The sequence below is a fragment of the Aquarana catesbeiana genome, linkage group LG12 (assembly GCF_042186555.1).
Source record: "Aquarana catesbeiana isolate 2022-GZ linkage group LG12, ASM4218655v1, whole genome shotgun sequence".
NCBI classification, from domain to species: domain Eukaryota; kingdom Metazoa; phylum Chordata; class Amphibia; order Anura; family Ranidae; genus Aquarana; species Aquarana catesbeiana.
This window is the reverse complement of record NC_133335.1, coordinates 188,885,245-188,957,333: the sequence shown is the minus strand read 5'-3', so window position 1 is coordinate 188,957,333 and position 72,089 is coordinate 188,885,245.

The following is a 72,089-nucleotide window of genomic DNA, read 5'->3' as shown; positions in this document are numbered from 1 at the left end:
ATGACCCTGGGTTCAGTCTGGTCTGACAAAATATGCAGCCTCTTGTATGACCACAGCCTGGGAACATACATGTCATCTGCTGCTTTCATGATCTCTGGGACTTCTGGACCAGACTGCACTCCCTTAGATATGGACTCCTCAGGCCACCAATTTTGCTCTTAAATAGTTGATGTATGCCCTGGGGGCCAAAGGCTTCGCCAATTTCTGCTGTTTCGCCAGTGTTGCCTCCCTCTTTGTTTGGTTGTGAGCCCTTAATAAAGGATTTTTTGTTTCAATTATACTCGCCTATGTGTGTTTTCCTTCATAAAGGACAGTTTGTTTGTGAGTAGGCAGGTACATTTCCAAAATACAATGTGAAATTAACAAGGGACACCAACACCAAGCAACCTCCTTGAGAATAAATAATACAAGATAATAATGGTGTTGTGGTAACTTGACACACAAAATACACACAAAAATATTCTGGAGTAAAACTAAAAATAAAAAAAAACAAAGATCAGCCTTGAAAAAAATAAAAAACAAAAAAAAATAAAAAACAAAAACAACAAAAATCAGCCTTGAAAAAAATACAAACCCCCCAAAAAATAATATATATATTTTTTGTCAGATGTGAGAAATCGCAATATATTGAGGGAATCACGATAAATAATAAAGAAAGAAGTTTGTGAGAAGTCTGTGTGAATATGAGCAGCAAAACTACTTCATTCTTCTAGCATTATAAAGAAGAATAGAGTGCGCTATATTAAACTATTTTAAACATTGCAGCCTGACGAAAGTGCTCTATCCATTCCGAACGCTAATTTTACCAGACCGAGCTGTTCCGTCTCGGAATTTCTTCTGAGCATGCGTGGCACTTTGTGTGTTGGAATTGGCCTCACACGGTCGGAATTGACGCGATCGGATTTTGTTGTCAGAAAATTTTATAGCCTGCTCTCAAACTTTGTGTGTCGGAAAATCCGATGGAAAATGTCCGATGGAGCCCACACACGGTCGGAATTTCCGACAACAAGCTCCGATTGCACATTTTCTGTCGGAAAGTCCAACCGTGTGTACGGGGCATAAGAGGAGCATTTACGGGCTGAAAAAAAAAAACCATCACCAGCGAGTTCTGGAGAGGAGCTGAAATGCAGAAAATTTCACAACACACTCAAATGCAACACCTTTGAAAACTTTGAAGTGATATGGCTGCCATAGAGCTTTCAGCATCCAATACTTTTCTGGGTGTGTTGGATGCCTGGTCTCCCTTTGTACACTGTGGCTCCATCCGCCAGCTCCAACATCACTACTCTCGAAGAGAGAGTCCAGGCATCCATCACACCTGGGAAAAGTGTTGGACGATAAAATGGTGGATGTAGCTATAGTAGATAGTGAAGATTGCTAAAAAAATCAAAGAGGCAATGCTTGCTGCAAAGATAAACATTAAAATACAAACAAGAGATGTACATGAAGACTTGGACTTTATAGAACATGTTTATCTACACAGAGGAAGGTAAGAGTCTCTTGGATGTGGGTTCCTCTGGTTGATGGAGATAATGTATGCTATCCTCTGTGGTGAGCCAGCTCTACAAACCTCCCCTTCTTTCTCTAACTTTCCTCTTTCTTTAGCTTACCTCTTTCTTTCTTTGCTTGTCTTCCTTTTCTGCTCATATAGAAAACTAGGCAGTTTTCCAACGCACAGTGGGTACACACCTGGTATGGTCTCCCAGCATCCACCCAGTGCTGGGACTTCTATCCGGGGCTTCTTTATGTTCCCCCCTTTCCCTCTTTGGGGTGGTATGGAATCAGTGTTGACTATTTACATATCTTTATTCTTTAACTGGTTTATTGATCACATCTCACTGACTTATGTTATAGTATTGGAAATCAGATGCTGATGGATCCTTTTTGTATCTATGGTTAAGTTTTTTTTTCCCATCTTTGTGTGTATTGACACACGTATAATCTGGAAAAGTCCTTATTTTCCTAAATAAAAAAATTAAAAAAAAATATATATATATATTAAATTACAACAAAAGGCTTCTGTGTGATAGTCTAAACAGGTACCAAACCAATTTGTTTAATCAAAAACTCTTTTACCATCTTTCACTGAGACAAATCCCCCTTTATTTGTGTCTCACATGCTTCCCTTCCCAGACACTGCAGCTTGAAACGAGAAGGTTTCAACAGCAAAGGCAGTGCTATCAATTCAAAAAGCAGTGGGCAGGACTAGGTGTGACAGTACTAATAACCACACCCCCCTGCAAATTTTCTTAGCCCACCGTACTGCAAGCAGTTGCAGCCTACATGGGAGTGGCAACGCTACTGTGAATTCAGGAGTAGTGCAGCCAATGCTGTATCCTGGCCTAGGCCAACAAGGCCCAGGCCTAGGACAGCACTTTGCAGGGGGGCAGCATGGAAAGAGTCCCCGTCGGCTTGCTCTGTTAGTGTAGCGCCAGTCTTATGGGGCGGACTTGACTGAGAGGCAAATAAGTCTAGCGCCCCCATAAAGCGGCCGCACTGCTTCCGGGGAGGGGGGGCGCTACTTCTAATTTTGACTATCCTATCATCCTGGACTACAAACCTTCCTCACTGTGCTATATGTTTTCTGCTGCACCATTGGCATGGTTATATCTTCTTCGCCCTCTCCATAAAATTATCAGAAATTTGTGCTTAAAGTAGAACTATAGGCAACACTTTTTTTTTTTCATTTTGGAAAGAGTAAGGGAGGGTTATAGACCCTGTCAGTTTATTTTTCACCATCCCTGTCCTATTGCAGAGATTTCCCTTCACTTCCTGCCCCAAAGTCAAACAGAAAGTGAGAGGAAATCTATACAAATTAAGGGAATCCATTGCCCGCCCCCCCCAGGTCTTCGGAACTAGTGTCCCCACTGGAAAATTTAAACAGCAAGGGGTGTGGCCTTGACAGGAAAGGGGTGGGTCATATTTAAATTAGGGGGTGCACGAGTTTAGTCAGGCCTAGGGCAGCTCAAAATCTAAATACACTACTGAGTGCAGCATTGTTGCCACATTATCACAGAAAGCTGCACTAGGTTATTTCACTGATAGGACGAACAGGTATTGGGGTTAATTTACTAAAACTGGAGAGGGCAAAACTGGTGCAGCTGTGCATGGTGGCCAATCAGCTTTTAACTTCAGCTTGCTCAATTAAGCTTTGACAATAAAACCTGGAAAGATTGTGTACATCGCGCTAACACCTAAAAATCTATCAGGTAGCAGCCAGCACAGCACTAAACAAATGCAAATCAAGAACTGAAAAATAAAAATATGTGCGGCTCTTAGGGTTTCTGTACTGCTACAAAATCATGTGTATATAAAAAGCATTATATAATGATGTGAATAACCACAAAATTAAAACAGTGTGAAATTATGTGAATAACTACAAAACGTAAACACTATATAAGTCCATATAATATCTTATGGAAATTGTTGTTTCATGAGTTGAAAAGTCCATAAAGGAATGGTGATAAAAAGAAATGCACTAGATCTAAAGAGATGAAAACATGTTCCTCGTGACATCAATGTTGGGTGAAAAAAAACAACAATACGACCACCATTGGTTGTGTGAAGGCTTACGGAAGTGAAGGGACTCAAATGGACATACGCTCAATGAGTCAACAAGGCTTGTGGTGTAAAAACCAATCCATGAGACCTCTACGCCTATATTTCAGATCAGAGTGGAAGATGATCCCTCCGTCCAGTGGGTGGCTCAGAGCAGCAGTGGGATGAGTCCTGCTGATGCCATTGTGTTGCCTATACTGTTCATTTCAAGTGCTTGTTCATCTATTCAAATGTGAGTGTTCCTAATTTTATTAAGTTTTACAATATTTTTACGGGTTCACACTATGTGGAGTATTTTCTCTTCTGGTCACACTGCTTGATTAAATGAGAAGACCCAGTCCATCACGCTGGTCACATCTGTGGACTAATATATTATATGGACTTTATTCACATCATTTGACACTGTTTTTGTTGCTGTACCAATTTCATTCTAATTTTGTGGTTATTCACATCATTATATATTTCTTTTTATATACACATGATTTTGTAGTAGTACAAAATCCCTAAGCGCCGCACAAATTTTTATTTTTCAATAAAACCTGGAAGCTGATTGGTTTCTATGCAGAGCTGTACCACATTTTACACTCTCTCCAGTTTTTAAATTATCCCCTGTGGTACTTTGCAGATGTACCTAGACAAAAAGTGATTGTAAAGGACAATTTTTAAGAACATACATGTAATACTTACCAGCTCTGTATAATAGTTTTGCACAGAGCAGCTCTAATCCTCCTCTTCTGGGGTCCCCCACTGGCTCTCCTGGCTCCTTCCCCTTTCCGAATTCCCGCATATTAAGCTGCTTGCTATGGGGGCACCCTACGGGCTATATCCCAAGCCACCCACTGTTTGTCTATTGGCACATACATGATGCCTCCTCCTCACTGGCTGTGATTGACAGCAGTGGGAGCCAATGGTTTCTGCTGCTGCCTCCATATCTAGTGAGGAGAGAGAGAGAGAACAGAGAGAGCTGCTTTCACACTGCTCCGTTGGAAAAATACAAATTTTTGCTGCGTTTCCCGTGAGTTTTCTGGTTCCCTGACCCCCCAGCATGCACCTGTGAAACATTGAAATGTGACTCAAAAAACGTGCCAAAAAGCAACCGTGGAATGCGTTTTTGATGCGTTTTCTGTTCATTTCATGGGAGAATTGTGTTTTGGTTTTGAAAAGTGCACAGAAAACATAACAAGCAAGACTTTTAAAAACGCACCTGAAATGCAACTGATCAGTGTGAAGAGTTTCACAGGATTTAGGCTGGGTTCACACATATGCGAGTTTCCCCGCATCCAATTCGCATGACAGGGGAATGTGACCGGCTCTAAATGGAGCCGGTTAACACAGCGCGGGGGTGGCCGCAGTCCGCATATAAAAAGAGTTCTGCCTGTCTTTGGTTTCAATTCAGGTGCGAATGTAGGCAATTATTCCGACCTGATTCGCACCTGAGTCGGTGAACAGAGAGGCACCAGGTCCCATGCTGTGAACCGTGGCCACAGCATATATGAACCCGGCCTTAAAGGGGTGTATTTTTCATGCATTTCTGCTTTTTTTTTTTTACGGAAAAACTGATCAGTGTGAAAGGGGCCTAAGGGCGGGGTTTTTGTCTTAACCTTTTCAGCTACCTTCCTGAGCAGGCCATTTTTTCTTATACAGTGCTGCGTTACTTTAACCTCCCTGGCGGTTCTCCCGAGTGTGGCTCGGGGTTAAAATTCAGGACCATTAGCGGTAACCCCGAGCCACACTCAGGATTACATCGCAGGATCCTGGTGCCTCCTTACTTACCTTGTCCCCGGGATCCTGCGATGTCCCCCGCTGTGTCTGCGGGCTCCGTCCTCCTCCGAAGCCTCTCCGTGCCAGGCTCCGTTCCCTGCGAGCGGTGCGACGCACGGGGGCGGAGCCTGCCGGCAAATTCAAAAAAAGTGTAAAATCATAACACATACAGTACTGTAATCTTACAGATTACAGTACTGTATGAAATGATTTCACATCCCCTTTGTCCCCAGTGCTTTGGCCCATGCCCTGCATGCAGTTTTATATTGCATATACTGTTTTTTCTGCCTGGAAACTGGAGATTGTCCATAGCAACCAAAAAGTGTCCCTTTACGTCAAAAATGGCTTTAGACCAGCTAGAAAACAGCGATAGTAAATTAGAACACTTGCAGAATTGAGCGATAGTGAATCGTGTGGAAATTAATTTTATTACTATTTATTTTTATTTTTTTAATTATTTTTTTTTTTTTAATATATTATAATTTATGTTTTTGTGTTTCAAACTTTATCATACCCGGGATATCTACTAGACTCTGGTTTGGACAGATTTAAGTGTGTTATTGTTAAGAATTACAGACCTACAATATAAAACGCCAAATTTCCATGCAAAATAATTGTACCGCTTTCAGCACCTAAAATCCGAAATAATCATACCGCCAGGGAGGTTAACTGACAATTGCACAGTCATGTGATGCTGTGCCCAAATAAAAATGTTGCCTTTTTCCCACAAATAGAGCTTTCTTTTTGGTGGTATTTGATCACCTCTGAGTTTTTTTATTTTTTGCACTATAAACAAAAAACGACCGACTATATTGAAAAAAAAAAATATTTTTTACTTTCTGTTATGAAACATTTCTAATAAAAAAAATTAAAAAAATCTAATTTCTTCATTAGTGTAGACCAATATTTATTCTGCTACATATTTATGGTTAGAAAATCCCAATAAGTGTATATTGATTGGTTTGCACAAAAGTTATAACGTCTACAAACTATGGGATATATTTATAAAATTTGTATTTATTTATTTTTTATTAGTAATGACGGCGATCAGCGATCTATAGTGGGACTGTAATATTGCGATGGACATATTGGAAACTTTTGACACTTTTTTGGGGACCAGTGACACTAATACAATGATCAGTGCTAAAAATATGCACTGTCACTGTACTAAGGACATTGGCTGGGAAGGGGTTAACATCAGGAGCGCCCTGACCTGTGTGCCTAGCCAATGTTTTACTGTAGTGTGGGAGGTGCTTGTACTAAGTGAAGACATGGATTCTAGTCCATGCTTTGCAGGAACACATGATCCATGCATTCCTTACTGGCAGAATGGCGATCTGCCTTGTAGACATAGGCAGATCGCCATTCTGTCTGTGTTCTGAACGATCAGTGGGTTTCGGCAGACCCACTGTGTAGTATCACAATAGGCAGGGGCGATGCCAGGTGGGTCCTTGGGGGTGCTCAAGCCTCCCCAAAAATTATTTAAGCACCCCCATAGCACCCCTAAAATCCACATGGTAGTATTTGCAGATGTTAGTGTTTTTTGTTTGTTTTTTCCTTGCCTGCATGTTCTCTATTGCTGCCTGGAAGCTGGGGACTCTTTTTTTGATGTGGAAGGATACAACAGCTGCGGCCGCAGAAGCCGAAAATCTTTAGCTAGACCCGGTGTTCCCCTCGGCGGATAAGGACCCCCCTCTACTGCGCAGGCGCTGCCCCTGCGCAGTAGGATCCGGCGGAAATAGCCGAAGGCGAATAGTTGTAAATCAGCTGTACACAGCGCCTGTAAGAGGGCCCCTCGCGGGCTCGCTTCGCTCGCCACGCTTCGGGCATGGCCTCACTTCGCTCGGCACTTTTTTTTTTTTTTTATTCTCCCTCTAGGTCCACTTGGATGGCGGGGCTTGAACCTGGACTCAGGGCGCCCGCGCAGTGTACAGCTGATTGAAGTTTTTCATGTTCGGCTATTTTTGGCGGCTCCTTAGTCGTTTGTACTGCACAAGCGCTGCGCCTGTGCAGTACAGGGGGGTCCTTATCCACCAGGGGAACTTTCTCGGCAAGACACCGGCACAGACTAATTTTAGAGGCGGATGGATATCCACCTCTCTGCTGCCTCCTCAGCCAATGGTAAAGACTGTAGCCGCCCCCTTCCCCCAGCCCGCCTTCTATGATTTCTGAGAAGAGGAGATTCGGGAGCTAGAGAGAAAGAGGGGAGAGGAGAGGACACAGCCTGCTATGGGGGACACATTTCTCAGCCTCAGCACTGAGAAACAGTGAGTTGTGTTTGTCTGCACTGCTGCCAGCATGGAGAGAACAAACTGGTTTCTACAGTGTGGGAAGGTTAGCAGAGGAGAACAAGATGGTTTATCTATCCATCCTGTATTCTGACACCTGCATTCCTCTCTGCCAGCACAAGTCATATGGTCCCTTACAGAGACTGACAAGTAGAAAATGCAGGATTTCTGAGTTATACATCTATCCATCCATTCACTCATCTATCCATTCATTCATTCATTCACTCACTCATCCATCCATTCATCTATCCATTCATTTACTCATCCATCCATCTATTTATTCATCCATTCATTCATCTATCCATTCATTCATCCATCAGACCACCCATTCCTCATTGCTGGAGTCACAATACAAGAAGAATAGATTGACAAATTAAAGGGGTTGTAAAGGTAATTTTTTTTTTAATTTAAAATAACAAACATATCATACTTACCTTCACTGTGCAGCTCGTTCTGCACAGAGTGGCCCCGAACCTGGTCTTCTGGGGTCCCTCGGCGGCTGTTTCAGCTCCTCCCCGCAAGCATTTACCACCTTAATGCGAGCTCCCTCGCATGGTGGTGAGTGCTTGCGGGCGCGCTCCCGTGATACAGCCGGCGGCTATAGCCGCTCGCTGTATAACTCGGCCCCGCCCCCCCGGCGCGCCGCGTCATCGGATGTGATTGACAGCAGCGCGAGCCAATGGCTGCGCTGCTTTCAATCCATCCACTGCAGCCAATCAGCGACCAGGCTGAGCTGCAATGAGGACGAGCAGCGAAGATTCGAGGCGTCAGGTAAGTAAAACGGGGGGGGCTGGGGGCGGCGGTACTGTCAAAAGTTTTTTCACCTTAATGCATAGAATGCATTAAGGTGAAAAAATTTTTATCTTTACAACCCCTTTAAAGCTATTCTGATGGCATTATACTAACCCTATATTTCCCACACTTTAGTAACAGACCAGAGCTCTTGTACATAGCGCACTGCTGATCCCCACATTGTGTACATAGCGCACTCCTGATCCCCGCATTGTGTACATAGCGCACTCCTGATCCCCGGATTGTGTACATAGCGCACTCCTGATCCCCGCATTGTGTACATAGCGCACTCCTGATCCCCGGATTGTGTACATAGCGCACTCCTGATCCCCGCATTGTGTACATAGCGCACTCCTGATCCCCGCATTGTGTACATAGCGCACTCCTGATCCCCGCATTGTGTACATAGCGCACTCCTGATCCCCGCATTGTGTACATAGCGCACTCCTGATCCCCGCATTGTGTACATAGCGCACTCTTGAATCCCGCATTGTGTGCGTAACGCACTCCTGATCCCCGCATCATGTGCATAGCGCACTCTTGATCCCCGCATTGTGTGCTTAGCACATGCTTGATCCCCGCATTGTTTCCGTAGCACACTCCTGATCCCCGCATTGTGTACATAGTGCACTCCTGATTCCTGCATCGTGTGCGTAGTGCACTCCTGATCTGTGCATTGTGTATGTAAGGCACTCCTAATCTCTGCATTGTGTGCGTAGGGCACTCCTGATCTCTGCGTATGTACGCATCTCTTTCCTGAACCCTGCATTGTGTGCGTAGCGCACTCCTGAACCCTGCACTTTGTGAGTAGCACAAGCCTGAATCTTGCACTTTGTAAATTTATGTAAATAGCGCACCCCTCCGCTGTGCACTCTTAACGTGGCACACTCCATACATCCCCATACACCCCCTATGCTCGCTGCACACTCCATGCATTCCCCACACACCTATGCTCCCTGCACAGTCCATGCATTCCCCACACACCTCCTATGCTCGCTGCACACTCCATGCATTTCCCATACACCTCCTATGCTCTCTGCACACTCCATGCGTTTTCCATACACCTATACTCGCAGCACACTCCAAAAATGATTTTCAATGCCAGAGCAAGAAGAAGCCAGAATGACCCCTCAGCTCTTAAACACCCATGTGAGTCTTTTTTTTTTTCTGTACTTTGCTTCAGGGAGGGGAGAACCAAATTCTGCAATAGCCTGGACAGTCACAGCTCCTTGGTTTAGTGTAGGCAGTGAAGGAAACAGAGGAAAGCATTCCCTATAGACTGTATGTTGTGTATATTTACACACTGGAAGGCCGTTGTTACAAAATACTCAGGGGCGTTGTCAGAGGGGACGCAGACACCTAGTATTCCTTTCTCCCAGAAGAAATCATGTTTACTATAGAGCCCAGGTCGGCAACCCATGGACCACGATCTACCAGTCGATCGCATCCAGGTGACTGGTAGATTGGTCCTGGGCTTACCGACCTTCTGGCACAGATTGTGGGTGAAGACCATGGCCAGCCACAGAACAAGAAAAGCAGGGCAGAAGGGAGCAGGCGGCCGCGGGGGCATCAAGCCTGCCTCATGAGCCAATGCCTTGTCCATAGTTCCGGCTGCAATGTGTGGTGGAGTGATACTAATAGCAGTCCGCCTCTCATTCTTGGTAGCGGGATCCACAGCAGCTGGAAGTTCTGAAAGAAGTTAAGGTCAGTGGGCATGATAGGGTACAGTAAAAGCTATGTGGGTACAATAGCAGCTATATAGGCACAATGGCATAAAGATGCTATTGAGCTCATAAAGATACTATTGAACCCATACAGATGCACAATATCAGCTATATCGGCACAACATGGCATGTGTACACCTTTGGCTGCTACCTCTGCAGCTAAAGGGAGTAGGGATTGGGGAGGGTAAAAGTGTGACTCAACCACAGGGTTTTACCAACCCCAGTCTCACGTACCACCGTCAAATGCAGGTAAGGGCTGTTTTACAGCTGGAACAGGCACCACTGTTCCTCTAAAAAGTGATCTAAGCATGTTTGACAGGTTGTGAAAAGGCTGATTCAATTGCCTAACTGTTAGTGCAAATGAGCCCCAACATTGCTGGTGTGGTGTCACAGTATATCTCATTATAAGAAAAGCGAACTTTCCCTCTGAACACTCTCCCTCATGTTACCATTTAAAAAAAAAAAAAAAAAATTCTAACCTGATAAATATATATGCCACCAATCAATGTAACTTACATTTGAGGGGGAGGTGGTAGGTTTTCTTCAACTTCACTGGAGATCAGTGAGGTCACAACCCGATTTTGCTGTCTGGCAGGGGTGCCTGGATCATAAGGCTGGCTGAACAGTATTAGAAATTGTTTGGCAGCTCTTGTATGTGTATGTGTACAATTGCTCGCCTGGCTGCTGTGAGTTATTGTGGGAACAATCCCTGATGCAGGTAATGCTGGAGGAAGATTAACTATCTGAGGTCCGGTTGGTGGTATGCTGATTGCTCGTGGGACATGACCATGCATTGTTGGGCCTGCTATCTGAGGCCTTAACCTCTAGTAAGCAGGCTGAACTCTCACCCAGTGGGTGATGGTGGTAGCTGCTAATAGGTTGCAAAGGAATCACTCTGCTTGCAGACAATTCTACTGAACTTTGTTGATGTGAAATTCTAATATTGGTCACGTGTGTTGCACGTTGCACTTTAGATGTATGCATTAACCCCTTAGGTTTCCACAGTGAGTATAATAAGCATGCTTTATTGCATATACACACTGATTTTACTGTTGTGGGTTTAGCACAGGGTGGCTTTGGCCAATTATGGCTCAGGGGGTTTAGAACACGCCCCACACTATATAAGGCCACCTGCACAGTGGCCCTGTGTAGTGTGTTCCGGCGTGCTTAGAGAGAGAGAGAGACAGTGTCATTTCATTTGAGTTAGCTAGATTAGGCAGGACAGTCAGTGAGTTAGCTGCACTTACAGTGTATTGTGTATATATATGCATCCCAGGTATTTATATATATATATACACTGTATTCAGTTTAGCTAGATCAGTTCCTGTTATCTTCCTACTAACAGGCAGGCTTGTCTTGTTACAGTATTTACAGCTACCTGAAGAAAATTGCTGGTGTTCTTTTGATCCTATTAGTACCACAGTCAGGCAGCTAGACTATTTACAGTTAGTGTAGTGCATCCTCCTCACAGTGTTCAGTTAAAGCTACAAGTTAGTTTAGTGTGACCTCTGCACAGTGTTCAGCTAAAACTACAAGTTAGTGTAATGCGTCCTCCTCACAGTGTTCAGCTAAAGCTACAAGTTAGTTTAGTGTGACCTCTGCACAGTGTTCAGCTAAAGCTACAAGTTAGTGTAATGCGTCCTCACAGTGTTCAGCTAAAGCTACAAGTTAGTTTAGTGTGACCTCTGCACAGTGTTCAGCTAAAGCTACAAGTTAGTGTAGTGCGTCCTCTGATCAGTGTTCAGCTAAAACTACAAGTTAGTGTAGTGCGACCTCTGCACAGTGTTCAGCTAAAGCTACAAGTTAGTGTAGTGCATCCTCTGAACAGTGTTCAGCTAAAACTACAAGTTAGTGTAGTGCGACCTCTGCACAGTGTTCAGCTAAAGCTACAAGTTAGTGTAGTGCGTCCTCTGAACAGTGTTCAGCTAAAACTACAAGTTAGTGTAGTGCGACCTCTGCACAGTGTTCAGTTAAAGCTACAAGTTAGTGTAGTGCATCCTCCTCACAGTGTTCAGCTAAAGCTACAAGTTAGTTTAGTGTGACCTCTGCACAGTGTTCAGCTAAAGCTACAAGTTAGGGTAGTGCGTCCTCCTCACAGTGTTCAGCTAAAGCTACAAGTTAGGGTAGTGCGTCCTCCTCACAGTGTTCAGCTAAAGCTACAAGTTAGTGTAGTGCGTCCTCCTCACAGTGTTCAGCTAAAACTACAAGTTAGTGTAGTGCGACCTCTGCACAGTGTTCAGCTAAAGCTACAAGTTAGTGTAGTGCGTCCTCTGAACAGTGTTCAGCTAAAGCTACAAGTTAGTGTAGTGTGTCCTCCTCACAGTGTTCAGCTAAAACTACAAGTTATTTTTTTGCGAGCTCTGCACAGTGTTCAGCTAAAGCTACCTGTAGAAGGTTGGTGGTGTTTTCCTGATCCTATCACTACCGCAGGTAGCTAAATAAGCTACACGTTATTTTTTTGTGAGCTCTGCACAGTGTTCACCAAAAGCTACCTGTAGAAGGTTGGTGGTGTTTTCCTGATCCTATCACTACTGCAGGCAGCTAAATAAGCTACAAGTTAGTTTTTTGCGATCTCTGCACAGTGTTCAGCTAAATCTACAAGTTAGTGTAGTGCGAGCTCTGCACAGTGTTCAGCTAAAGCTACCTGTAGAAGGTTGATGGTGTTTTCCTGATCCTATCACTACCGCAGGCAGCCAAATAAGCTACAAGTTAGTTTTTTGCGAGCTCTGCACAGTGTTCAGCTAAAGCTACCTGTAGAAGGTTGGTGGTATTCTCATACTACAGGCAGGCAGTTGATTTTGCTAGCTGCAGTATCTATATATGTATATATATATATATATATATCCCAGCTTAGTGCAGCTACAGGCCATTAGTATGTCTGGAAGGCCAACAAGAAGAGGCAGACAGTCACAAGCCAATAAAAGAGGGCAAGCAGGCTCTGTGTCTAGAGGCAACAGTGCTGGTCGTGGAGACGGTGCATCCTCATCAGCACGTGGCCGTGGGACACACTTGGCCTTTTTTCGGCAGCTGGCCGTGTTGAGCCGCAACATGCGGAAGACTTGGTCGAATGGATGACCAAGCTGTCCTCATCCTCCTCATCCTCTCTCACCCATGCTCAGGGTACTTTGTCTGGCAAAGCAGCTGCCAACACGGCCTCTTCTCTCGGCTCAATGGCATCAGTGACTCCTTCCCTAGCCCCACCATGTCCTCCTGAGGAGTCCCTCGAACTGTTTGACCACAGTGTTGGGTACATGCTCCAGGAGGATGCCCAGTGTTTAGAAGGCTCTGATGATGATACTGAGCTAGATGAAGGCAGTAACGTGAGCACGGACAGAGGGGGTGCCCAAGAAGGACAGCAATCTGGCAATCATGCTCCCCCTGCTGCAGCATACTGCCAGGTTTGCTCCAGTGATGAGGAGGGAGGGGAAGATGAGGTCACTGACTCAACGTGGGTGCCTGATAGGAGAGAGGAGGAGGAGGAGGAGGCACATCACCAATCACCAACAAGGCAGGATGCCCTCCAGGGGCCAGCCTAAGGGCAGCACACTGACTGCATCACACCCCAAAGCTCCGCATGTGCAGGGCGCTGCTGTCTCTGCGCGTTATTCCAAAAGTTCTTTGGTGTGGGCCTTTTTTGAGACGAATGCATCAGATCACACCGCTGCTATTTGCAACATATGTCTCAAGCGTATCTCGCGTGGCCAAAACATCTCCCGCTTGGGCACCACATGCTTGACCAGACATATGTTGACCTGCCATGCAGTTCGTTGGCAAGCGTATCTAAAAGACCCACACCAAAGAACAAAGAGGACCTCTCCTTGCTCCTCATCAGCTGAGATCTCCAACCCCACTATACCTTCAGTCCTCTCTGAGACCTGCACTGAGAGGAATGAAGGTGTAGAATTAGGTGTGTCACAGCCAAGTACTTGTGGGCAATCTGCTTTCGGTACACCGACGTCAGATTGTACCAGGCAAATTTCCCTGCCCCAGCTGCTGCACCACCGAAAGAAGTTCGCTCCCAGCCATCCACATGCCCAGCGGTTGAATGCTAGCTTGGCAAAATTGTTAGCACTTCAACTGCTGCCTTTTCAGTTGGTAGACTCTGCCCCCTTCCATGAGTTTGTGGAATGTGCGGTTCCTCAGTGGCAGGTACCCAAACGCCACTTTTTCTCATGGAAGGCGATTCCGGCTCTCTAACAGCATGTGGAAGGCAATGTCCATGCCTCGCTGGACAGGGCGGTCAGCGGTAAGGTGCATATTACCGCTGACTCATGGTCCAGCAGGCATGGACAGGGACGTTACCTAAGTTTCACTGCGCATTGGGTGAATCTGCTGGCAGCTGGGAAGGATGCAGGACAAGGTGCAGTAGTGTTGGAGGTTGTTCCGCCACCATGCCTCCAAAATGCCACTACTAATGATTGTGACACACCTCTCTCCTCCACCCCTCCTCTTCTTCTTCCTCCATGGCCTCTTCCTGTGCTTTGTCCTCGGAACCAGCGGTGCTCCGTAGCCATTCAAGGGGTTACGCATGTATGCAGGCCAAAAGATGCCATGCGGTGCTTGAGCTGGTGTGCTTGGGGGACAGGAGCCACACTGGGGCAGAGGTTCTGTCAACTCTGCAGGGGCAGGTTCAGAGGTGGTTGACGCCACGCCAACTTAAGGCAGGAATGGTGGTTTGCGGCAATGGCACCAACCTCCTCTCTGCCCTCCGACAGGGACAAATGACCCATGTGCCCTGTTTGGCTCATGTCCTTAACTTGGTGGTGCAGCGGTTCTTGGGCAGGTACCCGGGCTTACAGGATGTCCTGAGGCAGGCCAGGAAAGTCTATGTGCATTTCCGCCGGTCATATAATGCCAGTGCTCGGCTGGCAGACCTCCAAAAGGAGTTTAACCTGCCCAAGAACCGCCTAATCTGTGACATGCCCACCAGGTGGAACTCAACATTGGCCATGCTGCAGCGGCTGCACACGCAGCAGAGGGCCATCAATGAGTACCTGTGCGACTATGGCACCAGGACAGGGTCAGGGGAGCTTGTTTTTTTTTCCCCACGCCAGTGGGCCATGATCAGGGATGCATGCACTGTCCTGTCACCATTTGAGGAGGCCACGAGGATGGTGAGCAGTGACAGTGCATGCATCAGTGACACTGTCCCACTTGTCCACCTGTTGGAGCACACGTTGCATGGAATAATGGACAGGGCACTTGAGGCAGAACAGAGGCAGGAAGAGGAGGACTTCCTTAGCTCTCAAGGCCCCCTTTATCCAGACAGTGTTCCTGCGTGTCCGCCGATCACACAGGAAGAGGAGGAGGAGGAGGATTGTGTCAGTATGTAGGTGGAGCCTGGCACTCAGCATCAGCAGCAGGCTGGGAGGAGGTGGCTGCAGACCATGTCGTCCTTAGTGACCCAGAGGACTCCGGACCGAACGCCTCAGCAACCCTACGCTGCATGGCCTCCCTGATCCTGCAAATCCTGCGTAAGGATCCTCGTATTTGTGGTATCAAGGAGAAGGACCAATACTGGCTGGCAACCCTCCTTGATCCACGTTACAAGTGTAAGGTTGTGGACCTTATCTTGCCGTCGCAGAGGGAGCAGAGGATGAAACATCTTCGGGAGGCCTTGCAGAAAGGTCTGTGCAACGCGTTCCCAGAGACTGGGAGGTTACAAACTCCTGTTTCTGGACAACGTGTTGCTGAGGCTTTGGTCAGTCAAAGAAGGAGCGGTGGAGAAGCTGGCCGTCTGACCGATGCGTTCAGACAATTTTTTAGTCTGCAGCCCCAAGGTATGATCGGTTCCAACAACCATCGCCAGTGTCTGTTTTACATGGTGCAGGAATACCTAGGGGCAAGATCTGACTTGGACACATTTCCCACCGAAAATCCTCAGGGTTACTGGGTCTTGAGGATGGATCACTGGCCAGAGCTTGCACAGTATGCAATTGAGCTACTGGCCTGTCCTGCATCCAGCGTTCTTTCGGAATACACATTCAGTGCTGCTGGAGGCTTTGTAACCGATCACAGGGTGCGTCTGTCCACCGACTCGGTCGATCGACTGACCTTCATAAAAATGAATCAGTCTTGGGTCACCACCAGCTACCAAGCACTTGATGCTGATGTAACCGAATAATTTTTTTTGAAATCTCAGATCCCTTCAAAGACTGCCTATGCTGATGCTGAGTGACTATCCTGAGTAATTATCCTCTTCCTCCTCAATGATCACGCTGATAGCTTGTAAGAAAATTTTTGGTTCTGGGCGCCACCACCAGTGCCTAAGGCCCAATTTTTCAGCCCCTGTTTAACAGGAGCATGTAATTACAATTTTTGATGCAATACTTTGCAGCAGGGCTCGTTCCTGCGTTCCAACTAGAGTATCTGTGAGGGGTTGCAGTGTTGTGGCACCAGCACCAGTGCCTAAGGCCCAATTTTTAAGCCCCTGTTTAACAGGGGCGTGTAGTTACAATTTTTGATGCAATACTTTGCAGCAGGGCTCGTTCCTGCGTTCCAACTAGAGTATCTGTGAGGGGTTGCAGTGTTGTGGCACCAGCACCAGTGCCTAAGGCCCAATTTTTAAGCCCCTGTTTAACAGGGGCGTGTAGTTACAATTTTTGATGCAATACTTTGCAGCAGGGTTCGTTCCTGCGTCCCAACTAGAGTATCTGTGAGGGGTTGCAGTGTTGTGGCACCAACACCAGTGCCTAAGGCCCAATTTTTCAGCCCCTGTTTAACAGGGGCGTGTAATTACAATTTTTGATGCAATACTTTGCAGCAGGGCTCGTTCCTGCGTTCCAACTAGAGTATCTGTGAGGGGTTGCAGTGTTGTGGCACCAGCACCAGTGCCTAAGGCCCAATTTTTCAGCCCCTGTTCAACAGGGGCATGTAATTACAATTCTTGATCTAATATTTCACAGCAGGGCCCGTTTCTGCACCCACCAAGAGCAAGTGAGGACTTACAGTGTTGTGGCACCAGCACCACCACCACCAAAAGGCCCAATTTTTCTGCCCCTGTTCAACAGGGGCATGTAATTACAATTCTTGATCTAATATTTCACAGCAGGCCCCTGTGAGGGCTTACAGTGTTGTGGCCACAACACCTAAGGCCCAAATTTCTGCTGAGTATATAGGGCAGGCCCCTACTTTCAAACATCCAACTTACAAATGACTCCTACTTGCAAACGGAAGGACACAACAGGAAGTGAGATGAAATCTACCCTTAGGAAGGGAAATTCTCTCCTGTAAGAGTTAATATGGGAAAAACATTTCTCCTTTCCACTGATGCTTTATCACATTCCTTGTTTCACAAAAAACCCCACATTTTCAAAAAATATTTGTCATTGAGACAAAAAGTGAGGTGAAATCTTCTAAAGAGGAGCATAGGCAGCAAAACAAATATCACAGGGGTGATAACCCTTCCCTATGTTTTCCAAAAAGCTTAAAATAGATTTTTTTGGCTGGAGCTAAACACGTTAAAAATGTACCAGTTCAAAATTACAAACAGATTCTACTTAACAACAAACCTACAGTCCCTGTCTTGTTTGCACCGCCTGTATACTGCTGTTCAGAGTACAGAGCCTGTATACTGCTGTTTCCTTTTTTAATTTGGGTGCGGGGTTCCCCTTAATATCCATACAAGACCCAAAGGGCCTGGTAATGGACTGGGGGGTACCCATGCCATTTGTCTCACTGATTTTCATCCATATTGCCAGGACCCGACATTACATTAAAGCCGCAAGCAGTTTTAAATGACTTTTTTCCTTTAAAAATGACATTTTGTGCAGGGACTGTTCTAAGCACGGGAAACACGCTGCGCTTTACAGGCATACTATAGACACCCCCCAGGTACGATGTTTAAAGGAATATTTCACTTTTCTTTTTTTTTACTTTAAGCATCATTAAAATCACTGCTCCCGAAAAAACGGCCGTTTTTAAAAGTTTTTTTTGCATTGATACATGTCCCCTGGGGCAGGACCCGGATCCCCAACCCCTTTTTAGGACAATACCATGCAAATTAGCCTTTATAATGAGCACTTTTGATTTCGAACGTTCGAGTCCCACAGTCGTCAATGGGGTTCTAATGTTCGCGCAAATTTTCAGTCCGTTCGCAGGTTCTGGTGCGAACCGAACCAGGGCGTGTTCGGCTCATCCCTACTCCAGGGTATTAGTTCTCTAAGGCCCAGCCCTGTTCTCCTGAACCCGCACACTAATCCCTTTGAAGTCTTTTAGAAGCGCTGCTCCCCTGGGTTACACTCACGTGTGTTACCAAGCGATCATCCATAGTTTCACATAAGATCCTCGGGCAGGCCTTGTGTCTGTCAGTAGTAGCGACATTCAGGTACAATCTCCTGCAGTCTCTCCTCCATCTGCATCTCTCCCTCTCCCCCGCAGTGGAGAGCACCAAAACTGAACCAGTCTTTACATCCTTCTCCTGGATCTCCAAACTCCCATGAGAACCGACCACCAGGAAGCATGTGACCAAGCCTTTTATAGAAGTCCCGCCTCTGCCCAAACAAATGAATGATTGGTCCAGAGGGGTCTTCCAGAAACTACCTGCCACTCTATTCTTGTATTCCTCCCATCCTCCAAGTCAAACATAGAAAATAGAGGAAACTATCACAAGCAGAGCGCAGGGGGTCACACCCTCTTCTATTCTAATCAACCTCCCATGCCAATCAAACCCACCAGCTTGCACCGCAGGGTAAAACACTGGTAATTTGGCCTATTTCTACACCTAACTGTTTAATGTAGCACTCACCTAAGTAGGTGGGTGCTACATATATATATATATATATTATATATGCAAACACACACACACATACATGCATGTGTAGCTTCGGGGTGCACACTCTAATGCAATAGGCTGCGCACACCTATGCATAAATCAGATGATGTTTAGGACCTGTGTTAATGAGCTTTTCTTTGCATCATAGAATGCACTAAGGTAAAAAACCTTAAGGCTTTAGAACCACTTTAAGAACTATTGGTATGCTGCTGCTCCTTCGCTGTCCAATCACAGCATGGGTTCAGGGAGAAGACCTATTCAAACATCTGATGTTTGTTTTAACGTGACCAGTGGCGGAGTTGCCAGGGTCGCACCAGTCGCATTTGCGACTGGGCCCTTGAGTTTCGCCACTGTAGGGGGGCCCGCCGCCGCCCAGAATATAGTACATTGGTCATTCACGGGGAGTCCCTGTCCGCTCTGCCCATCTTCTCCAGCTGCTCCACCCATCCTCCCTGCCCGCACTCATGGGGACACTGCACAGTCCCACCCACTGCGCCCATCCTCTCCACCCATCCTCTCCTCCCGCACTCACAGGCACAGTCCCCGCCCGCTTTGCCCATCCTCTCCGTCCGCTCTGCCCAACCTCTCCGCCCCTCCTCTCCGTCCGCACTCACGGGCACAGTCCCCTCCCATGTTCTCTGTCTCTGCCTGCACTCACGGACACAGTCCCCGCCCGCTCAGCCCATCTTCTCCATCTGCACTCACGGGTACTCACAGGCCCCGCCCATCCTCTCTGCTCGCCCAAGCAAGACCTAGCAAGGAGGGGGAACCAAGTGATCTGCAAGTGAGTGGCACCCATCCCTCAATATCAATACTGCCATTGAATCCCCCCACACACCTCCCCTACTGCCATTGAACCCCACACCACCACTACTGCACTGATTCCCCCCACCACCACTAGTGCCACTGATACCCCCCACACCATCACCACCACTACCGCCACTGATACCCTTATATCCTCCACACCGCCACTACTGCTACTGATCCCCCACACCACCACCACTACTGTTACTGATACCCCCACACCACCACTACTGCCCTACTGCCACTGCTTCCCCCCTCCCCCCACCCCACCACCACTGCCACTGCTGCCACTGATCCACCCCACCATGATCACTACTGCCTCTGATCCCATCCCACAACCACCATCCTTGCCACTGTTACCATTCCCCTCCCCCACTCATCCCATCCCACCCCCCCAACCACCACTGCCACTCATTTTATCCAATGCCCCCCACCACTGCCACTCATCCCATCCCATCCCCCCTTCCACTACCACTCATCCCATCCCCCTCCAACCATCACCATTGCCACTGATCCCATTCCCCCTACCACCTCTGCCACTCATCCCATTAAATCCCCCCTACCACTGATCCCACCCCCCAACCACAACCCTTGCCACTGAACCCATTCCCCCCACCACCTTGGCCACTCATCCCATTCAATCCCCCTACCACTGATCCCACCCCCCCCCAACCACAACTTTTGCCACTGATCCCATCCCCCCTCACCACTGCCACTCATCCCATCCCCCCACCACCACCACCAATGCCACTGATCCTACCCCTCCCCAACCACCACTGCTGCCACTGAGCCCATCCCCCACACCACCGCTGCCACACATCCCAGGGGAGTAACTACAGGGGTCACAATTGCAATAGTGCACATGTTGCCCCTGAACACCTGGATGGGGGGGGCGGCATTTAGAGGAACAAATCCCCTCCATTTTTCCCATGCAGCCACTAAAAATCTGCTTCTCCTCCTCTCCTTCTAATAGGCATTCAGTGGCTGCAGGAGGAAAATGGAGGGGATTTGTTCCCCCTCCTATTAAGGTCCTGCTGCCCCTGGGATCAGTGGGTAGGGCCCTGGCCGGGGGTCAGGGGGGCCCTCCATGGTTTCTTGCACCGGGGCCCTGAAGGTTCTAGTTATGCCTCTAAACGTGACACTAAGCAATATCCTTATTTTTCAAAAATAATCCATACACATCCATTACTTAAAGGCCCTGTAATTTATTTTTATGATATTGCTTCTTACTGTGTTTTCTACTTCCTTGAAGAGTCCTTCGTGAGCTCTTGGACCTCTCCTTTTCTCTTCTCACTTCCATGCAGTGCACGATAGTTGTGGTCATGTGCACTGCTCTTTGCCACAGCACAAAATCTCATAACTCATAGTCACTAGTTTTGAGAGCAAGCATCTCCAGAGCAAGCAAGAAAGGGTGGCTACATTCCTACATACAGTGAGACCATGGAGAAAGAACATAGCCACCCTCTAACAGGAAGTCAGATCACAGCAACATTAAAACAAAAAGGAAGTTGGAGGAAACCAAGAGCAATAGAAAGTACTTTTTGGTTAAGAATATATGCTTGAATTTTTTTTTTTTTTTTTTTTACTTTCTGCTATAAAACACATACAATATAAAATATAAAAAAATCGAATTTCTTCATCAATTTAGGACAATATGTATTCTGCTACATATTTTTGGTAAAAAAAAAAAAACCCAATAAGCGTATATTGATTTTTTTGCGCAAAAGGTGTAGCATATACAAACTATGGGCTATATTAACTGAATTTTTATTTTTTTATCTATTTTTTTACTAGTAATGGCAGCAATCAGTGACTTATAGCGGGACTGCAATATTGCGGTGGACAAGTCGAACAATAACTGACACTTTTGACACTTTTTTGGGAACCAGTGACACTAATACAGGGATCAGTGCTAAAAAATATGCACTGTACTAATGACACTGGCTACAAAGGGGTTAGCATCAAGGGTGATCAAAGGGTTAACTATGTTCCTAGCCAGTGCTTATGCACTGTGTGGGAGGTGCTTTGCAGGAACACAGGATCAATGCCTTCCCTACTGACAGAACGGCAATCTGCCTTGTTTACACTGTCCTTCTGCCTGTGTACTGAATGATCGGCGGGTGCCGGCGGACATCAAGTTGGCGGTACCTGCCGGTCGGCTCCCGCTGTGCTTAATCACAGCGGGAGCGAGCCTCATCTGGCCTGCAGTTGCGCCCACTACCCATAAGTGCGGGATCACGTATATATTTGTGATCCTGCGCACAGCCGCCGCCCTGTAGCAGTAAAACTGATACAGGGTGGGCAGCAAGTGGTTAAACAGGCCAGCAGCCTGGCTGGGCTGTCTGGTAGGGCTGTGTAAATCTCAGGACTGGATGGACAGTAATACTTTTTTTTTTTTGGCAAGTAAAGCAGCCCCGTTATATTTATTTCAGCTCTGTGTTTAATCTTTCACCTGGAGTTCAGCATGAATAGTTGTGCTGCTGTAAAAATGAGAATGGGTTAGAAACCAAACAAGTGCAATCTTTATCCTACAGAGCTGACTCCACTTACACTTCTCTGTTTCAGAAAATAACTGACTTTATTCAAATGACAATCAAAGGTCTCTTGCTGATAAACGAAACTGATTAAACAAAATCTGCCAGCACCCTTCCTCTGCTAAAACAGACAGCTGACATTTCTACGCTTCAATGAGAGCTAAAAATAGAAACGTGAAAGCAGCAAATTTGCTAAAAATACAAATGGGAGGCTCTAAAATAAGGTCTTTTTTTGTGTTCTGAAACAAGAAAGAAATCACAAGAAATTCTGTTTCTTTGGCAAAAAATAACCACAGGCTTGTTGTTCCAAAAGCTGAACTTTGTTTTTTTATTTTCTCTTCTATAAGAGTCGTCACAAATAGGTTTGTGAATGAAGAAGAAACTTGACAATAGTCTGAAAACAATTTCTTTCACAGCTGAATGATCTTCCATTATTTTGCCAGCCTAATTCCATGTTTAAACAGCAGCTATTGTCTTTTTACAGTTATTTTTTTTTAGAATATATACAGTATATATATTCATTCACTACTAGTCAAAAGTTTTAAAACAACCAACGGTGGTCCATCCATAAGGGGTGCAGGGGTGCAGGGGCGCCCCCCCCCCCCCAAAGTTCAGTGCTGCCCCCAAAGTTCACATTCATAAAACTATTTATTTTTAAATAAAGGATAATGTGACTAACGTTTTTTTTTAACATCTTGACATCAATGACAATTGCGCGGCCGTTTTTCTCCTTCATTGATGTGCGCGGATGAGGCTCCATTGATAGGCACTGATAAGGTGCCACTGATGGGCACTAATAGGTGGCACTGATGGGCACTGATGAGGCGGCACTGGTGGGCACTGATCAGAGGGCACTGGTGAGGCTGCACCGATAGGTGGCACTGATGGGCACTGATATGTGTCACTGATGGGCACTGATAGGCACTGGTAGGTGACACTGATAGGCAGCACTGTTAGGTGGCACTGATGATAAAGCACTCACTGATTGGCAGCACTGATGGGCACTGATAGGTGGCACTGGTGGGCACTGCTTAGCAGTTCTGATATGCACAGGTAGGTGGCACTGGTGGGCACTGGTAGGTGGCACTGGTGGGCACTGCTTAGCAGCAATGGGTCTGGAGTGTGCAGTACCAATGTCACGTTTACACAAGACGGTAATCAGCTTTTTTTTCTCCTCACGCTGAAAAAAGCCGATTACCGGCTTCTGTTTACATCACGTGATCAGCTGTCATTGGCTGACAGCTGACCACGTGGTAAATGGCCGGGATTAGGCCCCTTACTCCAATCTGTGATCAGCCGAGTCTCATGGATTTTCTGATCACAGAGCGTGCCACGTAGGCATCACATGCACAGGAGGACGTACATGGATGCCCTCCCAGCAATTTAGGCCCGCGCTGTAGCCGTCTTTCGGCTATAGTGGCAAGAGGTTAAAACTCGTTCCACTGTGCAGGATGCTGGACCAATAGCTGTCTATTAGCTCCGTCATTTGTAAACAAGGTGCCCAGGTACAGCAAAATGCAAAAAGTAGGTGATTTGGCCCAGCGTACCAGTTACTGGGCATGATTTACTAAAACTGGAGAGTGCAAAATCTAGTTCAGATCTGCATAGAAACCAATCAGCTTCCAGGTTTTTTTTTGTCAAAGCTTAATTGAACAAGCTGAAGTTAGAAGATGATTGGCTACCATGCACAGCTTTATCAGATTTTGCACTCTCCGGTTTTAGTAAATCAATCCCACTGTGTGCAAGTCAAAAAAATCCCACAATAGATCCCCAGACCATCATGCTTCCTCCTCCATGATTGAAAATTGATCTTATGGGTTCCGGCCCGTAAAGCCAGTGCAAACCCATCAACAGATGCTTCAGGGGCTGTGGACTTCAGGGAGACGTTATCCACACCTGGTGGTCTTGTCTTCAGCTGACAGGGTTTTGGTCTAGGGTCTTCAGGCTTCTTCAAACCTTATTCTATATATCTGTGCGTAAGGACTCCACGTTGGCTTTGCTGCATTGTCCGATTTAGGGCCTGTTTTTGTCCAAACAATAACTGGTGACTTACCTGTTTATTGCCGCAAAGAGAGCCATTGCCAGAGCTTTAAAGAAACTTACTGTTTCGATTGCTGTGGTGAGGAGCATTGTGACTGACCTTATGATTAATGATAAATGTTGAGTATTCTCCATGACTTCCACGCCAAATTCCTGAAAATTTGGTCCTCTTGGTGGTCTTATGCCCTCCCCACAGTACCCCCGAGCAGTCTGGATGCAGCCTAATTGATGGTGTGACATAGGTCCTAGCCTGCGGGTATCTTACCCCCGCTTCCCTCCTCCCTTTCCCCTCCTCCCCCTTGTGTTTTTTTTAATTCTCTTTTGTCTTCTTATTATCTTCTCCTACTTTCTCTCTCTTGGGGCTTATGCCCATTCTCTCACCCTTTCCTGATATGTGCCGGTGCCTTTAGGTTTCGGTAATTTTTGCAGACCTGTAAAATAGACCAGTTCTTAGTTTATTCATTGATGTTCTATGTAATTGTATGTCTCTCACCTGTTCCCCCTCCGTGGGTAAACTGTTGATTTTCATCTGTGCATTTTTTTTTCAATAAAAATGTATTGTACCAGAGAATTGATGTCATACAGTGAGAAACCATTGTTTTGCCTACTTGACAGCATAAAAATACCCTGATTAACAGAAAATTTTAAATTTGGCATCTTTGGTCCATAAGACCTTCATTCCCCCTTTTTAATTTGTAATTTTACCAATGGCTTTTTGTCACCCAACCTGTAAGACATGCAGCTTGAGGTCTTCTCTTCACAGTTGGAGACTTGACTACCTCAACAACTATTAAGCTGTACATGAAGCTGTTGCAAGTGCACACTGTTGACTCTCAGAGACTTATCTTCTGATTCTATTATGGTTTTGGTTCTGCCCTACATGTTCATGTCAGAGATTCCTCTAGTTTTCAAGTGTCTTTGACAATGTAGAAAATCATTCATGGGCTACCCTCTCCTCTTAGTGTGATTGATTTACTAATGGCAAATAGGCTGTTCATTTTGCAAGGGAATTTGCCCCAGAGCTTAATGAATGTGGTGGTTTCACTTAGCAAAGAACACCCAATCATAAGCGGGGAAATTAGAAAAAAATGCAATTATTGAATGATGGAAGTAAGTAGAGCTTCAGTCCATTTACTGAGCTGGTGTCTTGAAGAGGCAAAGTTCACTGAGTTCCTTCTGCTACAAAGGGACTTTTTCTTACCATACTGCTGCTGTATGGTCCTGCAGTTCTATTTAGAGAGTTGCCCTTACCTGTGAATAGTTAATTTGGAGTATCCTACAAAATCCCTTAAATCCCTTAAATCCCTTCTCCTATCCAAGTTTTCCAAATAAAACATTAAAAAAAATCCCCTAGACTGGTCATTGAAGATAACGAGCGGAAAAGTGTGTGCACCTGGCTGTGTGAAAATACCTATAGCACCCTTGTCCTAAACAGGGCTAATAAATTTAGTTATGCTAGGTTGTAGCTAGCCTGGCGAATTTGTAATTTTAGTGATCAAATGGATTTCCTCCTAAGCCTGTTTCAGCTTGGGTTTCTCCCTTTTGTCAATAGGTGGCACTGATAATTTTGGCATTATGTGATGAATTACAGTCAGACTAGGTTAAGAATATGAATACTTTTCTCAGCCAACCAAACTGTCGCTGAGCATGCTGGGAAAAGGTATTAATTTGGAGGAAGTCAGCTGATCTGGGTCTTTTCCACCCTGTGTGAGAAGCAGCTGCTGTGGTGTAGGCCTGAAGCCTGAGGCCTAGCCATGTGTTTAGGGGCTCTGCCAGGGGGAGCCTGGTAGATGCCTGGGGGCATGGGAAAGGAAGTTGCCAGAGGATCAACATCTCTTGTTGCCTGTGGCATGCTGAGAGGGATGGAGTTCTGAGGAAGCACCAGAGGAGATTCTTCATTAGCCGGGACTAAGAATGAGCTCAGGCGTGTTCACAAGTCCACATGCCCGTGCCTGCCAGGAAGCTGACACTCTGCCGCGCTAATCACAGGCAGTGAGACATTTCCCGATCTGTGCAGCCACAGATTGGGAAATGTCTCACTGCCTGTGATTAGTGCTGTGGAGTGTCAGCTTCATGGCGGGCGCGGGCACGTGGACTTGCGAACACGCCTGAGCTCATCCTTACCGGGGTTTATAAAGTGGCTGAGAAAGCTTCAGGAGAGAACTCGTTCAAGGAAATTCAGGGAGATACTAACAGTTGAGTTTGTTGCTACAGGAGACAGCTGTTGCTACAAGTTACAGATTGCTGTATTCAGCTTAACCGGTTCCCGACCGGCTCACGTGTATTTACGGGGGGCAGAATTGCTCCCCTGCGCGAAACCCCGTACGGGTACGGGGTTCCTTTAAGAGCCACCAGAGGACGCGTGTGCGCCCGCTGCACGGCGGGGGACCTGATGCGCTTATCCAGCAGTCGCAATCGCAGCCAGCCACGGGCGATCACATGCACGAGCGCCAGCACGGGGATTTATGTGTGTAAACACACAAATCCCTATGCTGTCAGAGGAGAGGAGACATGTCATTTGTTCCTACGAAGTAGGAACAGCGATATGTCTCCTCTCCTACTCAGTCCTATCCCCATACAGTTAGAACACACTGGGGGAACACACATTTAACCCCTTGATCGCCCCCTAGTGTTAACCCCTTCCCTACCAATGTCATTTACACAGTAATCAGTGCCTTTTTATAGCACTGATCGCTGTATATATGTCAATGGTCCCAAAAATGTGCCAAAAGTGTCTGATCTGTCACAATGTCGCAACACCACTAAAAATCACAGATCTCCGCCATTACTAGTAAAAATTGTTGCTCCGTTTTTGTGTATAGCGCAAAAAATAAAAACCGCAGAGGTGATCAAATAGCACCAATGGAAAGCTCAATTTGTGGGAAAAAAAGGACGCAAATTTTGTTTGGGTACAGCATTGCATGACTGCGCAATTACCAGTTAAAGCGACGCAGTGGCAAATTGTAAAAAGTGCTCTGGTCAGGAAGGGGGTAAAACCTTCGGGGCTGAAGTGGTAAAGGTACTTTTTCTGTACTGCTGTCTGTCTTTTTCTACATTTTGTCTAAGAAGTCTGCTATTGTATTTGACTAAGGGTGTCCTGTTCCCTACCCCTCTCTCCAACATTTTTCCTGTTAAGAGAAATAAACTTCTCTTTGTTCATTTCTAAAAGTGACTGGCGGCCATTTTTCTACTTTGCATATCACCCACCATGCCTAGTAACCTGCACCCTGAGGAGGAATGTTGGCCCTCCCTGTCTCTCGGGGTCACCCCCAGGCCTCTGGAGGTTGGGGAGGGCACTACATACTCTATAACTGGCTGTGGAGTAATCAGTGGGAGGCCTCGGAAAACCAATATTCAAACGACTCCTATGGGGATACTGCTACACTAGAACTTCAGTGAAGTGCCCTCCAAGCAAACATCCATTGGCAATCTTCTCTGGGCCCTAAGCAATTTCTTGTCCCAATAAAGAAGCCTCCAGGGGCAGCAGCCCCAAGAGCACTCTGGCAGGGATTCCCAAACATTTATCACCTCCCCCGCCACCATCCGAACACCTCCTTCAAGCGATTGGCTGGGGCATGATAAAAATTCACACTGATCATTTGAATCTCTCAGCCCTATACTCTGGAAACTTCTTTCAGAGGCAGGTGGGAGGAACTAAAACCTCAACTCAGCAAACCGTGAACAGACGAAAACGAAAAAAAGACAAAAAAAAACATTACCCTCTGGGTGATCAATGTACAAGGATTTTAACAAACTTTGTTGCAGATTCCTACCGTTTGTTTTTCTGAAGAAAACCCTGTGTGTCCGTGTCCATGTGGTAAGTGAATCTAATGGGAGTGGTTTCATAATTATAAAGCAGCTGCTGCACCTGCAGGACTCTCATGAGGAAAATTGCAGGGTTTGCATCACTTTAGATATGATTTCCTATTGGGAGTATCTCACCAAAAATGATATTTTTGTTGCAGGGGATGCCGGAAATCTGACTTGTATCTTAGTGTAGACGTCTGGGAACATCTTTGAGCCAATCACACAAGGAAATTATGTTTCTGGGGGGCGTTCTGTACACATTCTGTGTACAGAATACCTCCAGGTAGCCATATTGCATTCCATTTTACTGAAAATTACAGAGCTGCAGATTAAAAAGGAAAGATCATTTTTAATGACATTCAATTACAATATGACTTTTGTTGCAATTGTATACACTATATTATTTTTTTTATTTGTTATTTTTTTCCCATGAAAGTGGAGTTACCCTTTAACCTCCCTGGCGGTATGATTATTTCGGATTTTAGGTGCTGAAAGCGGTACAATTATTTTGCATGGAAATTTGGCGTTTTATATTGTAGGTCTATAAATCTTAACAATAACACACTTAAATCTGTCCAAACCAGAGTCTAGTAGATATCCCGGGTATGATAAAGTTTGAAACACAAAAACATAAATTATAATATAATAAATAAAAATAAATCATTAAAAAAAAAAAAAAAATAGTAATAAAATAAATTTCCCCACAATTCACTATCGCTCAATTCTGCAAGTGTTCTAATTTACTATCGCTGTTTTCTAGCTGGTCTAAAGCCACTTTTGACGTAAAGGGACACTTTTTGGTTGCTATGGACAATCTCCAGTTTCCAGGCAGAAAGAACAGTATATATCATATAAAACTGCATGCAGGGCATGGGCCAAAGCACTGGGGACAAAAGGGATGTGAAATCATTTCATACAGTACTGTAATCTCTAAGATTACAGTACTGTATGTGTTATGATTTTTACTTTTTTTTTAATTTGCCACCAGGCTCCGCCCCGTGCGTCGCGCCGCTCGCAGGGAACGGAGCCTGGCACGGAGAGGCTTCGGAGGAGGACGGAGCCCTCGGACACTGCGGGTGACATCGCAGGATCCCGGGGACAAGGTAAGTAACGCCGCCCCAGGATCCTGCAATGCGATCCCGAGTGTGGCTCGGGGTTACCGCTAATGGTACTGAATTTTAACCCCGAGCCACACTCGGGAAAACCGCCAGGGAGGTTAACTCTTGAATACTTTCAAGTGCAGAGGAGGGGTGTGGGGTCTTACAGACCCCCTATCCCTCCATAAAGAGTATCTGTCACTGCCTATTACTATCACAAGGGATGTTTTTACAGTGTAAAATAAATAAATAAATAAATAAATAAATAAGAAAAAAAACTATTTTAAGCGCCCCATGTCAATTGTCAAAGCGAACGCATACGTATGTAAACGGTGCAAATGTAAACGGTGTTCGCACCACACATGTGAGGTATCGCCACGATCGTTAGAGTGAGAGAAATAATTCTAGCACAAGACCTCCTCTGTAACTCTAAACAGGTAACCACTAAAAATGTTATAAGCGTCGCCTATGGAGATTTTTAAGTACTGTAGTTTGTCGTCATTCCGCGAGTGCACGCAATTTTAAAGCATGACATGTTAGGTATCTATTTACTCGGCGTAATATCATCTTTCACATTATACAAAAAAGAAATGGGCTAACTTTACTGTTTTTTTTTTTTTTTTTAATTATTATTATTATTATTCATTAAAATCTTTTTTTTTTTTTTTTTTTTTAAATTGCCTTTGAAAGACCACTGCACAAATACGGGGTAACGTAAAATATTGCAATTAAAATATTTTATTCTCTAGGGTCTCTACTAAAAAAATTATATAATGTTTGGGGGGTTCTAAATAATTTTCTAGCAAAAAATACTGATTTTAATTTCTAAGCAACAAATGTCAGAAAAAGGCCAGGTCTTCAAGTGGTTACCCTAGTAACCTAACTGGAGGAGGGCGCTACACCAGGGATGTTGCACATTGCAAGGGGATTTTCCTCAGGGCCTAGTGAATGTGGTGTAATTTTACTTTGCAAGGAATACCCAATCACATGCAATGTATTTTTTTTCTTGCACATTATTGGATGATGGACAGACCTCATTCACTAAGCTCTGTGGAAAAACTTGCTTGCAAAGTGCAACTTCCCTTGCAAAAAAAACTGCCTATTTGCTTTTAGTACATCCACCTTTAGCTGTATGCCTGGAGTTCAGCTTTACCCTCCCTAGTGGTATTCCCGAGTGTGGCTCAGGGGGGAATTTTCAGTACCAAAAGCGGTAACCCCGAGCCACACTCGGGATCGCATCGCAGTATCCAGGCAAAGTTATTTACTTCGTCCCCAGGATCCTGCGATGTCTCCCCGCTGTGTGTGTGCGAGCCGTGTCTCCGCTCGATCTATCACAGCGCCAAACTCCGTTCCATGTGAGCGTTGCCAGGCACGGGGACGGAGCACGGCGCCAAATTCAAAAAGTTAAAAACACATTACACATACAGTACACTGTAATCTTACAGATTACATTACTGTATTACATTATTTCACATCCCTTTTGTCCCTTGTGGTCTGTCCAATGCCCTGCATGCAGTTTTATATTATATATACTGTTCTTTCTGCCTGCAAACTGGAGATTGTCCATAGCAACCAAAAAGTGTCCCTTTACATCAAAAGCTGTTTTAGACCAGCTAGAAAACAGCGATAACAAATAAATAAATCACTTGCAGAATTGAGCGATAGTGATTTGTGGGGAAATCCGTCATCAAACACTGAAAGTGGCAACAGCGACATTTCTGCAACTGAGCAAAGTGTTCAGTTTCAGTGTTTTTGCTTTGATTGCATTATTGAATAATTTTTATTATTATTATATTATTATTTCTTTTAATTATTTATAGTGATTTATTATATTATAATTTATGATTTCGTGTTTCAAACTTTATCATACCCATGATGTCTATTAGACTCTTATTTGGACAGATTTAAGTGTGTTATTAAGAATTACAGGCCTACAATATATAACGCCAAATTTCCATGCAAAACAATTGTACCGCTTTGAGCTTCAAAAATCTGACATAATCATACTGCCAGGGAGTTTAAGCCATTAGAGGTGCAGGCCCAAGGCTTTCAGAACTTTGATATATGAGACCCACGGCTTTTGAACACAGCGTATTTTTCGCGTACAATCCCCGTAATTGAAGATAGCAGCCTGGCACTCTTTAGCAAAGTTATCAAATTCAATTTCGCATCCACTTTATACAACATGCTACAGGTCTGAATCTGTATAACCCACTTAAATACACTTTCCACCTATGAAACAGCCATTGTTTTGCAAGCATTTTTTCTTTCACGCAAACACAGTCATTAAAAGCCCTGAAAGAGCGCAAAAAAGCGAAAAGTCTCCGCTGAAGTGTGCATTACTGTAATGAGTGAATCTGATTCTGAAGAGCGTACAATCTAATTGTATCTATAGTATCTGTGTAGCTGATCTCTGAAAAGACTCGGCAAGCAAGATATTTCTATTGATGCAAAAGAAAAAGCATCCAATTTCTCCCACTTTTCACTTTGTCCTGTGAGAAAATAAAATCAATTCCCAGCTTATAAATGGCAATTTAGAAATATGTAATTCTGTGCTGAAATATGAAATGAAGAAAACTCGTTCTCTTTTTTTTTTTTTTTTTTTCACTCAAATCAATCTTACTTTCCATCAATTTTTTTTTTTTCTTGGTGCTAAAATTAAGAATTGATGGTAGGCAGTAAGTGGATTTTTTTTGTCCTTCTCTTTCAGAATACTTGCTGGATTTTTCAGCTGCTCAGAAAAAAAAAAGCTTTTGTGAAAAGCTTTTCTGCATTATCTCGTAAATTATAGATACGGTAGATCTGTTCCGATTTACATACATCCTCTGTTTAAACATACACCGTCAGAACAGAATTTGCACCCAAAGCAATTATTTTCTTAATAAAAGCAAGGCTACATATTAACCCCTTATTCACTGTAAACAAGGTTTTTCCAGCAATTACATTTCTAGGCTTAAAGCGATACTAAAGGTACATTTTTTTATGTCCTCTGTGCAACATTATTGCACAGGGAGGTCCCTTACCTCCTCTTCTGGCAGTCCTCTGCTGGTGTGGTCAGCTTCTCCCCACTCTGGGTGCCTCCTTAGCAAGCTGGGTGCCTATGGCTCCCACTTCACTCCCGTGAAGGCAAGAAGCGAGGGGGTGGTGCTGGAGCCTGAGACAGCGCTGAAGCAGTGACATGGAGCCAGGTAAGTGTTTAGGGATGGGGTTGGCTAGGAGAGGTAATGGGGAGGTTTTTTTTTTTAATGCAGAGATAGTAAGGTTAGATTTTTTTTGGTCTTAAAATAAAAATATCCTGCTTAACAGAAGATTTAAAATTTGGCATTTTTGGTCCATAAGACCTTCTTTCAGACTTCAGTAGTCCAATGAAAATGTGTTCCTAGCCCGGTCAATCCTTGTTTTTAATTTGTAATTTTACCAATGGCTTTTTGTCGCTGAACCTGTAATATATGTAGCTTGAGGTCTTCCCTTCACAGTTGACTACTTGGACCACCGTTAAGCTGTATATGAAGCTGTTGCAATGTGCAGTGCACACTGTTGACTCTCAGAGACGCCCCGTACACACGATCGGACTTTCCGCCAACAAAACCGTGGAATTTTGTCCGAAGGGCGTTGGCTCAAACTTGTCTTGCATACACACGGTCACACAAATGTTGGCCAACAATTACGAACGTAGTGACGTACTAGAAGTACTACGTGATTTTTCAGCTCTTTAGCGCCACCTTTTGGGCTCCTTCTGCTAATTTCGTGTTAGTAGAAGTTTGGTGAGTGTTGATTCGCGCTTTTCTTTTCGTGTTTTTCATTTCGTGCTTTTCAGTTCATTTCTGATTAGCCGTTCATCAACCAGACATGTTGCGGAATCGGAGGAGATAACGTGTTATTTATTATTGGCCTTGGAGTTATTGCTATGACATTTTTTTATTGGTTTCAATAATGATTTGATTTGGTATATTTTCTATATTTTTGGATGCATAGAATGCACTTTTTGGTTAAGTTCTATTGGCAGATAGCATGTCTAATTTTTTTTTTTAATGCACAATAAAAAAATAGTGGAGAATAATACTCGGCTATGTGTTTTACTTCAAATGACAGTTTGGGAGTAGGCAGTTACATTTTAAAAAATACAATGTAAAATTGACAAGGGACACCAACATAGTTGTATCTTTGATCTTATAAACTACGGGATAATGGTGTTGTGGTAACTTGCACAAAAAAAAAAAAAAAAACATAATAACATTATTCTTGATATCACTAGAAAAAAAAGCCTTTGAAAATGTGTTTGCAATAACTCCATCAGTATCACCAGTAAAGCAGCTTCATTATTATCCCATTAAAGAAGAAGAGAATTGTGTGCTGCATTTGGAGATTTTATAATTTGCCACGTCACAATTCTCCATTACGAACGCTAGTATACAAGACCGACCGCTTCTGCTTCCGAGCAAGTGTGTTTGTACTTTGGACTTTTGTCCGACGGACTTGTGTACACACGGTCGGGAAATCCGACAACACACATTTGTTATAAAAAACAGAAGACAATCAGCGCAAACTAAACCTAGTAGAAAATGCAAGCTGAACACTAAAGGATAACACCAGCCTCATTAATGATCATAAAACAAATAAGTGCAGCGCAAAAAAGAAACTCATCAATAAATATTAAAAGTCCATATGCTCTAAACTAATATATATGTATAATAAGTCCATAAGATCAGAACTGTATTAAAATTCTTCTGGGTGCACACAGGTCAAACCCTTTTCAGCAGATGCAGTAAGTAAAAACATGAGGATGCGCTTACCAGACCAGGTGGACCCCTTAATTACAGGGGGTCTTTGGAACGTAAATGGACCAATGGCACACTGCTCAGCTAGATGTCATCTGCGGGAGGCAATCATCCGATGTCCCGGGATCCGAAACAGGCAGGGAGATCCGTGCATTGATAACAGGATAAGCAGCAGACCAGGTGGACCCCTTAATTACAGGGAGTCTTTGGAACGTAAATGGACCAATGGCACACTGCTCAGGTAGATGTCATCTGCGGGAGGCAATCATCCGATGTCCCGGGATCCGAAAAAGGCAGGGAGATTCGTGCATTGATAACAGGATAAGCGGCAGTATTCCCCCACAAAAAAAGGAAGGAAAAAATCTAAGAGCAATCCGTTTAAAAAATATTTCCAAAGAATTTATTTCAAAGTAACAGACACAGGGTAAAAGCGCTCAATGGCGCCGCAATGAATATGAAGGCTCTCCTTCAGTGGATACAGTGGATACTGTTCCAGACTGTATCCACGGAAGGAGAGCCTTCATATTCATTGCGGCGCCGTTGAGCGCTTTTACCCTGTGTCTGTTACTTTGAAATAAATTCTTTGGAAATATTTTTTAAACGGATTGCTCTTAGATTTTTTCCTTCCTTTTTTTGTGGGGGAATACTGCCACTTATCCTGTTATCAATGCACGGATCTCCCTGCCTGTTTCGGATCCCGGGACATCGGATGATTGCCTCCCACAGATGACATCTAGCTGAGCAGTGTGCCATTGGTCCATTTACGTTCCAAAGACCCCCTGTAATTAAGGGGTCCACCTGGTCTGGTAAGCGCATCCTCATGTTTTTACTTACTGCATCTGCTGAAAAGGGTTTGACCTGTGTGCACCCAGAAGAATTTTAATACAGTTCTGACCTTATGGACTTATTATACATATATATTAGTTTAGAGCATATGGACTTTTAATATTTATTGATGAGTTTCTTTTTTGCGCTGCACTTATTTGTTTTATGAACACACATTTGTTGGCGGAAAATTTGATGACATGCTAGCCAACATTTGTTGGCGGAAAGTCCGACAACAATTGTCCGATGGAGCGCACACACGGTCACATTTTCCGCCAACAGCGTGACATCCAACATTTCCCGTCGGAAAATCAGATTGTGTGTACGGGGCTTAATTTTCTGATTCTGTTGTGGCTTTGTTTCTGCCCTACCTGTTCATGTCAGAGATTTCTTTAGTTTTCAAGTGTCTTTGACAACGTAGAAAATCATTGATAGGCTACCCTCCCCTCTTAGTGTGGTTGATTTACTAATGGCAAATAGGCTGTTCACTTTGCAAGCGAATTTGCCCCAAAGCTTAGTAAATGTGGTGGTTTCACTATGCAAAGGACAACCAATCACGTGTGAGGAAAGTAGAAAACACTGCATTTTTGTTTGCACATGATTGGATGATAGAAGTCACCCAAATAGCAAACAATTGTGCTGTTTGAAAATTACTTGCTAAGCTATTGCTAGACTTGCCAGGCTTCACAAGTTTTTTGCACAATTGCAGAAAGTCCCCATTGCAAGACTCCAGATCAACGTTCTTTGCAAACATTCTGCAAGTCTGCAGCAAATTTTGGTTTAGTTATGTTGTGAATAGTCATCCCACCACAGGGGTCACTGTGGCTGGATTTGCATGCTGCAGACTTGCAGAGCTCACCTCTGCAACTTTGCTCTTGCTAGAGACTTGCCACGCACATTTTCTACAAATTGGAAAAGTGTCAACTAGAACTTGTGCTTCAAGTGCTCTGCAAGTTTACAACTTGCCAGTGAAAATGTGGAGCAAGTTAACAAACTTACAATTGAACACTGCCACAAATTTGTGGCAAGTTGTCCTTGCTATCTAGGCAGTAGAGTTTCACCTCATTTACTGATCTCTGGAGCAAATTCCCTTGCAAAGTTCAACTTGCCTTTATTTTTGTTTAGCAAATCAACCCCAGTGTTTCTGACTTTGCTTGCTTCCTTTCTCTCTCTAGTTCCACGCAGTTCCACCAGTGCTTCTCATAATGTGCAGCATGTTACCCATCTCACTTTTTGCCTACTAAATGCTGCTACTGCTTTTGTAGTCCCTCAACCTCTCTGAAGCCAATGTCAACTGCCTTTCCTTACTGATAGAAATTAGAAACAGAGGTTTGCAAATTTTTAAAAAGTTTCATTTGATCAAATTTTTCAGAAGTTCACCTTTACTCACAGGGGCTGATTTACTAAAATTGGAGAGTGCAACATCTGATGCAGCTCTGCATAGAAACCAAACAACTTCCAGGTTTTATTGTCTAAGCTTAATTGAGCAAGCTGAAGTTAGAAGCTGATTGGCTACCATGCAGAGCTGCACCAGATTCTGAGTGCTCCAGTTTTAGTACATCTCCCCCACAGTGTCCCAGGAGCTGTATATCTAGGACCCCACAGCAGCAATCCATATAGCCACTGCTGGCACTTAGTTCCCTTTTGGCACTTGCAAAACTGTCCAAAGGAAGTAATTACTCGCAAGGGGAGATTTCCTAAAACCCCTTCTGGAAGAGGAAGAGCTGCCTCCTGTAGCAAGCTAGGTTCTAAGGAGGCACACATGCATGGATCCTCCCGTTGGGTCCTGAGCCAGGCTGTGTGAGTCTACAGACACACAAAGCTCCAGTAAGCCATGCCCCCTCCTCACAGGAGTTTGACTGACAGCAGCAGGAGCCTCCACTGGCCTTGGGTTTTCCTGTAAAAGCAGGAAGTGAGGAGGGGAGCAGTGCTGGAACCAGAAGACATTGCTGGGGTGGTGACATGAAGCCAAGTAAGTGTTTAGGAACAGGGGGTAGGACAGGTAGTGGGGTGCTTTTTACCTTTAAAATATGTTACCCCAACATTTAATAGTCCTGATATGTGTCTGTTGTACCATTTACATGTGTTAAAAAGTATCCTGTATTCCTATTTCAAACCGACCTAGCTAGACATGAGAGCACATTCTTCTCAGTCTGTTAGTTTCCTGGCTGTGCTGGGAGAACAAATAAAATCAATCAAAAACAGAGTGTTGCGCTGTCACCTAAAAGAACCAAGTATATAATATTGTGCAAATTGAATAACACGTGCCACAAAAAGAACACTATTCACAGAAATGTAAAATAAGTGTTCAAACAAGTCAAATAAAGTTGGCTCCACAGGTGCAGGCAGTGATCTTCACATCAAATGTGTTTCCTTTTTCCACCACACAAATGTTACAAAATAACTTACCACATAATCAGACCCCAATGACAAGGAGGTATGAATGCACTAAATGCAGCTAATGATATTGCATCTCCAAAAGCACTTTACACAAACTCCAATCCCACAATGGTAAACGTTAGAAACAGAGAAGAAACCCCATGGTGTAGTAATAAAATACTTAAATTTATTGCATCAAATAGAAATGTACTCACAAGAAGAAAAAGCAAACAGAACAGTGCTTTGCTCCAGCTGATGAGCGAGTTGTAAAAACGGTGATAGCTTTAGGGCGGAGCGATAATGGTGAAGTTTTCATATTGCTTATCGGCTGGAACGAAGTACTGTTCTGTTTTCTTTTGCTTCTTGTGAGTACATTTATATTTGATGCAATAAATTCAAGTAATTTGGTACTACACCATGGAGTTGCCTCTCTGTTTCTCTTTAATGCTTACCACTCATTTTGAATGGGTCTTAATGTAGAAAAATAATGTGAAATACTTTCCTTAGAGCATGTGCCACATGGGCAGTAATTGGAAGAGAAGTTGTACTGAATTTGAACACTGTAAACTAATGAATAGATGTAAATGGTAAGTCTAAAAAGTTTGGTGAATGGTATCAGAAAATAAACAAAACATAAGATATATACAAATTATCTTTATTGGCCTTCAAAATAATCACTTGGTCCAGTTAAAGTGTGTGCAGTAGTTTTTAAATAAAATGGCATTTACACTTTTAACAGTATATAAAGGAAAACAAAATTGCGCTGTGAACAAATAACACCTAAAAAGCAGCAGCTCTGCTGTGAGATCTACACAGATAGAAAATATAATATTGGAAATAGAGCTGCGCTCTCTCAACTAGTATGTAACAATGAGTAACAGATAACAAACCCTTGTGCTATTATCATAAACCAATGATAAGTGGTAGCATAAGCAGTATTAATAAACCATTTAATGCTCATGACCAGTGCTATCAAATCATGTGATGATCTTATTAGTCCACAGAAACCGGTATAGGCTAGAAAAATCCTTAAAGGGTAACTCCACTTTCGTGAGGAAAAAAATATCAAATAAAGAAAAAATAGTATAACGCATATAATTGCGACACTAGTCCTATTGTACTTAAAGCGGGGGCTCCACCTATCTATCGTTTTTTTTTTTTTTTTTGAGTTCATTCACAAACTTTTCTTCTCAGCATTACATACTCACATATTGTGTGTAATCTGTCCGCCTGTGTCAGATTTCGTTGGAAAGAATAACTTATATTATTCACTGCAGGCGGTTTCCATCTTCATTGTGGGCATTTGAAGCCCACAAGCATTTATTTCCTGGATGTGGTGAATGCTGTGCTCCCAGCATTCACCGCTCGTTCCTGCACATGCTCAGTGGCATCCTGGGAAGCCTGAGACTAGCTCCCAGGAGTCTGGGAGAGGCTAGAAACACGCCTACTCCCACGGGAGGAGAACCAGGAAGTGCAAAGAAGAATAGAAAAATAAAAGGTAATTACGGCGATTTAATTTTTTTTAAACGGCATGTCAGCATCTAGGCAAGGAAGAGAATACATACAGATATTGTTCAAAATTTGGGTGGAACCCCGCTTTAAATATTAATAAAAATGCTCTTTTCTATTCAATCTGCAGCCGATGTAATTTTCTCAGAATGCATTGCAATATGGCTACATGGAGTTGTTCTGTACACAGAGTATGTACTGACCACTCCCCAGAAACATAATTTCCTGCTTGTGTGATTGGCTCACCAATTTTCCCAGAAGTCTGCTTAAGATACAAGTCAGATTTCAGGCATCACCTGCAACAAAAATGTAATTTTTGGAGAGATACTTTCAATAGGAACCCGTCTAAAGGGATGCAGGCCCAGCAGCTTTCCTCATTAGTGCTTTCCAGCTGCGCACCTGACAGTTAATTATGAAACCCCTCCCATTAGACCCACTCAGAAGAGAGGCACAGACAAACACACATGGATTTCTTCAGAATAACAAAAGGTAGGACTCTGCAACAAAGTTTGCTATAATCCTTGCAATTTACACAGATCACCCAAAGGAGAATGTTTTTTTCTCAACAAAAGTGGAGTTATGCTTTAACAGGTAGCATATGATAGCATCAAGTCACCCATACGGGCAAAGGTATTAAATAGGTCATTGAATAGGGATCCTCCTCATGATGTTAGCGAATCAAACTGACAAACAAAGTGATTATCCACCACCACATGAATGTCACGCTTACCAGCTTGCACAAGCTGAATCGCTTGTGGCTAATACCCAGCCAGGGCCTTTTCCTCCAAGGATGGCAAGCAGATGGCAAATCGAATCAGATGAACTTTTACAACACATGGGCAAAACGGATGATCATATCCTTCCACTGGGTTAAAGGGTCCTCATTTAGACACCGTATTCATGGCAATCCAAAAAAAGAGATACTCACCACAGTGTAAAGCCAAACTTCACATTTAATAGGTAAAAAGTGATGCACAATGGAATGTACAGGCAAAATATTGTAAAAAGCCGGCCGGCTATGTCAAACGCCCATTGTTCTGGGATATCAAACAGCATGGTGACGTCAGCACGTTGCTCCTACCGACGCGTTTTGTCACAATATGACGTCGTCCTGGACGCCCCAAAGATGCTGCTTGCAGGACTTTTCCTAACATTCACCATTGTCCATTGTTTTCTATACTCAAACGTTTATTATGCTCTATTATAGATTGTCATTTGTCTTGATTTCTCCTGAAAGAAATTGCCCTGATGAAGGGATTAATATTGAGATCCTGAAACACGTCAGGACAAACAAAAGGAGACCAACAATTCCAATTATATCAACTCTATTGTTTTATCTCTATTTTTATATTCTACGTGGTGATGTATGCACCTACTAGTTTTTAATACCATTTCAATACATTTTGTTATTTCTATATATATCCTGATACTCTTTAATCTCTGTACATAGTTGCCCTAAAAGTGCCCTGTGTACTCTTCTTGGGGGGCACTTTATCTCTTTTTTCATAGTTAACGTCCCGCAAGCGCACCGCCCCAGTGTGAAAAGTCACACTGAAATGAATGGGATGGCGGTTTTCAAGCGCTTTACAAGTGCTAATGCTAGCGCTAAAATGCCTGAAAACTGCCTCAGTGTGAAAGGGGTCTTACTGCAACATACACAAACATGATACATTCAACCATATATTATTATTCCTGATAATGAAAATAAAAATATCTATACATGAAGTAATAGGCATTACATTAAAATACTAGACATATGTTAGAATGGTCATACTCAGTTATACATATCATATACATATATTTGAGGAAATAGCTAGAGATGCACAATGAACAGCCAGGTTATTGCTAACAGTAGATGATTCTGATTTCTAGAATAAAGAAACACAATCAGCTCTTTTTATTTTCTTATGTATATATACAGTATATGATTTGCACCACACTTTGCATTCTCTAGTTTTAGTAAATCAACCCCACTATGTATACTGTATATCTAGTTTGATGCATAGCCTATAGCTACATGTTTCTCCTATTATCAGTAATATTATATATAAAATTCTTGAATCAGAAAGGTTGGCAACTCTGATGCTCTCAAATAAAAGTACTTTATTTGTTACATGGTACACAGGTACAGGTTATTTGCTGACGTGTTTCTGGCTAGGGAGCCTTCATCAAAGGTGCTACCGCACCACTGTTCAAAATTTGGGGCTCTTGCCACCTATAGTTCCGGAGATACGGGGCTTCTTGTGCAGCCTGTCAGAAGCTACATACAGAGCGGCCAGTTTGACCACTTCAATACAGGGACATTACCCCCCTTCCTGCCCAGGCCAATTTTCAGCTTTCAGCACTGTTGCTTTTTAAACGACAATTGCGTGGTCATGCTACACTGTACCCAAACAAAATTTTTACCATTTTGTTCCCATAAATAGAGCTTTCTTTTGGTGGTATTTGATCACCTCTGGGGTTTTTATTTTTTGCTAAACAAATAAAAAAAGACAGAAAATTTTGAAAAAAAAAAAGGTTTTTCTTTGTTTCTGTTGTAAAACATTGTAAATAAGTAGGTTTTCTCCTTCACTGATGGGTACTGATGAGGCTGCACTGACAGGTACTGATAAGGTGGCACTTATGGGTACTAATGAGGTGGCACCAATGAGGCGGCACTGATGGGCACTGATGATGGCCACTAATATGTGGCACTGATGGGCACTAATAGGTGGCACTGATGGGCACTCATAGGTGGCACTGATATGCAGCACTGGTGGGCACTCATAGGTGGCACAGATTGGCCCTCATAGGTGGCACTGATGGGCACTGATAGGTGGCACTGATGGGCACTGATGGGTGGCACTGATGGACACTCATAGATGGCACTGATGGGCATCACTGATATGGAAGCACTGGCAGGCATTGCTGGTGGGCACTGATTGGCATCCCTGGTGGCCATGGGTGGTATACCTGGTGGTCATCATTGGTGGGCATCCCTGGTGGTCCTGGTGGCATCCCTGGTGGCATCCTCTCCTGTCAGGAGAGCCGCCGATCTGCTCTCCTCTACTCGCGTCTGTTAGACGCGAGTGAGGAAAAGCCGATACATGGCTTTCCCAGTTTACATCATGATCAGCTGTGATTGGATACAGCTGATCACGTGGTAAAGAGCCTCCATCAGAGGCTCTTTACCGAGATCAGTTTTGCGATGTGTCAGACTGATCACGTCATATGACATCCGGGCAGAATAACACAACCACTTTGCGCAGGTCATATTGCTATATGGCGGGTGGGAAGTGGTTAAATACAAGCTGGCACACTTTGTTTGCAGCAGACTGGGAGAATGAACTCACAGTGCCTCTCCTCACTTCTTGTCAGAGGCATTGAGATCAATGGACAGCTTGGAGACTTGGACCAATGGTAAAGCACCATTAGCCCCAGCTGTCCAATAAAAATACTGCAGTGGAGGCACGCCTCTCACTGCAGTATCATAGAAGGGGCATGTGTCTAAAAGACAAATGCTATCTTCCAGCCCAGCCGTCTTAACTACAAGGAAAAAGTATGGGTTTATGGATATAAGATTTACCCACAATCCCATGTTTTTCTCACACAGTTAAGAGGGAGAATGAGAATCTGCTGCCTGCTGAAAAGGTACTGTTTTAATCAAGCTAAATCATATATTTATATGCTATATGTTATAACATAATACTTTATTATTATTTACTGTGAAATTACTCGTTTGAAGTTATAACTTCAAACTTCAGTAATTTGTCCGTTAAGCCACCTGCTTGAGTAAAGTTTTTGAAAATATAGTAAATTACCTTAAAAACAATATACTGTATAATAATTATTTGTATATTACTTACTTATGGTAATTAACCCCTTGCCACCCAGGCCAATTCTGACACTTCTCTCCTACGTGTAAAAATCGTAATTTTTTTGCTAGACAATTACTCAGAACCCCCAAATATTTTTTTTATCAGACACCCCAGGGAATAAAATGGTGGTTGTTGCAACTTTTTATGTTACACGGTATTTGCACAGCAATTTTTCAATTGCTTTTTTAGGGAAAAAAACTGTTTCATGAATATAAAAAAAAAAAACACTGCTGAAAAGGTACTGTAACTGTAAGTTAGCCTGATTATTTCGTATACTATAAAAGATGATATTACGCCGAGTAAATAGATACCTAACATGTCACTCTTTAAGACTGCACACACTCGTGGAATTTTTACAGGTTACATGTTTAGAGTTACAGAGGAGGTTTAGTGGTAGAATTATTGCTCTCGCTCGCGGCGTATGTAACTTGTGTGTATCTGGCTCTGATACTAGCCAGTGCCTCACCAGCCACTGACCTCACAGTACGTCCCTGCTGTATACAGTACATTCACATCAATCCCTGCCCTCAAGGATCTTACAATCTAAGGTCCCTAATTCACATTCATGCATACGCTAGGGCCAATTGTAGACAGGAGCCAATTAATCTACCAGTATGTCTTTGGAGTGTAGGAGGCAATGCATGCAGGCACAGGGAGAACATGCTAACTCTGCACAGGTAGAGCAGTCAGGACATCCAGGGCATCTTCACACAGCGAGCAGGTGGCCCTGGAACAGCACGAGGTTAGCTAGAACTGAGAGCCTGGGAGGGAGAAGACCTCTACCTCCTCCCTGACCTGAGCAGCAGTGGGCGCAGCCAGGGGCGGACTGACCATTCGCCATGCCACTAAGGGGCCCCATCAGGGTTGCCAGCCTCAATAAAACCAGGGACAGTATGTAAAAATCTGTGTTTTTTAAAAATCACAAGATTATAGCTGCCCCGCCTCTTCAGTACCTTTTTCAGTGTGTGTGTGTGTGTGTGTATTCTGTGTGTGTATACTGTGTGTGTATATTGTGTGTCTGTTGTGTATACTGTATGTGTGTGTATACTGTGTGGCCCCATAATCTGTTGCCTGGGGGCCCCATAATCTCCTATTGCCTGGGGACCCCATAATCTCCTTTTGCCCGGGGGCCCCATAATCTTCTCCTATTGCCCGGGGGCCCCATAATCTTCTCCTATTGCCCGGGGGCCCCATAATCTCCTATTGCCCAGGGGCACCATGAGTTGTCAGTCCGCCCCTGGGCGCAGCATCCCTGGCACCTCCCAGAGCCTGCACTCCTTCTCCAACCTCCTCTCTGCTCCCAGCTGTGACATCAGTAGGAAGACAGGCTGACTGAGGACCAAGAGGATGAGGGCGGGCGGGAGGTAGGTGCATCTCACACACCTACCCACAGACAGTGGGGCACAGGAGGGATTGCAGGCAGGGCTAGGGCGTCTCTTTCAACCTCCCCTCTCATTTTTATTTTTTATTGGTAATGGCAGTGATCGGCGACCTATATTGGGACTTCGACATTGCGGCAGACAAATCAGACACCTAACTGACACTTTTGACACTTTTTTGGGGACCAGTGACAACATTACAGTGATCAGTGCTAAAGAATGCACTGCAATGACACTGGCAAGGTTAGCATCAGGGGCAATCAAAGGGTTAAATAAGTGCCTAGGGAGTGTTTACTAACTATGGGGGAGGTGTTTTTATTACTGGAAGACATGGATCAGTGTTTCTGCTTTACAGGAACACAGGATCCATGTCTTCTGTACTCAAGGAATGACAGTCTGCCTTGTTTACATAGGCAGACTGTCATTCTGCCAGAGTACCGAAGGATCGGTGGGTCCCGATGGACATCGGGTCCATTGGATCTGCTGATCGACCCCCGCTGTATAAAATCACATCAGGACTGAGCCGCCAGCAGCATACGCTTGCGTCCAAAACCCAGAAGTGCAGAATCACGTATATATACGTGATTCTGCACACAGCGTCCGCCCTGTAGCAGTAAAACTGCTATAGGGCAGTCGTAAAGCAGTTAAACAGGAAGGGGTGGGACTAATTTACATGGGGGAGCCCAATTTTAGTCTTGCCTAGGGCAGCACAAAACTAAAATATACTCCTGGTTTGATGTTTGGGATTTGAACTGACAACCCTAGAGCTGCTAGGCAGAAGTGCCCCCCCCCCCCCCCATCGCTTTACTAAGCCCTGTTGGGGCTGAAAACACAGCATTTTTGTTGACTAAGTGTTGTCAGCCCTGCACAGTTGTCTCTTTGCTAAACTATTCAAACTCTCCCAATCTCTTCATCTCTACTACATAGACACTACTGATCATTCTGTAGGCTCAAGATAAGAACTAGGAGGGCTAATGTGTACACAGGATACAGGACAGCTCTGGATTTTTGTCAGGATAAACGGGTATTTCTTTACACTTATTGAACAAATATAACAAAACACTTTTTAATGTTATAATTAAAAAGACAGGAAACAAGAGAAGTCCATTTGGGGTTAACATGCACTTTAAGAGTTTCCTTTTGCAGGCAGTATTTTTTGGAATCTATTTTTCATGCAACAGAGTTGCTTTAAATTACAAAATAGCTGGCATGGCAGTGAGATATATATTTTATAGCGACTTATAATGAACCAGGAGTTCTCCTTTAACATTTTGATCTATACAGGCGTACTGAATAAAATTGTGCCTCCTTCCTTTAATGTCTAATCCTCTCGAAAGGCACCCATAGTTAGGCTTTGCTGGGTTTTTAACATCAATAGTCTTCTTCGGCAGAGGAACTGCTTCTTAATGCACTTTGAGGAAAGCAACGAATCAGTTTCCAAATACTTGGGTTAACTTCACCATCTCAATAGCTCTGCTTCAAAAGAGAGAGATTGTTGTTCTAGCGTCAGGTAATAAATTACTTTGGAATGCCACACTCTTCAATTTCAAGTCGAGAGAAGCAACTTTAATAAAATGTACTCTGGTAATACACTGAGAGTTGTTTCCTCCAAATGGAGACCAGTTTTTTATTTTTTTTTATTTCGGGCTCTCAGTGGAGCACAGGGAAATATAACATGCAGCCTTGAGCGATGGAATGGTAAAACAGACAGTTTTATGATAAATGGCCTTGGAAAGTGAAATTACAACTTCAGCAAATGAACAATATGTAGAAATGATTCTACATTTTATTTTATTTTTTTTCTTTTCTCTCTTTTTATTTGGAAATGCAGCTGAGAGTATTGGACAATAGAGGGGCTCTAATAGAATGTAATGCAGTGCAACAGTGTCCCCTGGTGGTAGAACAGTGGTAACAGCTATCATTAAACTGGCAGCTTGGCTATCTGCTAATAGGCCACACACTTTAGATGTAATCAGCGTCTTTTGTTTAAACCGTTTTCTGTGTAATACTGTTATTATGATAGCCTGTAATACTAAAGGAAAGACATCATCATAAAAATATCTGCTAAATGTTGAAAAAATGGACACGCTCCATAAGTATCTTATGATATATGTCAATCGCTTTCTGAATAGGCGCAGATGTTTGGCATTCAAGGAAAGGTTTGTTTGCATTTTAAAGGGAGCCTGTCATATAGGGAGCTGCTATAGCTGTCATCGTCAGTTTTGCTTTACTACTAAGGGGCTTGAGTATGAAAATATTACCAATAGCAATCAGAAATTCAGTAATCATTTTTGAAGTGCAGGCTTGAAAATAAAACATAAATTCTAATGCATACAATGGTTCCACTGACCAGCAGCTCGATTCACGAAGTTAAACAGTCTATATTTTCAGCAGTAGGAGCCAATGAAAGGAAAATACCTGTCTCTCAACATTTTACAGCTGAGTTCAGATACAGAAACTTTCATTTAAATATATTCCTAATAAGACACAAAGGCTATGTAGCGCTACCCCCATAGGAGCCATTGGTATGTTTGCCCGTGTCTTCCCACTTTTTGCCCTGCAGCCAGACCCAAGGTAGACTCACACAGCCAGGTGCACACACACTTCCGCTCATTGTCTTCAATGACCAGTCTAGGGGTTTTGATTTTGTTGTTCTATTTTTTGGAGAACATGGATAGGGAAGGGAATTTAATGGGATACTCCAAGAAATAGAACTATTCCCAATTGAGGACATCTAACTGATGTCTCAGGTAAAGCTCTGGTGAAGTCCTTGTTGATAGCAGATAGCAGACTTCTCCTTGCAAGTAGCACAACGTAGTTTCAGGAGTGAGCTCAGTAGTAGTAGTAGCAGGGCAAAGCTCCTGGTACAAGCCAGTTACAACAGACTGTGGCAGTCCAAAAGTAATAGAACTGAGCACTAGCCAGTGTTTGCTTTGTTCACACCCTCAGCTGACTATATAACACTCCAGGAGGGGTTTAAAGTACAATTCTATATATCCGTAAGGCTGGGTTCACACGAGTGCAAATTGGATGCGGGTTTCCCCGCATCCAGTTCGCATGACAGGACTGTCCCCGGCTGGGTGGCTGCGGAGCGAATTGCACAGCTGTCCTGTGCATCTTTGGCTCCATTTCAGGTCCAAATTCAGGCAAAAATGTGGGCCTGATTCATCCCTGAAACAGAGAACAGGGACACACCGGACCCCTGCTGTGAGCTGCATCGGTATTAGGTGTGAACCCAGCCTTAGGTTGTCTGTGCTCACAAAATGTCCAGGGACAGCTGGTAGGCTCCTTTCAACTTCTAAGTGACACTCTAAACCAGTGATGTCAGACCAGATCTTGTATAGACAGTTCCTTCAGCTAGCTCTCTGCAGAACCAAAGTCACTCTCGCTAACTTCAGGCCCTCTGGTCGCCCACCTGAGGCTACATGGTAGCAAGTGCCGGGGGAGGCAGTGCCTCTCCCACAGCTGGTGCACTCCTCTGCTAGGAATGGCCAAGATCGCTTTGGCTCTGAGGAAGAGGGTCCTCCCTCGAAATGCATTAGTCACTCCATATACCGTCTGCTCTTCTGGCATCACCGGTTCCTACCACAGACCTGAGAGAGACTGTTCCCTATTGCTTTTGTTGTGATATGTTTATATATCATGTCTGTATGTGAGTACAACCATTGCTGTTTTTACTTGGATTACAAATATTTTTGGCAATGCACTAGGTCAGTGAGCCCTCCTTTTTTCTAATATTTTACAGTTCCAAGGATACCCATTGTTCTGAGGAAGGCAGCAAGGCCGCTGCCATTGAAAAGAGTTGTCTGCACTACACATCCCTAGACCTACTACCAAAGCACAGGAGAGTTGATTTGCAAGAACCCATGTGCCCCTAGAGTATGAAAGGAGGCACCCAGCATGCATATGGGCAACTCCCCTTGTAATTGGCCAGGGATGTATGAATGTTCATACTCCCATCTGCATGGTTTCTGCCTATTATCCAGCACTTTCCTTAGTTGCTTGATTAGAGGGAAACTTCAAGACAGCATGAGCAGCACCAGAGCGCAGACAGCAATTAAATTTACCTAGCTGTCTCTCTGTTAAGTAGAGAAACCAAAAACTATTCTACACTAATCCTTGCACCTACCCAAGAGGGTGCTACAGATATAAACCCACGTGCACCAAGTACTTTTGCAAACTCAGATATCTCCTTGTAAAAGTGAGAGTGACATCATAACTGTGCTGTGCATAGACCAAGCAGAGATCAGAGCTGCGGGAGTGGCACAAACTCCACCTACTATAGGTTGCCTGCAGAAAACTACAGGAGGGGGCAGAGACAAGACCAGTCACCAGTGGCAGCCCGTCCATAGGGAGGGGGCGCCTGGGCGCCGCCCCCCCTCCAGGCAGTCTAAAAAAAAAATGTAAAAAAAAAATTTTTTTAAAGCTGGCCCTTTAAAAAAAAATACACAAAAAAGTCCTTAAGTGCACTGTGTTCAGACGCCGGATACAGTGCGACGCTGGACACAGTGCACTTATGGGAAGCGCTACGTCTATGCAATCACGAGATTGCATACGTGGCGCTTCATTTGCGGGCGTTTAGCCCGCCTTGCAGCGCTTTCTGAAGCGCAGAGTAGCTTCCGCCCGGCGCTAGTATCTATTACTATGGCCGGGCAGTTTGATTGACATCTGAGTATGATGTCACTTCCTGTTTCTCTCCAATTGCGCCCAGGAGAGAGAAGCAGGAAGTATGAGAATAACGGAGCTCTCCAGGAGACACCGCTGGAGAGGACAACACACAGCAAAGTAAGTAACCGGGGGAGGGGGGTTTGATGGTGACACACGCTGTAATTTGGTGATGCACGCTGCAATCTGGTGACACATGCTGTAATTTGGTGACACACGCTGCAATCTGGTGACACATGTTGCAATCTGGTGACACACGCTGCAATCTGGTGACACACGCTGTAATTTGGTGACACACGCTGCAATCTGGTGACACACACTGCAATCTGGTGACACACGCTGTAATTTGGTGACAGACGCTGCAATCTGGTGACACACGCTGTAATTTGGTGACACACGCTGTAATTTGGTGACACATGCTGTAATTTGGTGACAGACGCTGCTGCAATTTGGTGACACACGCTGCTGCAATTTGGTGACACACGTTGCAATTTGGTGACACATGCTGCAATTTGGTGACCCACGCTGCAATTTGGTGACACACACTGCAATTTGGTGACACATGCTGCTGCAATTTGGTGACACATGCTGCTGCAATTTGGTGGTGACACACGCTGCAATTTGGTGACACATGCTGCTGCAATTTGGTGACACATGCTGCTGCAATTTGGTGACACATGCTGCTGCAATTTGGTGACACACGCTGCAATTTGGTGACACATGCTGCAATTTGGTGACACACGCTGCAATCTGGTGACACACGCTGGAATCTGGTGACACACGCTGCAATTTGGTGACACACGCTGTAATTTGGTCACACACGCTGCAATTTAGTGACACATGCTGTAATTTGGTGACACACGCTGCTGCAATTTGGTGACACATGCTGCAATTTGGTGACACACGCTGCTGCAGTTTGGTGACACACGCTGCTGCAATTTGGTGACACACGCTGAAATTTGGTGACACATGCTGCAATTTGGTGATACACGCTGCAATTTGGGGACACATGCTGCTGCAATTTGGTGACACATGCTGCTGAAATTTTGTGGTGACACATGCTGCAATTTGGTGACACATGCTGCTGCAATTTGGTGACACATGCTGCTGCAATTTGGTGACACACGCTTCAATTTGGTGACACATGCTGCTGCAATTTGGTGACACATTCTGCAGGTTGGTGACACATGCTGCTGCAATTTGGTGACACATGCTGCTACAATTTTGTGGTGACACATGCTGCAATTTGGTGACACATGCTGCTGCAATTTGGTGACACATGCTGCAATTTGGTGACACATGCTGCTGCAATTTGGTGGTGACACATGCTGCTGCAATTTGGTGGTGACACATGCTGCTGCAATTTGGTGGTGACACATGCTGCTGCATTTGGTGGGACACAGGCTGCATGTAAGGAGGGACTCCACTGGGGACACCTGATGGCATCTGGTGGCAGGCGACGTGGCTAGTGACATTCTCAGGGCTCCCACTAATTCTGCATTATGGTGAGTTGAATGATTTCATTTTATATTACAATGTAATAATAGAAATAATGCGCTTCAATCATGCTGACACCATAACAACCATGGTGCCGGGATGATTGAAGCGCTAACACCACTAGAATACACATATTTCTATTGTTGTGTAGGATCTGGGCCTGTTGTCCCTCCATCCCTCTCTCCCTCGCCCTCCATCCCTCGTTCATCTCAGACACTAACCACACCACCTTAGAGCCATGCCCACTATTTCGCTGAAACCACGCCCGTTTTCACCTAGTGGGAGGGGTCAAAAAGGAAGGGCGGGGCCTGGCACCCCCCATCCTAAAACTTCACCAGCCGCCACTGCCAGTCACCCTGCACAAGGAGAGAAAGCAACAGTGACCGGTCTTTATTACAGGAAGCTCCTGCACAGAGGAGAAGTTTCACACTGGATTACTGCACACATCTAGAAGAAATAAGCACACCAGGATTCAAGGGAAAAAAAACATATGCCTCTTGTATTAAGACAATATTTGCTTATTCCAGATTTCAGCTTTATGGGTTGCATTTTTGGTTCCAGAAAACTATGGTCAAACTATAAAATCACATATGTGAAGTAGGCTGCCCATACCAGTAAAACGAAGTTCTCTGTTTTTCTGAGCACCTAAAGCTACTGCTTTCCACATTGTAAAGGATGGAATTAAAAAGGCAACACAACTTCTCACAACTTGTAAGTGTATATAAGATTTATTTGCAGTTACAACAACACAGGATTATTCTCCATAAACCGGTCATACATAGTTCGAAATATGACCAGTTCAGAAGGAACCAGCTGAATTTTAATCCATGTATGGGCAGGGTGGTTGAACAGAAATCTATCTACCAATCAACTTCTGTACAATCGCCCTGTTAGAAAATTTCCACTTAATCAGTGCCGCCGGCTATAACCTGCATTGCTGATCAGTGTATTCTGATGGCAGAATACAAAGGCACAGCGGGAGGATTCCCCCATCCACCTCAGAAGTGTGCATGGTGGAATCAATTCATTTTTTTCATTCAGACCGCTAGCTGGACAAAAAAGAATCACCTGTGGGCTGCCTTCCTCGCTTCTGAACAACAAGGCATATATAAATGCAAAGCAAAATGTAGAGCAATGGTGTGGGGCTTACATACAGGAGGTTGCACGAGGTTTGCTTCCTTAGGCATTTGCACAGGCAAAATTGCTGCCCATCCAACTCTTCTAGTGAAGGGTGCTTTCCTGGGCTCAACTGCTATGTGGTATTCTTCTTACCATCCAAGGCACTTGGTCTAAAAAATATGTTCTTCCTTTCGCCACTATTCCTTCAGCGAAAAAGCCTGTCTGATGCCTATACTGTCCCTCCTCATCAGGAATCTGTCCCTACCTCTACACCTAACCTCTGCATCCAAGATGGCCACCAAAATCTCAAGAGAACTCTGATTCCAGTTAGACCAGTGTTTCTCAACCTTTTTGTAGTCAAGGCACCCTTTAAAATTATGGACAACCTCGAGGCACCCTCCAAAATTATGGACAGTTTTGAGGCGCCCCATTCTAAAATGTAAAAACGATTCTGATAGTTTTACATAATGCAGCCACATCAATACAAGTAGGACACCCAATGTTAGAGGTGATTTATTCTTCCAAAGCAAATACACTTTTGCAAACTGGTACTGACTAGTATTCCAATGTTTCTCTTTCTCAGTGTTTCTCCATCACTCAGCTAAGTAATGAGACCCCAAAGCTGATGGAGAGAGGCAAGGAAGGGTCAATAAGGGTGATATGTAGGCAACTGACATCCTCCCTATCAACTGATGATGTCATTGGCCATTAGAAGGTTGGCAGTTAGAAGGTTGTAATGGTGTAAAATGAAAACCTGTGGCTTTGTGTAACTAAAAGGAAGGTTGCATCCACCGACTGGCTTGTGTACAATTTTGTGGCAATTTTTAGGCATTTTGCCAAGGCATCTCTAAAGTAACCTCAAGGCACCCCAGGGTGCCTGGGCACCTTTGTTGAAAAAGGCTGAGATAGACACGCACAGGCTCTCCCAAGATGGCTCCCCGAGTCCATGACAAAGGAGATTAGTCTTATACCAGGCTCTGCCTAGTGCTATCTTGTGATTGCTTTATTTACTAAAGCCAGCTAACCGGGATGTGGCTGAGGGTTAACCGGATTACGACCTGACTTCCTGCTCTGCCACCCAACGAAGCAGGGGCACCACTCCTTGGGTGCATGTGGAGAGAGAAGGAGAGAGAGACAACCACAGTCAGCAGGAGGAGAGCCCACCCACTTCCCCAGGACATTAGAGGACACTGATTGGCTGCTGTGCAGCCCAGGAGAAAAAAAGGCTGCTGGTAATGTTGCTGCTGGGGGATGTAGTCCCCAGGTGATAATTCTCTAGCAAGGGCTTGGGGGAATACAAGCCCCAGAAAATGAGTGCTGGAGACCAGCAGGGTTCAGGGGCAGTCTCATGGAGAACGTGAGAGGTGATGACTGGGGAGAGCTCCTGTTATGAACTGCTGCCTGCCCTAGTGTTCGGTGTTGGAAGAATGAGAGATTGGGCTGCCACATCTGCTCAGAGGTCACAGCTGCCAGGGAGCATCACTGGTTCCATGAGAGACTACCATTGCCAGGACCTAAATTGCCCCTAACATGATTGGTTTCGGACATCAGAGAACAGGAGGAAGCTTAATCATAAACTGTTAGGTGATAACTAGGGATAAGCCAGATCCCCCCCCCCAGTTCAGTTCGCACCAGAACATGCGAACAGGCAAAAAGTTTGAGCGAACATGCAAACCCTATTAAAGTCTATGGGACACTAACATGAAAAATCAAAAGTGCTAATTTTAAAGGCTTATATGCAAGTTATTGCCATAAAAAGTGTATGGGGACCCGGGTACTGCCTCAGGGGACATGTATCAACGCAAAAAAAAAAAGTTTTTAAAATGACCATTTTTTCAGGAGCAGTGATTTTAATAATGCTTAAAGTGAAACAATACAAATTAAATATTCCTTTGAATATCGTGCCTGGGGGGTCCCCTTAGTCTGCCTGTAAAGTGGCGCATCTGTGTGATGTGTAGAACAGTGCCGCAGCAAAATTACATTTCTAAAGGAAAAAATTTAATGCAAACTTGCTCACGGCTGTAATGTATTGCCGGCTACCGGCAATATAGATGAAAAATCTATGAAAAAATCGGCATGGGTCCCCCCCAGTCCATACCAGGCCCTTCGGGTCTGGTATGGATTTTATGGGGAACTTCACGCCAAAATTTAAAATAAAAAAAACAGCGTGGGGTCCCCCCCAAAATCCATACCAGGCCCTTTGGGTCCAGCATAGATTTTAAGGGGTACTCAATGCCAAAATGTTTTTAAAAAATGGCGTGGGGTCCCCCCAAAATCCATACCAGACCCTTATCTGAGCAAGCAGCCTGGCAGACCAGGAAAGGGGGGGATGAGTGAGTGCCCCCCCTAAATCATACCAGGCCGCTTGCCCTCAACATGGGGAGGGTGAGCACCTTGTCCCCATGTTGATGGGGACAAGGGCCTTGTCCGACAACCCTGGCTTCCGCTCTATACCCTATCACTTCTGCCCTATACCCACGGGGTCCCAAAACTTCTCCTCCAGCCCTGTGAGCACCTTCATTGACCCTGATGTGCAACCATATATGTACTGTGAGTTCCAACATTTTTTAAATTGCCCACTAGATAGCGCTGTAATTGCTTTCTATACACACACACAGGAGGGGAAATCTCATGCGATTCAGATAGGAATCGCAATGCATTCCAGTTCAAAATGCATGGAATTCTTTGCAGTGTGATTTAGACATTTTTTTTTTTGGATTGACGCAAATCGCACCACAAAGTATCAGAACTCGTACGAGCCGATAAAAAAAACTGTATCAGTGCAACCCTAGTTTCTACTGTACCGGCTGATTTCGACCGATATTCAACCTGTGTGTGAGGGCTTTAAACTTGAGCACTCAAACACAGGAACTTTGGGCCCCGATAAATAAATTACACTGGCTAGTGGGAAGAGTTTGGAGAGACTGAAAGACCTTTAGATAGAAGTTTTTTGTGGTGTTATACAAATTCGTTATATGGTATTATTCATTGTTAAGTGTTCTTGCATAGCAATCTCACATATATATTATTATTATTATAGCCAAATTTACCACCCTAACTCCTCCCACAGCTTTTACACTACATAGACAGTAATATACCAAAACGTGCAAATTGTTCCCGATTGGTGTGCTATTACTTTGTGGAACGTTTCACAGAATGGTTCACGAAATATCTTCATTTTTGCGGCTAAATTGGTTCCATAGGAATAAATGGCGAAATGTTCAAAACTAGAGTGGGAGGTGACAAAAGCTGACAACCCCATGATCAGCCAAAACATTTTGACCCCCTATGATCAGCCAAAACATTATGACCCCCTTATGATCAGCCAAATCATTGTGACCCCCCATGATCAGCCAAAACATTATGACCAGCCAAAACATTATGACCACCCCTTGATCAGCCAAAAAATTTATGACCAGCCCACGATCAGCCAAAACATTATGACCACCCCATGAAAAAAAAAAAAAAATTAAATAATTTTTGAAAAAAAAAATAATTTGTGAAAAAAAAATTTGAAAAAAAATATCATTTAAAAAAAAAATATTTTTTGAAAAAAAAATCATTTTTGAAAAAAAAAATCATTTTTGAAAAAAATGTTCAGCTCTTTCAGCTAACGATGGGACTTTTTTACTACTATTTATAGTTTTTAAAATATTAAGCTTTTTAACACTTTTCACAGTTACTCCAGCCACTCCAATCACACAACAGTTACTCAAGCCACTCCACCCAGTTAGTCCGCCCACTCCAGTTGTAGACTACTGTAGGTGGAGGCAAAAACACTTCACACAATTACCCCAGAAATTGTAGTATTTCTAGTTAAGTGTTCTTGCATAGCAAGACCACTTACTGTTATCTCACATATATATTATTATTCTTATTATAGCCAAATTTACCACCCTAACTCCTCCCACAGTTTTTACACTACATAGACAAGTAATATACCGAAACGTGAGGATTGTTCCCAAATGGTGTGCTATTACTTTGTGGAATGTTTTGCCAAATGGTTCACGAAATATCGTTTTTGCAGCGAAATTGGTCCCATAGGAATGAATGGGGAAATGTTCAAAACTAGAGTGGGAGGTGACAAAAGCTGACAACCCCATGATCAGCCAAAACATTATGACCACCCCATGATCAGCCAAAAAATCATTTTTGAAAAAAAAATATTTTTGAAAAAAAAAATTCATTTTTGAAAAATAAAAATAATTTTTGAAAAAAAAAAATAATTTTTGAAAAAAAAAATATTTTTGAAAAAAAAATAATTTTTGAAAAAAAAATAATTTTTGAAAAAAAAAATTTTTTGAAAAAAAAAATTATTTTTGAAAAAATAAATAAATATATTTTTGAAAAAAAAATTCATTTTTGAAAAGAAAATTCATTTTTGAAAAGAAAAATTCATTTTTGAAAAAAAAAAAAAAACTTTTGAAAAAAATGTTCAGCTCTTTCACCTAATGATGGGACTTCAACTTTTTTACTACTATTTATACTTTTTAAAATATTAAGCTTTTTAACACTTTTCACAGTTACTCAAGCCACTCCACCCAAAATTCATTTTTAAAAAATAAAAATAATTTTTGGAAAAAAAAAAATAATTTTTGAAAAAAAAATAATTTTTGAAAAAAAAAAATATTTTTGAAAAAAAAATATTTTTGAAAAAAAAATAATTTTTGAAAAAAAAAATAATTTTTGAAAAAAAAATTCATTTTTGAAAAAATAAATAAATATATTTTTGAAAAAAAATTCATTTTTGAAAAAAAAAATCATTTTTGAAAAAAAAAAATTCATTTTTGAAAAAAAAAAAAAACTTTTGAAAAAAATGTTCAGCTCTTTCAGCTAATGATGGGACTTCAACTTTTTTACTACTATTTATACTTTTTAAAATATTAAGCTTTTTAACACTTTTCACAGTTACTCAAGCCACTCCACCCAGTTACTCCTCCCACTCCAGTTGTAGAGGCAAGAACACTTTTCACCCCATTACCCCAGAAATTGTAGTATTTCTAGTTAAGTGTTCTTGCATAGCAAGACCACTTACTGTTATCTCACATATATATTATTATTCTTATTATAGCCAAATTTACCACCCTAACTCCTCCCACAGTTTTTACACTACATAGACAAGTAATATACCGAAACGTGAGGATTGTTCCCAAATGGTGTGCTATTACTTTGTGGAATGTTTTGCCAAATGGTTCACGAAATATCGTTTTTGCAGCGAAATTGGTCCCATAGGAATGAATGGGGAAATGTTCAAAACTAGAGTGGGAGGTGACAAAAGCTGACAACCCCATGATCAGCCAAAACATTATGACCACCCCATGATCAGCCAAAAAATCATTTTTGAAAAAAAAATATTTTTGAAAAAAAAATTCATTTTTGAAAAAAAAAATTCATTTTTGAAAAATAAAAATAATTTTTGAAAAAAAAAAATAATTTTTGAAAAAAATAATTTTTTGAAAAAAAAAATTATTTTTGAAAAAATAAATAAATATATTTTTGAAAAAAAAATTCATTTTTGAAAAGAAAATTCATTTTTGAAAAAAAAAATTCATTTTTGAAAAAAAAAAAAAAAACTTTTGAAAAAAATGTTCAGCTCTTTCACCTGATGGGACTTCAACTTTTTTACTACTGTTTATACTTTTTAAAATATTAAGCTTTTTAACACTTTTCACAGTTACTCAAGCCACTCCACCCAAAATTCATTTTTAAAAAATAAAAATAATTTTTGGAAAAAAAAAATAATTTTTGAAAAAAAAATAATTTTTGAAAAAAAAATAATTTTTGAAAAAAAAAATTATTTTTGAAAAAAAATATTTTTGAAAAAAAAATAATTTTTGAAAAAAAAAATTCATTTTTGAAAAAAAAAAAAAAACTTTTGAAAAAAATGTTCAGCTCTTTCAGCTAATGATGGGACTTCAACTTTTTTACTACTATTTATACTTTTTTAAAATATTAAGCTTTTTAACACTTTTCACAGTTACTCAAGCCACTCCACCCAAAATTGATTTTTGAAAAATAAAAATAATTTTTGAAAAAAAAAAATAATTTTTGAAAAAAAAAATAATTTTTGAAAAAAAAAAAATTATTTTTGAAAAAAAAAATATTTTTGAAAAAAAAATATTTTTGAAAAAAAAATTATTTTTGAAAAAAAAATTTTTGAAAAAAAAATTTTTTTGAAAAAATAAATTATTTTTGAAAAAATAAATAAATATATTTTTGAAAAAAAATTCATTTTTGAAAAAAAAATTCATTTTTGAAAAAAAAAATTCATTTTTGAAAAAAAAAAAAACTTTTGAAAAAAATGTTCAGCTCTTTCAGCTAATGATGGGACTTCAACTTTTTTACTACTATTTATACTTTTTAAAATATTAAGCTTTTTAACACTTTTCACAGTTACTCAAGCCACTCCACCCAGTTACTCCTCCCACTCCAGTTGTAGAGGCAAGAACACTTTTCACCCCATTACCCCAGAAATTGTAGTATTTCTAGTTAAGTGTTCTTGCATAGCAAGACCACTTACTGTTATCTCACATATATATTATTATTCTTATTATAGCCAAATTTACCACCCTAACTCCTCCCACAGTTTTTACACTACATAGACAAGTAATATACCGAAACGTGAGGATTGTTCCCAAATGGTGTGCTATTACTTTGTGGAATGTTTTGCCAAATGGTTCACGAAATATCGTTTTTGCAGCGAAATTGGTCCCATAGGAATGAATGGGGAAATGTTCAAAACTAGAGTGGGAGGTGACAAAAGCTGACAACCCCATGATCAGCCAAAACATTATGACCACCCCATGATCAGCCAAAAAATCATTTTTGAAAAAAAAAATTTTTTGAAAAAAAAAATTATTTTTGAAAAAATAAATAAATATATTTTTGAAAAAATAAATAAATATATTTTTGAAAAAAAAATTCATTTTTGAAAAGAAAATTCATTTTTGAAAAAAAAAATTCATTTTTGAAAATAAAAAAAAAAAAACTTTTGAAAAAAATGTTCAGCTCTTTCACCTAATGATGGGACTTCAACTTTTTTACTACTATTTATACTTTTTAAAATGTTAAGCTTTTTAACACTTTTCACAGTTACTCAAGCCACTCCACCCAAAATTCATTTTTAAAAATAAAAATAATTTTTGGAAAAAAAAATAATTTTTGAAAAAAAAAATTATTTTTGAAAAAAAAATTATTTTTGAAAAAAAAAAAATTTTTGAAAAAAAAAATTCATTTTTGAAAAAAAAAAAAAAAACTTTTCAAAAAAAATGTTCAGCTCTTTCAGCTAATGATGGGACTTCAACTTTTTTACTACTATTTATACTTTTTAAAATATTAAGCTTTTTAACACTTTTCACAGTTACTCAAGCCACTCCACCCAAAATTCATTTTTGAAAAAAAAAAAAAAATTTTGAAAAAAAAATTCATTTTTGAAAAAAAAAAATCATTTTTGAAAAAAAAATATTTTTGAAAAAAAAAATATTTTTGAAAAAAAAAATTTTGAAAAAAAAATAATTTTTGAAAAAAAAAATAATTTTTGAAAAAAATAATTTTTGAAAAAAAAATATTTTTGAAAAAAAAAATATTTTTGAAAAAAAATAATTTTTGAAAAAAAAAAAAATTTTTGAAAAAAAAAAATTTTTGAAAAAATAAATAAATATATTTTTGAAAAAAAAATCATTTTTGAAAAGAAAATTCATTTTTGAAAAAAAAATTCATTTTTGAAAAAAAAAAAAAAACTTTTGAAAAAAATGTTCAGCTCTTTCACCTAATGATGGGACTTCAACTTTTTTACTACTATTTATACTTTGTAAAATATTAAGCTTTTTAACACTTTTCACAGTTACTCAAGCCACTCCACCCAAAATTCATTTTTGAAAAAAAAAAAAAAAACTTTTGAAAAAATGTTCAGCTCTTTCACCTAATGATGGGACTTCAACTTTTTTACTACTATTTATACTTTGTAAAATATTAAGCTTTTTAACACTTTTCACAGTTACTCAAGCCACTCCACCCAAAATTCATTTTTGAAAAAAAAAAATTATTTTTGAAAAAAAAAAATTATTTTTGAAAAAAAAATATTTTTGAAAAAAAAATTATTTTTGAAAAAAAAAAAAATTTTTGAAAAAAAAAATTCATTTTTGAAAAAAAAAAAAAAAACTTTTGAAAAAAATGTTCAGCTCTTTCAGCTAATGATGGGACTTCAACTTTTTTACTACTATTTATACATTTTAAAATATTAAGCTTTTTAACACTTTTCACAGTTACTCAAGCCACTCCACCCAAAATTCATTTTTGAAAAAAAAAATAATTTTTGAAAAAAAAATAATTTTTGAAAAAAAAAATTCATTTTTGAAAAAAAAAATCATTTTTGAAAAAAAAAAAATTTTTTGAAAAAAAAAAATTATTTTTGAAAAAATAAATAAATATATTTTTGAAAAAATAAATAAATATATTTTTGAAAAAAAAATTCATTTTTGAAAAAAAAAATTCATTTTTGAAAAAAAAAAAAACTTTTGAAAAAAATGTTCAGCTCTTTAAGCTAATGATGGGACTTCAACTTTTTTACTACTATTTATACTTTTTAAAATATTAAGCTTTTTAACACTTTTCACAGTTACTCAAGCCACTCCACCCAAAATTCATTTTTGAAAAAAAAAATAATTTTTGAAAAAAAATAATTTTTGAAAAAAAAATATTTTTCAAAAAAAAATATTTTTGAAAAAAAAATTATTTTTGAAAAAAAAAATTATTTTTGAAAAAAAAAATTATTTTTGAAAAAATAAATAAATATATTTTTGAAAAAAAATTCATTTTTGAAAAAAAAATTCATTTTTGAAAAAAAAAATTCATTTTTGAAAAAAAAAAAAAACTTTTGAAAAAAATGTTCAGCTCTTTCAGCTAATGATGGGACTTCAACTTTTTTACTACTATTTATACTTTTTAAAATATTAAGCTTTTTAACACTTTTCACAGTTACTCAAGCCACTCCACCCAGTTACTCCTCCCACTCCAGTTGTAGAGGCAAGAACACTTTTCACCCCATTACCCCAGAAATTGTAGTATTTCTAGTTAAGTGTTCTTGCATAGCAAGACCACTTACTGTTATCTCACATATATATTATTATTCTTATTATAGCCAAATTTACCACCCTAACTCCTCCCACAGTTTTTACAAAATAATTTTTGAAAAAAAACACAAATCTTATATCAAAACGTTCAGCTATCTCTGCTGCCACTAAACATGTCCACGGCTAAGCCATAGTCCTGATAGTTTTCATAATATGACCATTTGTTTGCAACTCACGCCGTCCATTGACATTCATTGAAACTACACTCTAGCCCCTTCAAATTTGAAGGGCAATTTCTAAACTGCGACTGTGCCTCCATTTTCCATAGGAATGAATTGCGATGTTCAATGTCATTTAATTGGTGTCCTATTACCTTGTGGAACTTTGTGAAAAGCTGAAAAATACCAGTGTGAATCCGGCCTCAATGTCATTTAATTGGTGTGCTATTACTTTGTGGAACGTTTCGCCGAATGGTTCACGAAATATCGTCGTTTTTGCGGTGAAATTGGTCCCATAGGAATGAATGGTGAAATGTTCAAAACTAGAGCGGGAGGTGACAAAAGCTGACAACCCCATGATCAGCTGAAACATTATGACCGCCCCATGAAAAAAAATATATATATTTTTGAAAAAAAAAATATTTTTGAAAAAAAAAAATATATATTTTTGAAAAAAAAAAATATATTTTTGAAAAAAAAAAAATTATTTTTGAAAAAAAAAAAAATATTTTTGAAAAAAAAAATTATTTTTGAAAAAAAAAAAAAAATTTTGAAAAAAAATTACTTTAAAAAAAAAAATAATTTCGAAAAAAAAATTATTTTTGAAAAAAAAAAAATTATTTTTGAAAAAAAAAAAAATATTTTTGAAAAAAAAATTACTTAAAAAAAAAAATAATTTCAAAAAAAAAATTATTTTTGAGAAAAAAAATTACTTTTAAAAAAAATCATTTTTGAAAAAAAAAATCATTTTTGAATAAAAAAATTCATTTTTGAAAAAAAAAATTCATTTTTGAAAAAAAAAAATTACTTTTGAAAAAAATGTTCAGCTCTTTCAGCTAATGATGGAACTTTTTTACTACTATTTATACTTTTTAAAATATTAAGCTTTTTAACACTTTTCACAGTTACTCAAGCCACTCCACCCCACCCAGTTACTCCGCACACTCCAGTTGTAGAGGCAAGAACACTTCCACAATTTCCCCAGAAATTGTAGCTTTTCTAGTTAAGTGTTCTTGCATAGCAAGACCACTTACTGTTATCTCACATATATATTATTCTTATTATTATAGCCAAATTTACCACCCTAACTCCTCCCACAGTTTTTACACTACATAGACAAGTAATATACCGAAACGTGCGGATTGTTCCCGAATGGTGTGCTATTACTTTGTGGAACGTTTCGCCAAATGGTTCACGAAATATCGTCGTTTTTGCGGCAAAATTGGTCCCATAGGAATGAATGGGGAAACTAGAGTGGGAGATGACAAAAGCTGGAAAATCAGAACATGATTTCTAAACTGCCGCCACTCCCTCATTTTCAAGCCCACCTACACAAATCTTATATCAAAACGTTCAGCTATCCCTGCTGCCACTAAACATGTCCACGGCTAAGCCATAGTCCTGATAGTTTTCACAATATGACCATTTGTTTGCAACTCACGCCGTCCATTGACATTCATTGAAACTACACTCTAGCCCCCTCCAAATTTGAAGGGCAATTTCTAAACTGCGACTGTGCCTTCATTTTTAATATTTCAGAGACATACTATACATCAAAATCTAGGTCTGGGTCTTGTGATTCTCACAATATAAAGATCTTCGCTGTAGGATGTATAGTTTTTAAAATACGGCCATTTGTTTAGAGGTCATTTCAGGAAATTTTAGCCATTAATCAGAGTGTACTGTTAGTGTTTGTTTTGTTGCCATGGTTACCAAAGCTTCTGTTATACACAGGGGGGGAGGTGGCTGGAGCATCTCAGCTCTGATTACAGAGCCCGAGGGAGGGGACAGACACACCATGTACTGATTTATAATAGAGGAATATGATGGGGCAGTTTTGATGGGGTAATTCTGATGGGGCAGTTTTGATGAAGTAGTATTTGGAAAGCATAAACAGGGCATGAGCGTTGCTAGGAAACAGTGGTTGTAAACACAAGATGCTGAGACACCCCAAATGCATGTGACTTCATCTGCTAGACTTGATAATGCTTGTAGACTCCTCCCACAGTTTTTACACTACAGAGACAAGTAATATACCGAAACGAGCGGATTGTTCCCGATTGGTGTGTTATTACTTTGTGGAATATTTCGCCGAATGGTCCACGAAATATCGTAGTTTTTTGCGGCAATATTGGTCCCATAGGAATGAATTGCGAAATGTTCAATGTCATTTAATTGGTGTCCTATTACCTTGTGGAACTTTGTGAAAAGCTGAAAAATACCAGTGTGAATCCGGCCTCAATGTCATTTAATTGGTGTGCTATTACTTTGTGGAACGTTTCGCCGAATGGTTCACGAAATATCGTCGTTTTTGCGGTGAAATTGGTCCCATAGGAATGAATGGTGAAATGTTCAAAACTAGAGCGGGAGGTGACAAAAGCTGACAACCCCATGATCAGCTGAAACATTATGACCGCCCCATGAAAAAAAAATATATATTTTTGAAAAAAAATATATATATATTTTTGAAAAAAAAAATATTTTTGAAAAAAAAAAATATTTTTGAAAAAAAAAAAAAATATTTTTGAAAAAAAAAATTATTTTTGAAAAAAAAAAAATTATTTTTGAAAGAAAAAAAATTATTTTTGAAAGAAAAAAAATATTTTTGAAAAAAAATTACTTTTAAAAAAAAATTATTTTTGAAAAAAAAAATATATTTGAAAAAAAAAAATAATTTCGAAAAAAAAATTATTTTTGAAATAAAAAAATTCATTTTTGAAGAAAAAAAAAATCATTTTTGAAGAAAAAAATTCATTTTTGAAGAAAAAAATTACTTTTGAAAAAAATGTTCAGCTCTTTCAGCGAATGATGGAACTTTTTTACTACTATTTATACTTTTTAAAATATTAAGCTTTTTAACACTTTTCACAGTTACTCAAGCCACTCCACCCCACCCAGTTACTCCGCCCACTCCAGTTGTAGAGGTAAGAACACTTTCACAATTTCCCCAGAAATTGTACCTTTTCTAGTTCTTATTCTTATTATTATTATAGCCAAATTTACCACCCTAACTCCTCCCACAGTTTTTACATTACATAGACAAGTAATATACCAAAACGTGCGGATTGTTCCCGAATGGTGTGCTATTACTTGGTGGAACGTTTCGCCAAATGGTTCACGAAATATCGTCGTTTTTGCGGCGAAATTGGTCCCATAGGAATGAATGGGGAAACTAGAGTGGGAGATGACAAAAGCTGGAAAATCAGAACATGATTTCTAAACTGCCGCCACTCCCTCATTTTCAAGCCCACCTACACAAATCTTATATCAAAACGTTCAGCTATCCCTGCTGCCACTAAACATGTCCACGGCTAAGCCATAGTCCTGATAGTTTTCACAATATGACCATTTGTTTGCAACTCACACCGTCCATTGACATTCATTGAAACTACACTCTAGCCCCTTCAAATTTGAAGGGCAATTTCTAAACTGCGACTGTGCCTCCTTTTTTAATATTTCAGAGACATACTATACATCAAAATCTAGGTCTGGGTCTTGTGATTCTCACAATATAAAGATCTTCGCTGTAGGATGTATAGTTTTTAAAATACGGCCATTTGTTTAGAGGTCATTTCAGGAAATTTTAGCCATTAATCAGAGTGTACTGTTAGTGTTTGTTTTGTTGCCATGGTTACCAAAGCTTCTGTTATACACAGGGGAGGAGGTGGCTGGAGAATCTCAGCTCTGATTACAGAGCCCGGGGGAGGGGACAGACACACCATGTACTGATTTATAATAGAGGAATATGATGGGGCAGTTTTGATGAAGTAGTATTTGGGAAGCATAAACAGGGCATGAGCGTTGCTAGGAAACAGTGGTTGTAAACACAAGATGCTGAGACACCCCAAATGCATGTGACTTCATCTGCTAGACTTGATAATGCTTGTAGACTCCTCCCACAGTTTTTACACTACAGAGACAAGTAATATACCGAAACGAGCGGATTGTTCCCGATTGGTGTGTTATTACTTTGTGGAATATTTCGCCGAATGGTCCACGAAATATCGTAGTTTTTGCGGCAATATTGGTCCCATAGGAATGAATTGCGAAATGTTCAATGTCATTTAATTGGTGTCCTATTACCTTGTGGAACTTTGTGAAAAGCTGAAAAATACCAGTGTGAATCCGGCCTCAATGTCATTTAATTGGTGTGCTATTACTTTGTGGAACGTTTCGCCGAATGGTTCACGAAATATCGTCGTTTTTGCGGTGAAATTGGTCCCATAGGAATGAATGGTGAAATGTTCAAAACTAGAGCGGGAGGTGACAAAAGCTGACAACCCCATGATCAGCTGAAACATTATGACCGCCCCATGAAAAAAAAAATATATATTTTTGAAAAAAAAAAATATTTTTGAAAAAAAAAATATATATTTTTGAAAAAAAAAAAAATATTTTTGAAAAAAAAAAATTATTTTTGAAAAAAAAAAATTATTTTTGAAAAAAAAAATTATTTTTGAAAAAAAAAAAAAATTTTTGAAAAAAAAAAAATTTTTTGAAAAAAAAAATTACTTTAAAAAAAAAATAATTTCGAAAAAAAAATTATTTTTGAAAAAAAAAAAATTATTTTTGAAAAAAAAAAAAATATTTTTGAAAAAAAAATTACTTAAAAAAAAAAAATAATTTCGAAAAAAAAATTATTTTTGAGAAAAAAAATTACTTTTAAAAAAAAATCTTTTTTGAAAAAAAAATCATTTTTGAAGAAAAAAAAATCATTTTTGAATAAAAAAAATCATTTTTGAATAAAAAAAATTCATTTTTGAAAAAAAAAATTCATTTTTGAAAAAAAAAAATTACTTTTGAAAAAAATGTTCAGCTCTTTCAGCTAATGATGGAACTTTTTTACTACTATTTATACTTTTTAAAATATTAAGCTTTTTAACACCTTTCACAGTTACTCAAGCCACTCCACCCCACCCAGTTACTCCGCACACTCCAGTTGTAGAGGCAAGAACACTTTCACAATTTCCCCAGAAATTGTAGCTTTTCTAGTTCTTATTAAGTGTTCTTGCATAGCAAGACCACTTATTGTTATCTCACATATATATTATTAAGTGTTCTTGCATAGCAAGACCACTTATTGTTATCTCACATATATATTATTCTTATTATTATAGCCAAATTTACCACCCTAACTCCTCCCACAGTTTTTACACTACATAGACAAGTAATATACCGAAACGTGCGGATTGTTCCCGAATGGTGTGCTATTACTTTGTGGAACGTTTCGCCTAATGGTTCACGAAATATCGTAGTTTTTGCGGCGAAATTGGTCCCATAGAAATGAATGGGGAAACTAGAGTGGGAGATGGCAAAAGCTGGAAAATCAGAACATGATTTCTAAACTGCCGCCACTCCCTCATTTTCAAGCCCACCTACACAAATCTTATATCAAAATGTTCAGCTATCCCTGCTGCCACTAAACATGTCCACGGCTAAGCCATAGTCCTGATAGTTTTCACAATATGACCATTTGTTTGCAACTCACGCCGTCCATTGACATTCATTGAAACTACACTCTAGCCCCCTTCAAATTTGAAGGGCAATTTCTAAACTGCGACTGTGCCTCCATTTTTAATATTTCAGAGACATACTATACATCAAAATCTAGATCTGGGTCTTGTGATTCTCACAATATAAAGATCTTCGCTGTAGGATGTATAGTTTTTAAAATACGGCCATTTGTTTAGAGGTCATTTCAGGAAATTTTAGCCATTAATCAGAGTGTACTGTTAGTGTTTGTTTTGTTGCCATGGTTACCAAAGCTTCTGTTATACACAGGGGGGGAGGTGGCTGGAGCATCTCAGCTCTGATTACAGAGCCCGGGGGAGGGGACAGACACACCATGTACTGATTTATAATAGAGGAATATGATGGGGCAGTTTTGATGGGGTAATTCTGATGGGGCAGTTTTGATGAAGTAGTATTTGGGAAGCATAAACAGGGCATGAGCGTTGCTAGGAAACAGTGGTTGTAAACGAAAGATGCTGAGACACCCCAAATGCATGTGACTTCATCTGCTAGACTTGATAATGCTTGTAGACTCCTCCCACAGTTTTTACACTACAGAGACAAGTAATATACCGAAACGAGCGGATTGTTCCCGATTGGTGTGTTATTACTTTGTGGAATATTTCGCCGAATGGTCCACGAAATATCGTAGTTTTTTGCGGCAATATTGGTCCCATAGGAATGAATTGCGAAATGTTCAATGTCATTTAATTGGTGTCCTATTACCTTGTGGAACTTTGTGAAAAGCTGAAAAATACCAGTGTGAATCCGGCCTCAATGTCATTTAATTGGTGTGCTATTACTCTGTGGAACGTTTCGCCGAATGGTTCACGAAATATCGTCGTTTTTGCGGTGAAATTGGTCCCATAGGAATGAATGGTGAAATGTTCAAAACTAGAGCGGGAGGTGACAAAAGCTGACAACCCCATGATCAGCTGAAACATTATGACCGCCCCATGAAAAAAAAAAATATTTTTGAAAAAAAATATATATATTTTTGAAAAAAAAATATATATTTTTGAAAAAAAAAATATATTTTTGAAAAAAAAAAATATTTTTGAAAAAAAAAAATTATTTTTGAAAAAAAAAAATTATTTTTGAAAAAAAAAAAAAATATTTTTGAAAAAAAAATTACTTAAAAAAAAAAAATTATTTTTGAGAAAAAAAGATACTTTTAAAAAAAATCATTTTTGAAAAAAAAAAATCATTTTTGAAGAAAAAAAATTCATTTTTGAAAAAAAAAATTCATTTTTGAAAAAAAAAAATTACTTTTGAAAAAAATGTTCAGCTCTTTCAGCTAATGATGGAACTTTTTTACTACTATTTATACTTTTTAAAATATTAAGCTTTTTAACACTTTTCACAGTTACTCAAGCCACTCCACCCAGTTACTCCGCCCACTCCAGTTGTAGAGGCAAGAACACTTTCACAATTTCCCCAGAAATTGTAGCTTTTCAAGTTCTTATTATTATTATAGCCAAATTTACCACCCTAACTCCTCCCATAGTTTTTACACTACATAGACAAGTAATATACCGAAATGTGCGGATTGTTCCCGAATGGTGTGCTATTACTTTGTGGAACGTTTCGCCGAATGGTTCACGAAATATCGTAGTTTTTGCGGCGAAATTGGTCCCATAGGAATGAATGGGGAAACTAGAGTGGGAGATGGCAAAAGCTGGAAAATCAGAACATGATTTCTAAACTGCCGCCACTCTCTCATTTTCAAGCCCACCTACACAAATCTTATATCAAAACGTTCAGCTATCCCTGCTGCCACTAAACATGTCCACGGCTAAGCCATAGTCCTGATAGTTTTCACAATATGACCATTTGTTTGCAACTCACGCCGTCCATTGACATTCATTGAAACTACACTCTAGCCCCTTCAAATTTGAAGGGCAATTTCTAAACTGTGACCGTGCCTTCAATTTTAATATTTCAGAGACATACTATGTATCAAAATCTAGGTCTGGGTCTTGTGATTCTCACAATATAAAGATCTTCGCTGTAGGATGTATAGTTTTTAAAATACGGCCATTTGTTTAGAGGTCATTTCAGGAAATTTTAGCCATTAATCAGAGTGTACTGTTAGTGTTTGTTTTGTTGCCATGGTTACCAAAGCTTCTGTTATACACAGGGGAGGAGGTGGCTGGAGCATCTCAGCTCTGATTACAGAGCCCGGGGGAGGGGACAGACACACCATGTACTGATTTATAATAGAGGAATATGATGGGGCAGTTTTGATGAAGTAGTATTTGGGAAGCATAAACAGGGCATGAGCGTTGCTAGGAAACAGTGGTTGTAAACACAAGATGCTGAGACACCCCAAATGCATGTGACTTCATCTGCTAGACTTGATAATGCTTGTAGACTCCTCCCACAGTTTTTACACTACAGAGACAAGTAATATACCGAAACGAGCGGATTGTTCCCGGTTGGTGTGTTATTACTTTGTGGAATATTTCGCCGAATGGTCCACGAAATATCGTAGTTTTTGCGGCAATATTGGTCCCATAGGAATGAATTGCGAAATGTTCAATGTCATTTAATTGGTGTCCTATTACCTTGTGGAACTTTGTGAAAAGCTGAAAAATACCAGTGTGAATCCGGCCTCAATGTCATTTAATTGGTGTGCTATTACTTTGTGGAACGTTTCGCTGAATGGTTCACGAAATATCGTCGTTTTTGCGGTGAAATTGGTCCCATAGGAATGAATGGTGAAATGTTCAAAACTAGAGCGGGAGGTGACAAAAGCTGACAACCCCATGATCAGCTGAAACATTATGACCGCCCCATGAAAAAAAAAATATATATTTTTGAAAAAAAAAAATATTTTTGAAAAAAATATATATATATTTTTGAAAAAAAAAAATATTTTTGAAAAAAAAAAATTATTTTTGAAAAAAAAAATTATTTTTGAAAAAAAAAAAAAAAAATTTTTGAAAAAAAAAATATTTTTGAAAAAAAAAATTACTTTAAAAAAAAAAATAATTTCGAAAAAAAAATTATTTTTGAAAAAAAAAAAATTATTTTTGAAAAAAAAAAAATATTTTTGAAAAAAAAATTACTTAAAAAAAATAAATAATTTCGAAAAAAAAAATTATTTTTGAGAAAAAAAATTACTTTTAAAAAAAAATCATTTTTGAAAAAAAAAATCATTTTTGAAGAAAAAAAAATCATTTTTGAAGAAAAAAAATCATTTTTGAATAAAAAAAATTCATTTTTGAAAAAAAAAATTCATTTTTGAAAAAAAAAAATTACTTTTGAAAAAAATGTTCAGCTCTTTCAGCTAATGATGGAACTTTTTTACTACTATTTATACTTTTTAAAATATTAAGCTTTTTAACACCTTTCACAGTTACTCAAGCCACTCCACCCCACCCAGTTACTCCGCACACTCCAGTTGTAGAGGCAAGAACACTTTCACAATTTCCCCAGAAATTGTAGCTTTTCTAGTTCTTATTAAGTGTTCTTGCATAGCAAGACCACTTATTGTTATCTCACATATATATTATTCTTATTATTATTATAGCCAAATTTACCACCCTAACTCCTCCCATAGTTTTTACACTACATAGACAAGTAAAAAAAAAAAATATTTTTGAAAAAAAAAAATATTTTTGAAAAAAAAAAAATTATTTTTGAAAAAAAAAATAATTTTTGAAAAAAAAATTACTTTTAAAAAAAAAATTATTTTTGAAAAAAAAAATATATTTGAAAAAAAAAAATATTTTTGAAAAAAAAAATTATTTTTGAAAAAAAAATTACTTTAAAAAAAAAATAATTTCGAAAAAAAAATTATTTTTGAAATAAAAAAATTCATTTTTGAAAAAAAAAATTACCTTTGAAAAAAAAAAATTACTTTTGAAAAAAAAATCATTTTTGAAGAAAAAAAAATTCATTTTTGAAGAAAAAAAAATCATTTTTGAATAAAAAAAATTCATTTTTGAAAAAAAAAATTACTTTTGAAAAAAATGTTCAGCTCTTTCAGCGAATGATGGAACTTTTTTACTACTATTTATACTTTTTAAAATATTAAGCTTTTTAACACTTTTCACAGTTACTCAAGCCACTCCACCCCACCCAGTTACTCCGCCCACTCCAGTTGTAGAGGCAAGAACACTTTCACAATTTCCCCAGAAATTGTACCTTTTCTAGTTAAGTGTTCTTGCATAGCAAGACCACTTATTGTTATCTCACATATATATTATTAAGTGTTCTTGCATAGCAAGACCACTTACTGTTATCTCACATATATATTATTCTTATTATTATAGCCAAATTTACCACCCTAACTCCTCCCACAGTTTTTACACTACATAGACAAGTAATATACCGAAACGTGCGGATTGTTCCCGAATGGTGTGCTATTACTTTGTGGAACGTTTCGCCGAATGGTTCACGAAATATCGTCGTTTTTGCGGCGAAATTGGTCCCATAGGAATGAATGGGGAAACTAGAGTGGGAGGTGACAAAAGCTGGAAAATCAGAACATGATATCTAAACTGCCGCCACTCCCTCATTTTCAAGCCCACCTACACAAATCTTATATCAAAACGTTCAGCTATCCCTGCTGCCACTAAACATGTCCATGGCTAAGCCATAGTCCTGATAGTTTTCACAATATGACCATTTGTTTGCAACTCACACCGTCCATTGACATTCATTGAAACTACACTCTAGCCCCCTCCAAATTTGAAGGGCAATTTCTAAACTGCGACTGTGCCTTCATTTTTAATATTTCAGAGACATACTATACATCAAAATCTAGGTCTGGGTCTTGTGATTCTCACAATATAAAGATCTTCGCTGTAGGATGTATAGTTTTTAAAATACGGCCATTTGTTTAGAGGTCATTTCAGGAAATTTTAGCCATTAATCAGTATGTACAGTGTTTGTTTTGTTGCCATGGTTACCAAAGCTTCTGTTATACACAGGGGGGGAGGTGGCTGGAGCATCTCAGCTCTGATTACAGAGCCCGGGGGAGGGGACAGACACACCATGTACTGATTTATAATAGAGGAATATGATGGGGCAGTTTTGATGAAGTAGTATTTGGGAAGCATAAACAGGGCATGAGCGTTGCTAGGAAACAGTGGTTGTAAACACAAGATGCTGAGACACCCCAAATGCATGTGACTTCATCTGCTAGACTTGATGATGCTTGTAGACTCCTCCCACAGTTTTTACACTACAGAGACAAGTAATATACCGAAACGAGCGGATTGTTCCCGATTGGTGTGTTATTACTTTGTGGAATATTTCGCCGAATGGTCCACGAAATATCGTAGTTTTTGCGGCAATATTGGTCCCATAGGAATGAATTGCGAAATGTTCAATGTCATTTAATTGGTGTCCTATTACCTTGTGGAACTTTGTGAAAAGCTGAAAAATACCAGTGTGAATCCGGCCTCAATGTCATTTAATTGGTGTGCTATTACTTTGTGGAACGTTTCGCTGAATGGTTCACGAAATATCGTCGTTTTTGCGGTGAAATTGGTCCCATAGGAATGAATGGTGAAATGTTCAAAACTAGAGCGGGAGGTGACAAAAGCTGACAACCCCATGATCAGCTGAAACATTATGACCGCCCCATGAAAAAAAATATATATATTTTTGAAAAAAAAAAATATTTTTGAAAAAAATATATATATATTTTTGAAAAAAAAAAATATTTTTGAAAAAAAAAAATTATTTTTGAAAAAAAAAATTATTTTTGAAAAAAAAAAAAAAAAATTTTTGAAAAAAAAAAAATATTTTTGAAAAAAAAAATTACTTTAAAAAAAAAAATAATTTCGAAAAAAAAATTATTTTTGAAAAAAAAAAAATTATTTTTGAAAAAAAAAAATATTTTTGAAAAAAAAATTACTTAAAAAAAATAAATAATTTCGAAAAAAAAAATTATTTTTGAGAAAAAAAATTACTTTTAAAAAAAAATCATTTTTGAAAAAAAAAATCATTTTTGAAGAAAAAAAAATCATTTTTGAAGAAAAAAAATCATTTTTGAATAAAAAAAATTCATTTTTGAAAAAAAAAATTCATTTTTGAAAAAAAAAAATTACTTTTGAAAAAAATGTTCAGCTCTTTCAGCTAATGATGG